This window comes from Nicotiana sylvestris, chromosome 5 (genome assembly GCF_000393655.2).
Source record: "Nicotiana sylvestris chromosome 5, ASM39365v2, whole genome shotgun sequence".
NCBI classification, from domain to species: domain Eukaryota; kingdom Viridiplantae; phylum Streptophyta; class Magnoliopsida; order Solanales; family Solanaceae; genus Nicotiana; species Nicotiana sylvestris.
In genome coordinates this window covers 3,673,707-3,744,526 of record NC_091061.1, presented here as the reverse complement: position 1 = coordinate 3,744,526, position 70,820 = coordinate 3,673,707, and the positions used below count along the sequence as shown (strand labels likewise).

The 70,820-nt window shown below is 35.1% G+C and overlaps 7 protein-coding genes across 20 annotated transcripts; 2 read left to right on the top strand and 5 right to left on the bottom strand.

The window, feature by feature from the left end:
* Positions 1–4,362: 4,362 nt before the first annotated feature.
* Positions 4,363–6,621, bottom strand: LOC104235534 (uncharacterized). Its single transcript, XM_009789321.2, has 5 exons — positions 6,550–6,621; positions 6,136–6,269; positions 5,684–6,046; positions 5,047–5,579; positions 4,363–4,955 (listed from the first exon to the last, which is right to left on the bottom strand). The coding sequence occupies exons 2-4, from the start codon at positions 6,142–6,144 to the stop codon at positions 5,256–5,258; spliced, it is 696 nt and encodes a 231-aa protein (XP_009787623.1). The 5' UTR covers positions 6,145–6,269; positions 6,550–6,621; the 3' UTR covers positions 4,363–4,955; positions 5,047–5,255.
* Positions 6,622–8,916: 2,295 nt separating this feature from the next.
* LOC104235537 (chaperone protein dnaJ 20, chloroplastic-like) lies at positions 8,917–11,683 on the top strand. The gene is made up of 2 exons (XM_009789326.2): positions 8,917–9,412; positions 11,333–11,683. The coding sequence occupies exons 1-2, from the start codon at positions 8,960–8,962 to the stop codon at positions 11,474–11,476; spliced, it is 597 nt and encodes a 198-aa protein (XP_009787628.1). The 5' UTR covers positions 8,917–8,959; the 3' UTR covers positions 11,477–11,683.
* Positions 11,684–17,323: 5,640 nt separating this feature from the next.
* Positions 17,324–25,314, bottom strand: LOC104235536 (general transcription and DNA repair factor IIH helicase/translocase subunit XPB1-like). 7 transcript variants are annotated; one of them, XM_070174188.1, is made up of 7 exons: positions 25,169–25,309; positions 25,014–25,086; positions 24,404–24,572; positions 24,091–24,264; positions 23,922–23,978; positions 18,664–19,703; positions 17,324–18,384 (listed from the first exon to the last, which is right to left on the bottom strand). In XM_070174188.1, exons 6-7 carry the CDS (start codon positions 19,255–19,257, stop codon positions 18,223–18,225), a joined length of 756 nt encoding a protein of 251 aa, XP_070030289.1. In that variant the 5' UTR covers positions 19,258–19,703; positions 23,922–23,978; positions 24,091–24,264; positions 24,404–24,572; positions 25,014–25,086; positions 25,169–25,309; the 3' UTR covers positions 17,324–18,222. The 7 variants fall into 7 exon arrangements, 6 of the variants coding, with proteins under 6 accessions (XP_070030289.1, XP_070030288.1, XP_070030287.1 ...); XM_070174187.1 differs by adding an exon at positions 23,170–23,718 and having other exon boundaries at positions 25,014–25,291; XM_070174186.1 differs by adding an exon at positions 23,170–23,650 and having other exon boundaries at positions 25,014–25,291.
* LOC138868067 (uncharacterized) lies at positions 19,305–23,247 on the bottom strand. Its single transcript, XM_070145623.1, has 2 exons — positions 23,170–23,247; positions 19,305–19,703 (listed from the first exon to the last, which is right to left on the bottom strand). The coding sequence occupies exons 1-2, from the start codon at positions 23,245–23,247 to the stop codon at positions 19,305–19,307; spliced, it is 477 nt and encodes a 158-aa protein (XP_070001724.1).
* Positions 25,315–28,060: 2,746 nt separating the features above from the next.
* Positions 28,061–45,636, bottom strand: LOC104235535 (GPN-loop GTPase QQT2). Of its 8 annotated transcripts, XM_070174179.1 has the most exons (9): positions 43,923–44,061; positions 43,768–43,818; positions 42,268–42,334; positions 35,220–35,288; positions 34,994–35,102; positions 34,635–34,861; positions 29,520–29,810; positions 28,657–28,862; positions 28,061–28,538 (listed from the first exon to the last, which is right to left on the bottom strand). In XM_070174179.1, exons 4-9 carry the CDS (start codon positions 35,277–35,279, stop codon positions 28,262–28,264), a joined length of 1,170 nt encoding a protein of 389 aa, XP_070030280.1. In that variant the 5' UTR covers positions 35,280–35,288; positions 42,268–42,334; positions 43,768–43,818; positions 43,923–44,061; the 3' UTR covers positions 28,061–28,261. The 8 variants fall into 8 exon arrangements, with proteins under 8 accessions (XP_070030280.1, XP_070030279.1, XP_070030283.1 ...); XM_070174178.1 differs by lacking the exon at positions 42,268–42,334 and having other exon boundaries at positions 43,923–44,073; XM_070174182.1 differs by lacking the exon at positions 42,268–42,334 and having other exon boundaries at positions 35,220–35,291; positions 43,923–44,062.
* Positions 44,148–46,945, top strand: LOC104235539 (chaperone protein dnaJ 20, chloroplastic-like). Its single transcript, XM_009789328.2, has 2 exons — positions 44,148–44,697; positions 46,602–46,945. Exons 1-2 carry the CDS (start codon positions 44,245–44,247, stop codon positions 46,743–46,745), a joined length of 597 nt encoding a protein of 198 aa, XP_009787630.2. The 5' UTR covers positions 44,148–44,244; the 3' UTR covers positions 46,746–46,945.
* Positions 46,946–54,095: 7,150 nt separating this feature from the next.
* On the bottom strand, positions 54,096–61,838 carry LOC104235538 (uncharacterized). Its single transcript, XM_009789327.2, has 3 exons — positions 60,748–61,838; positions 55,530–56,607; positions 54,096–55,251 (listed from the first exon to the last, which is right to left on the bottom strand). Exons 1-3 carry the CDS (start codon positions 60,823–60,825, stop codon positions 54,767–54,769), a joined length of 1,641 nt encoding a protein of 546 aa, XP_009787629.1. The 5' UTR covers positions 60,826–61,838; the 3' UTR covers positions 54,096–54,766.
* Positions 61,839–70,820: the final 8,982 nt, after the last annotated feature.

Here is a 70,820-nt window from a genome sequence, read left to right as displayed (position 1 = left end):
ATGCCGGAAAATATTGTATGGCGCTGCTTACCTAAATTGTTGTGTCAATTCATGAGTGTCAGGCTACGCTAGTAGTCAGCAAATTAAGTTTTTGCTTTTTTCAAAAAAAATTAAGTCATACTATAATATGCTTTTCATTCTGATATTGCTGCAAATAAAAATTACTAATATCATCGGCCACCTCAAGTTAAATATCTTGCTATAGAAAATGATATCTGACTTTTGAGGTAGTATTTGTTAAGGGTTATTGAATTTTATTTTAAGATTAATCAAAAGAATTTGGATTAATTAGTGTGAAAATGGACTATATATAACTCACGAAAGATGAGAAAACTGCAAAAGATTCAAAAATTGCCGAACAAAGTGTGACAATTTTTTTTATCTATAGTGGCTAATGTTCATGCATAAAACACTTGTGGGTGAATAATATTCTTATCTGCTAGATTAATTCATATTTTTAATGTTATATTTATTATCATGTCTCTTAAAGTATAGTTACATGGAATTACTCACGATAAGTAATGAAATTACAACAATAACAACACAGTAAATCTCAGAAATGGGGTCTGGGGAGGGTAGAATGTACGCATACCTTACCCGTACCCCGGAGGGATAGAGAGGCTGTTTTCAAAAGACCTTCAGCTCAAAAAGACAAAAAAGACAATAGAATCTATGATAACAACAAAATCCAGAGAGATAATATAAGCATCGTAGGAAACATGAAATGGATAAAAAAGCAATAACAACAACCAGTAATAAAGCCACCGTACTATGAAAAAAATGGGAAAATAGCGTCGACAAAAACTTACATCACAAGTTGTGAAATTTTCTGATAAAGAATTTCAGAATCTATTTTGGGGTCGCCACCGAAAATGTCGATAGAAAAATATTACTTTCGGTGGCGACTCTCTTGGGTCGCCAACTATACGGCGACGCCACTTCAAAGAGCGACCTAAAGCAGTACTTTTGGTGGTGACGCAAATATTATTATTTCATAAAAAGTATTGATTAATTCAAATTATTTTTTTTCATATTTTTTTACATATAATTTTTGTAAAAATATTGGTCATACTTTATTTTATCTTTTTATTAATATTATCTACCCTAAAAATTGGATAACAATTAAACTTATAATGTGGTTTGAAGGACACGTGATTTTACCTAGTACCAATTGATAAACGTAGCAATTAGCAATAAAAATTAACAATGAGATAAAACAAACCAGTCTCGAAACGTGATTTAGCCTTCGAGCTTAAGTGCATACGAACTGGTCGGTGCCCAAAATAGTTAAGAAGCAAACTAACTAATGAACAATAATATAAGCTAGAAAGTATTTGTATTGCTTTGATATGCGTCATTGTAAGATGGTTACAAAATGATTAGGACCCTCTTTATATAGTAGAGGAATCCTATTTATAGTACAATTCTAATTACGGAAGTAAATCCCATGATTAACTAAATAATCGTCCTTGATTTGATCTGTTCCGAGATTTATGCCACGATCTTCGGCCAACCACGGATATCTCGTCTTTCTGTTATTGTGCTTTGCTCGATTTCTGTCTCAGTTGGTCTTGGTCGCTACTGGCTTCAATCTTCGATAGGTGCATCGGTCCTCGAACTCGGTGCCTTATCCTCGTACCTCGGTCTGATCCGTTGCGAGGCCGACCTTTCGACGCAATTCCCTAGCCTCGATCAAATAGTAAAATCGAATAGGCCCGGTTTTAACCGTATACAAGAATATTGTTGGCGATTCACTAAACCCCCTTCCGGCACAAGGTAGATTTATGAACAACAAGAGTATATGTTTACCATCAATTAAGTGACATTAACTCGATTTTGTGATTATTATGATTAAGTAGTCGTTTAGGCTTGATTTAATTTGTTAAGTAACAACAAATATGCTATAAGAAATTATTAAAATTCAGATATTCGATATTCAACCCGACTTGATTTTTTTACATTCTTAAATTCACTCGCTTGTGGGGTTGCAATAGTAAGATTATATTTATTGTGATTAATTATGCTCGTAAATTATATTTATTGCCTTTGTTATTAAAATTATTGCAACATACAAGTCTAGCTAATAGATACGAATCAAAATAATTGATAAATTAATGAAATCATGGCTTCAATACAATTAGCAAAGGTTAAGATTTAGTTATATACAAAGCTCGAAATGTTAATTCACATGGCTTTTGAGAAGCTAGAGAGTTATGAAGAAGTTACACTATGATTATCAAATAGTACTTTATAAAGAACTAAGCATAATTAATAATTTTTAATGATAACGACTTAGAATAGTATCTTAAATTCTTTAATAAAACTAGGAATTAAGATAATATTTTTTTCCCTAATCGTGCTTGGGCTAGAGTAGTATTAAGATGGGTGATCATATGGAAAGTCCTCGTGTTGCATCTCTCTTCGAAATAGGGAAAAATATATGGAAGGGGATCCACCTGATGGCGAAACTTTTATATATACATAAAAATAGAATATATTTTTAATGATAATGACTTATAATAATATCTTAAATTCTTTAATAAAACTAGGAATTAAAATAATACTTTTTTCCTTAATTATGCTAGGGCGAGAATAGTGCTAGGATAGGTGACACTGTAAAAAGTCCTTGTGTTGTATCTCTCTTTAAAATAAGGGAAAAAATATGAAAGGGCATCGCCACTAGACGGCAAAACTTTTATATATATAAAAAAAGATAATATTTTTTTCCCCTAAATGGACAAGTATTTATAGGCATCAAATAAAACGATCCATGCAAAAGGGTGCCTAGTACTTACGCAACTTTGGGCATTAAAAATTAAATATTTTATAATTATTGTACGATAAGGGTATGAGATACTAGAGCTGTCAAAATGGGCTAGCCCAGCCCAGTCCAGCCCAAGCCTCGTGGGCTTTTAAATTTGGTGGGCTAAGGCGGGCTGACCCTCCATCTATATGGGCCTTAAAATGGTCAGCCCAGCCCATCCCTTAGAGGGCCGCGAGCTAGGACGGACCGGCCCTTCAACTTTTTTAGGAAAAAATATTTCTTCAAATTTTTAGATATTTTTTCGTGACATAATCTTTTAATTATATGAACGACTTCTATTTATTTAGAGTGCACAAAAATATTGATATTTGATAAGGAATCTCGTAATTGAAATGCAAATTCTCTATATCTCTAGCTCTTCTTTTTTTAACGTTACATGAATATTTTTTTAATACTTTTCTTACACTTTCCTTAGATTCAGGTAGTGCTTCGATAAGTTTATATGTTAAGGTTTTTTAATTTAGGTTTAACATTATTTGTTGATTTCATCATTATAGTCCATGAAATTTTTAAAATTCATGAAATTTGCTAGTGTTTTCAATTTTCTTTGGGTATTAAAACTTGACATTTTCTATACTGAAGAGAAATTTAATAATTAATAATATATTAAAGTAACCAAACTGATCATGGCCACTTAAAGTAATATTTCTTTTGAAAAAAATTACTATTGGCCACTTAAAACTTTCCTAGTTCGTTGTTAATTAAGCAAAAGAAAAACTAATTTTGTCATACTACATGCATATCAAAAATATAAATTCTAGTTGATATTGAAGGATAAATGAGAATTCTAAGGGTGGAAAATGTGGATTATAGTTAATATTTTTTTAGGTTTTAATTTTTTAAAATATTTAAATATGAATTTAATTAATTTTTGGCACACAGGCCAGCACAGGCCCAACCTCGGTCAAGCCTCTAGGGCCAGCGAGCTGACTTGGGCCGGGCTTATAAGCCTCAATTTTAAATGGGCTAAAACAATCTCAACCCAGCCCTACCCAAGTAGCGGGCTGGGTTGGGCTGGCCTCATGGGCCAAGCCCATTTTGACGGCTCTATGAGATACTAAATTTAATTAAGTGAATCTTATTAAACCAACGGAAAAGGTTCAAAAATGCCCTTAACTTATTAGAAATGGTTCAAAAATACCTTTCAACCACCTATTGGGTTAAAATTGCCCACAACGTTTTTTTGGGGATTAAAATTGCCCTCCCTTAACATCAGCTAACCTTTTCTTAATTAAACCATGAATTTCTAACCTCATCCAAAAAATCCAATCAATTAAATAATAATCCCAAGACCCAACTCTTTTAAAATAACGTGTTTGCCAGATTGTTCCAATTCAGTTCTTCTCCTCTACGTCTTTTTTCTTCAATTTTTTCTTTTTCTTTCAACTATAGTCATTGAATTATCAATCTCCTTTCTTCCTTTTTTTTCTTTCCGTTCACATTTGTTCTTTCTAAAGAAAAAAATAAATATAATTTTCGCAAAAAAAAATTACAGTTATGTAGCCGATTAATATAGCACAACAAAAAGTAGTCATAGATTAAACACAACAATTGTCACAATTAGTCATTAACTTGAACATTAATATAACCTTTCACCGCATTTAATTGTCTAACAACCAATACGAGCACAAATCAGCAAAAACACTAATTGTTTGAAGTCATTCCTTCATTCTCTTTACATAACACCAAAAATATTAAACACCCAACTAATTCTACATTCATATTCCCCTTCTAGCCTTAAGCTTGTCAATCATCTTCTCTTTTTCAGCTTGTAACTGTGTTGTAGTCATTGCTTCTTTCCCCTTTCATGTCATTTTTTTGGTGAATATGGAAGATTGGTTGGCATAGCACTAGTGTGATCTCCCATTAAATTTATTTTTCTGGTTCCAGTATTTTCCTTCATCATCCTAGTTTGCAGCCAGGTCTTTCCTTCTGAGACCACTTTAGGCCTTAAAGTGGGATCAGAATCATAATCCAAGACTGATAGTTAACTAGAAGACTGACTCTATGACTGACTGTTCTGTTGATTTAGTCCAGGCTTTGGAATGGAAAAAGATGCAGATTCTTGAGATTCTTGTGCTGATTGGGAATTTCCTTCATCTTGGAAGAAGTGTTTGCGCTTAACATTTGCCTATATGAGTTGCAAAGTATTAACATATGACAGTTAACATATGACAAGTAAATGTAGAAAGGGAAGAAGCATATTAAGTTGTGAGTATTACCAATGGACACTTTCTTATATTGTAATTTGGCTGACCACAATATCCACAAGTCATTAACAGGCCTTTCCTAGAAGCAAACCATTTCCCTTGTCGGTTTTTAGCTTTATCCTTTTCTCTTGTTCTCTTAACCTTTGGTCTGCCAATCATTTTAACTAAAGTAGAGGGCTCCATGGCCTGGTGTGGCTCCACTTTCCAGAATTTTTCTCCCCTTATACCATCGAATATGCCTCCTTAGAATAAAATCGATGTATTTGAGTAACATGATCTTGTCTCCCATAGAGAAATGCCTTAATGGCACGAGGGCATGGAATTTCAGACAAGTCCCATGCCCTGCATGTGCATCTCTTAAGCTCCATATTGACTGTATGCCTATCTGTTCCCTCAACCACCTCATATCCAATGTCACCATTGAACACAACCTTACAGTTGTTGGCAATAACTCTGTAATCTTTAAAAAGTTGCATTGTATGTGGTGAAAACTCATCTTTCCAATTTAAAATCTCAGCTTCATGATCCCTTAACATGTTCATAACCTATACAAAACAGTAAAATAATATAACTTCAACCAAAAAACTAAAAGAATTAAAACAATAAATAACAGAACATTAAAAGAATTGAAACAATAAAGTAATCCAACCTTCACCCTAATATCTTTAAGCATCTTTATAATTAGTTTTTGTCTAGCCTGTACAATCCAAGAGTTGAAAGATTCTGTAAAGTTGTTGCCCACCATAAAGTTCTTGCATTGGGTGTCAAAATAAGCTCTACACCAATTTTTGGGTGGATAGCTCACCAAAGCCTTAGCAGCATCCTCATCTAGCTGACCCAATTTCTTTAACTGATCTTTAAACTCCTCTTCATATGTGCTCCAGGCACACCACCAAAGAAGTTTTTTCATCTCCCCACTTTTCCATTTTTTGCTCCAATTAGCTTCAATGTGCCTAATACACCATCTATGATTTGCTTGTGGGCATACGTTACTAACAACATCCAACAAACCCTGCAAACACATAAATTCAGCTTACATTAAGTATAAATAACCATAAAAATCGTAAAACTAAAGAGGAAATAAAATTAAATTTGAGATACCTTTTGCATATCTGATACAAGGTAATTTTTTCACCATCTTTCAAATCCAAAGAGTTTCAACAACTTCACAAACCAGCTCCAAGTTCTTTTAGTTTCCCCCGTAATTAAAAATCAAGTCTATATTTTCAACCATTCTTGAACCGAGTCACATGTAAAACATTAAAGAAAGGAGAACGGCCATATTAGACAATATTCAAAGAGAAAAGGACCCCACACCAAATTTTTAATGCAAAATTGAAGTCAAAAAGAACAAAAACTAGAGATGGACCACTAAAGTAATAAAGTATAAACAACACAAATATAAGTTTAAAAAATATAATTTTAAATACACTAAAGGCATGAAAAATAACACCATTTACAACTACCCAAATATTCCCAAATCATAAGTAAACACCCAAAGCAGTAAAACCTTACCTTAGATTTTTTGAAATATATGAAGTAGGCACATTTGAAGAAAAAGGAGAACTGAAGAACCCTAGGTTCTTGTCTGTGTCGTGAAATGCAAATGAGTAAAACATATTGAGTTTTATTAATGGGTATTCATTTATGTGGGATCGGGTTTATGGATTGGGTGTTGACCAATTGAATAATGTCACGTGGATTTTGAAAAAGTCCTGCACAACCCAAAAGTCATACGTTAGTTCAAGGGGCAATTTTAATCATTGAAAAAACGTTGTGGGATTTTAACTCAATAGGTGAATTGAAGGTATTTTTGAACCATTTCTAATAGGTTAAGGGCATTTTTGAACCTTTTCCGTTAAACTAATTGCCATATTTTTTATTCAAGACTTATTTTATTTTATTTTAATTAAGACGCTGAATTGACATGAAAAAGAAGTATTATTCTTCAACTACTCCTTCAAGCTGTCAATTCATAGTAAAATAGTGGATTTCAAATTTTATTTATTTATTTAAAAAGTGTTCCTTGTCAAAAACGAGTTTTAGAAAAATACTTTAGATATGTAGTTATATGTGTCGATCAATTTTCAGAGTAGTACTTTAGAAAGGTAACAAAGACTCACCTTGAAGTTTGATTAATTTCTCTTTTTTCTTTGTTGAGATATATTTTCTTCCCTATATTTCAAAAAATTAAGTCCCACTAACGCTAATATTAATTTTATTTTAATTCAGTGACCAATTTATATTTGATTTCGGTTAATTCTTTGGAAATCCCTTAAGTTTGAAATCAGGAACGAATCCTCTAAAGTTCGTCTAGGGACAAAATTGGAATTAGCGACAAATAGCAGAATTCGTCGCTAATCCTACTTGACAATGAATTAGCTAAAAATTATTAAAAAAACTATTAATTACAAGCGATTTAGTGATAATATTCATAGTTAATTTTAATTTTTTTAAAGTAGTGGATTATAAAGCACTAGCCAACTATAGCCAAAACAGCAAATTTCCAACGAATAATAAAACACAAGACTAAACTATTATTACAAAAATATTCCAACGAATAATAGAAGACAAGACTAAAATATTCTTATTTTGCAGGAAGATAACCATTTTAGAAACACATGGAGAATAATCAAATTCATAAAGTATAATTAACCCTAAGTGGAGGAAAGTCCCCTTGATAATTGACATATTTATCTTAATGTGGCCGACAATAAATCAACCTTAAAGTAAGAAGAGTGTAATTATTGAAGTTCGACGCGATCGTACGTAGTACTTCTTCCGGTCCAAAATAAGTAATTTTTTAATTGTTTTCATACATATTAAGAAATATATTTTTAACATTAATTAGCAATGAAATTAATCATATTAACCTTTACTATCTCTTTACATAAACACTCCTAATACATACTCCAACATTAATTACTCCAAGGACAATGTAGGAAAAAAATAATTAATTCATTCTTGAAATCTGAAAAAATCACTTATTTTGGACCACAAGAAAAAGTTAAAAAATTACGTATTTTGAAGTGGAGGTAGTATTCTTTGAGATTAAAATTAGGTATTTGAGCTGTTTCGAACATTAAATTAATTATATATCGAGCCTCGAATCATGCACCATCGACCCTATAAAATTTCACAACATTTATTAAAAATCCTTAAAAATACTTCTTTGTTCCAATTTTAATAGTCACTTTAGCTCAAAGAACTTGTTCTAACATAATTATTAATTTAGTAATTCAAGATTTAAATTTTTAATAGTTTTAACATTCCTTTAGTATTAAAGAAGTAGTGCTTCTTTTTTATACTGCTTAATTTTAAAAGAACATTCAATAGTGATAATTTAATTAATTATATTTTTTATTTTTAATAAACGTAAAAAAAACGAAAACAATAATTAAAATGAGAGGAAGGACTAAGGGCCCGTTTGGGGATAAAAAAATTTACTTTTTTTCGATTTTTTTTTTTCTTTTTTTCGAAATCAGTATTTGGCCATGAAATATTCAAAGATGAATTTCGAAATTTTTCGAAAATTTGAAAAACTCCAAAAGGCTGTTTTCAAATTTTCGCTTCAGGTCACTGACAAAAATTTTAAGCTGGCCAAAATTATATTCATGTCCAAACACAACTCTAATTTTTAAATACCACTTTCACTTTTATTTTTATTTTATTTTTTTTACTTTTTTTTAGAAATTTTACAATTTTCATGTCCAAACGCCCACTAAATTGTTCCAGGATGGTTCTCCAACGCCAACTTAAATTTGGAGGAAATCCATTTTTTGACTATTTATTTCCTGATTAAAATGACATAATTACCCTTTTCTTCTTCATTCTCTATCCAGATCCTTATATATATGGATCCACACCCAAAAAACACAGAGAAAAAAAAAATCCAAAATCTTTAATTTCCTTTCAACTGAGAGAAATGTGCTGCAACTCCTATGGCTTAATCCCGATCTCTTCCCCACCACCCCCCTCTATCTCCCCCTCCTCCCTACACCCCCGTATATATTTCCCAAACTACCCCTCAAATTTCCAAGTTTTGGGAACCAAATTTGGTTCCTTGAAAGCAAAATCGAAGCTTAACGACGTCGTTTCGTATGCTGAGATTGATAATAGGAGTTTTTACGATCTGCTTGGTATATCGGAAACAGGGACTTTATTGGAAATTAAACAAGCGTACAAGCAATTAGCACGAAAGTACCACCCGGATGTTTCACCTCCGGATCGGGTCGAGGAGTATACGCAGAGATTTATTCGGGTACAGGAGGCGTATGAGACTTTATCGGATCCTAGAATGAGAGATATGTATGATAAAGATATGGCTAAAGGTCTTCACTTTGCGTTCTCTGCTCGTAGGCGTTACCAAAGCGATGAGGTTAGTTCACTGAATCCAATAACTTTTGTTCAGACTCTATTTTGTATAAGAATATTTAGCTCGGAATCTGGCTTGGTTATTATTATACATTAGTTAGTTTGAGATCGCGGTAAGAACACTTAGTGGGCGTTTGGACATAAGAATTGTAAAATTCCAAAAAAATGAAAAAAATTCAAGCCAAAATGGTATTTAAAAATTAGAGTTGTGTTTGGACATGAATATAATTTTGGGTTATTTTTGAATTTTTGTGAGTGATCCTAGTGAAAATTTAGAAAACAACTTTTTTGGAGTTTTTCAAATTTTCGAAAAATTATAAAATTCATGTTCAAGCGAAGAATTGAAAATTTTATGGCCAAACACTGATTTCGGAAAAAAGTGAATTTTTTTCGAAAAAAGTGATAAAATTCTTATGTCCAATCGGGTTCTTAAAATTTAAATATTGGATCTGTCTCCGATAGAAATAGCTCGGTGGCCATTTTTTGGCCTCTCTTTAAAAAAATAGCCACTGTCTTGGAGTTTCACTTGTAGAATTTGAAATTTCAGGACATTGAATATTTGTCAGTTATAGGGACCAAAAAGTGGCTATTTGTGAATTTTACCATCCGCCTGATCCCGTTTGCCATCCCTACCGCAAATATGAAGATCTATCTGGGATGGCTTGCTTACATGAGTTTAATTTTTACTTATACTGTAATATTTTTCTTCACAGTGATGGCACTTAAAGGATAAAAAATGCATTTACAGGTAAGTCCTTACAAGTCGTTATAGTCTTTTAAACGACATTGAAAGTGTAAAAATTCTTTAAGCTACCGATTTATGCAAATTAAATCCATAAAAACATAGTTATTCGTATCTTAAAGGCTGACATGCTAAAGATAAGAATTGTTTGACTAGAATCTTAGTATATACGGCTAAGTCCTGAGATCTTTTCGAAAAAAAAGGTGTAAGGATAAGTGTGGAATATTGAAAATACTTGCTGTGGAAGTGTCATATCTAGATGCTTGATGCTCTTAGCATGATCATTGTTGGGATCAAGTTATTGGTCTGCCTCGTCTACTCAGATGAGTGAACAATACAACAGAAAAGAAATGTTTTTGACCGATCCAAAGAATTTAGTTATTGGTCCTTTCTCATAATATTCTTTGGTTTTAGATGCTGGTGTTTTTTGTCACTGTTGACATTTGTAATCGTTGGCGTTCCCACTGCCTTCCTCTATTTGAACTACATGAATATTATCATAATAGATGTCATTGACTGAGTATGAGATAGCCTGATGTTTCGTAGATTATACCTCAATTACTGGAATCTTTAAAAAACTGTTTTCATCTAAAAAAAATTGTTTCATATCTATCCCTATGCTAAGCTATTTGTTATGCTATCATAATCAACCTTCTTTCTCTTATTTTCACATTCAACCTCTTAATTATTTCATAAGTGTCTCATGTTTGAAGTACCTTGAATGTACTCATTTCCTTAATTCCCGAGGCAAGAAGAATGACTGAAACTAGTTTCTCTTAAAATACCAAACGAGTTCCCATCTTTCATTTTCTTAATCCTTTCTTGTGTTCTTGTCTACCCTCAAACTCGAGACGACTTCCATTGTAAGCGCAATGCTCTTTGCTTAGATTCCATTGCTTTGATGATCGAGTTGTTTGACTCTTTTTCCTACTTGTGCCATTATCTCTAAACTACTTTTAATCCTTATTTATCTCGTTGAAACTTTGTCCCCGCCCATGTGCATCTCGAGGACATTAAATTAACTGCTTGTAGGAGTAGTGGGCTAATCTTTTCCCTAGAATCACTCTGTTTCTTTCACATTCATGTAATTGACTTCTGTTTGCTAGTATGATCAAATGACACGTTCTGTTCTTGAATTGTTGTTATCCTTCTGCTAATTTGATTCTGTTCTTATGAATTTAGTCAATGGAGGATAAAGGCGAGTGGAGAAATCGTTGGCAGTCTCAGCTATCAGATCTCAAGAGAAGAAGCATGCACAAGGACTCTAGTAATAGTATGTCATGGGGAGCACGAATGCGCAGGCAAAGGAACGAAGCTTCATCTTAATCGATAATAATCAATACGTTTTCCTATTATTTTGTATATATGGGATCTTTTTCTCCTTTTTCCTCTCGTTTTAGTGCTAACCATATATGAAAATGCACCTAAATAGACAGTGCATTTTGTACATAGTAATGTGAAATTGTGAATCAAGAATTCCATCTCCAGTAATATACTCCTGCTTCAGAAAAGGCAGTGTTTTATTCATGTTAAGCAAGTTTGGCAAGCTTTCCTTCTCTCTCTCTCTCTATATATATCAGTTTCATTTGCCAGAAAAGAGAAACTGTCTACCAATTCTCTCAGAATTGGGTGAAATCACATGCTGGTGTGAAAGGTCCTAGGGTGGAGCTATAGTTTTACTTACTGGTTCAACTGAATTGGAGCAGCTTTGGCTCAAATCTTGTATTTATGTCTAAAAATTCATTAAAATATATAAAATAAAATTATTAAGAACCTGGTAAACTCCCTTTTCTTGAATCCAGACCTCACAAACTCAAATTATTAAGAACCTGGTAAACTCCCTTTTCTTGGAGATGATGAATTGGGAGTAAGGAAGATTTCAATTCTTGGTCATTTTCATTATCATCTTGTATGACTCAGTCTAGTGTTTAGTTGTAAGGCATATTATTTCAGTAAATAAAGACCACATCACAAAGTGTGGCGCTTGGTCTATTTTGGTTTCTCATATCTTCCCATTTAATTACTCAAGAAAGAGACACCCACAATTGGCTTTTGAGTTATTGGTTTGTTCCTTAAAAAGAACCAAAATATGTTGCTTTCTGCAATTTGTCCTGTGATATTTTTCCATATGGATTGATGGAAAGTTGTACACTTGTTGCCTAGCTTAAGGGCTGAGAATTATCTTTAAAATCTTGGAGTTATTTTTGTTATAATTTTCAGCCACCTCTTTTGGACCTTTCTTATTGTGAAAATTGCATAAAAGGAATAAAGAAACTTCAAGATTGTGGTGCACTTTTCAAGTTAAGAAGGGGGCCTTTGTATTTCAGCAAGTGTGGGCCATATGATAAGTGATTGTTAGCAGTTTCTACTTTCATAATAAAAAATGAAGCTTTGCCTTTTTATTCCGGAGAAATTCAAAAATAGCCAGATTTATAACTGGTCGTTCAAAAATTAAGTCAGTTTTAAAAGTAATCGAAATTTAGCCACTTTTCATGTAAAGATAAATCTGAGCGAAAGTACTATTCAAAACCCGGAAAATACGCCAGTATATTATACTAGAGTTCCAGCATAAGTATGTTTGAACTCCAGCATATTATACTGAAGTTCCAGGATAAGTTTGTTGGAACTCCAGCATAATATGTGGAGTTCCAGCATAAGTACACTAGAACTCCGGCATAATATACTGGAGTTCCAGCAAGTATAATTGTCCAGTATAATATACTGGAGTTTGGAGCACCGGTGCTCCAATCTCCAGTATATTATACTGGACTAAGCAAAGTATACCGGTCCAGCATAATATGCTGGAGTTCATACACAGGTTCAGCATAATATGCTGGAGTTCATACACAGGTGCACCGAACTCCAGCATATTATGCTGGACCGGTCTCTGTTGCAGCAAAATAGTGGCTATTTTTCATTGACTTCGTAAACGCTTGCTATTTTTGAATGACCAGTCTGAAAACTGGCTATACCGTGCCATTTTTAATTTTTATTCTAGCATGGGACAACCATGTGAAAATAGTACGGGCTAGACAGTTTTGGGACTGATAATTAAAAAATAGGCACCTTTTACAAAGCTACTGAAAAATAGCTACTCCCTCCGTTCCAATTTATGTGAACCTGTTTGACTGGGTACGAAGTTTAAGAAAAAATGAAGACTTTTGGAATTTGTGGTCCTAAACATGTCAGAAAGGGGTCTAGAGTAATAGTGTGGTTAAAAGCTTCTCATTAAGGGTAGAATTGAAAGTTTAAGTTAAATTATTTCCAAATTTAGAAATGAGTCATTTTTTTTAACGAACCAAAAAGGAAATAGGTTCACATAAACTGGAGCGAAGGGAGTACTATTTTGCTAAAACATGAAAAATTCCAGCATAATATCCTGGATTATGGAGCTCCTGAGTATAAACTTCCTGTATATTATGTTGGGATTAACACACGAATAATTCCAACATGATATACTAAATTAGGGAGCCCCCGCGTATAAACTTCCAGCTTATTATGTTGGAACTCCAGCATATTATAAAATTCCAGCATATTATGTTAGCATATTATGCTTAAAAAAATCGGATATTTAAGAGTTTTTGTTCAGATTCTATTTTTATATGAAAAAGTGGTTAGTTTTTGATTACTTTTGAAATTGTGGCTATTTTTAAATTACTAGTTATAAATCTGGCTATTTCTAAAAAACAATCCCGACAACCATAGATTAATCCTTTATTCTCGCAGCTATATATTTGGACATTGGTTTTTTCTTTTTTTTCAAAACAGGAGACTAACTCTCTTTAACCCTCGTACCTCTATCTCTCTTTCCTCAAAATATTCAAAAGCCGGTAATTTCCTACGAGGGTTGACAGAATCAGCTTACTAGAAGGGGTCATAGAGTGGGCAGCGCGCCTCCGTTCTGTCACTGCAAGCCAAATAGAATGGACATTTGGGTGGTTGTCTGTGGATGAAATCATATATATGCCAGCCACTGGACCCCATTTCCTTTTGATGGGACTCAGGAGTATTCAGCTCTATGCCCCGTATCGAGTATTGAGGCAGTTGGGGAGATGCTAAATAGTTCCGAAAGATGAAGATCTTAGCGGCCAAGTGGTCGAGATCGGGCCTAACGGACAATTTCATGAAGCAACAGTCCGACAAATTTGGAGCGAGTGTCAATCTCTTTGTGTATCATGTCATGAAACACAGTAGTCATTGTTCTCATGTACGTTGCCCCAGCATTCTTCAAACCAAATGGCATTACCCGGTAGCAATAAGTCCCCCACGGGTAATGAAAGCCGTCTTTTCCGCATCTTCTTCATCCATCAGAATTTGATGATACTCAGTATAGCAATCCAAAAAAGACCCGATCTCACGTCCGGCACAATTATCTCTTATCGCTGATTGATTTGATAAAAAAAATTCAAACGGCAAATTCAAGTGGATAAACAATTCCACGGCAGATGCTCTTTTTCTTTTTAATTGGATTCCCTCGAAGTCAGTATATATTTATCACATGTTTCTCTATACACCATTTTCATACCTTAAATTCCTACTCCAAATGATTTCAATTCAACAATTAACTTGCAAACATCGAGGTGTTTAATATAAACTAAATCACTACAGAATTTTAATCACACAAGACAACTGAAATCAACAGCCATTACAGAAAGAGTTTAAAGTTTCCATTTGAACTCCAACTCAAACTTTCGGATCTTTGCACAGCTTTAGTCAAACTTCAATTCCATGATAGTTTCAAAAGAATACCTGGGAATAAAGGAAAGCAAGAAGAAATGAGGGATCAGTAGGCAGCAGCAACAAAACAGAGTTCCAGATTCCAGTACTAGGAGTAAACCAGCCAACCAATTTTTGAACCCCAAAAAAAAAAACTGAAGTTTAGCAAACCAAATTCCAGTTTCGAACACACAAACAACCTAGCAAACAACAATGCCCGACTACAAATGAATAGACCTCAAACCATTTCGAAGTCCAAAAAATCAGAGAATTAGTACTACCCAAGAACTAGTGTTACATTACTCACGAATTTCTAAGAGTGCTAAATACAACCGTTTGAAAGAAAATATAAACTGTTTGTCTCGAATATATGAGATAACAGACGGAAATAAAAGACAGAGGAGATGTCGGGCTTGCGAACGCCTGCAAGGCTACCTCAGTGTCTCACTGGACTGAAGGCAATCGCCCGTTTGGCCAAACTTCTAAAATCAGCTTATTTTGAGAAGTACTTTTCAAAAAAGTGCTTTTGGTAAGAAGTAGTTTATGTTTGGCTAATTGATTTGAAAAGCACTTTTGAACAGTAATTAATATTTGGCCAAGCTTTTGAAAACTACTTTTTCTCAAAAGTGCTTTTGGAGAGAAGCTACTTTTTTCCGGTTCTGCTCAAAACCACTTTTTCCATCTAAAAGTTTGGCCAAACAGTCTAGAAGTCGGGCAACAAAGGTTTGAGCAAGACTACTAGTCTCTAAATACAAAATTTGTACACACAACGTATCCTCTTCCCATCTAAAACTAAGAAATATATATATATTTCATGAACTAATTTTTTATACTAAAAGAAAAACTAAACAAGAGAGGGCCTATACTGGAGTTCCAGCAAGTATAATTGTCCAGTATAATATACTGGAGTTTGGAGCACCGGTGCTCCAGTCTCTAGTATATTATACTGGAGTCAGCAAAGTATATCGGTCCAACATAATATGCTAGAGTTCATACACAGGTGCACCGAACTCCAGCATATTATGCTGGACCGGTCTCTGTTGCAGCAAAATAGTGGTTATTTTTCATTGACTTCGTAAACGCTGGCTATTTTTGAATGACTAGTCTGAAAACTGGCTATACCGTGCTATTTTTAATTTTTATTCTAGCATGGGACAACCATGTGAAAATAGTACGGGCTAGACAGTTTTGGGACTGATAATTAAAAAATAGGCACCTTTTACAAAGCTACTGAAAAATAGCTACTCCCCCGTTCCAATTTATGTGAACCTGTTTGACTGGGTACGAAGTTTAAGAAAAAATGAAGACTTTTGGAATTTGTGGTCCTAAACATGTCAGAAAGGGGTCTAGAGTAATTGTGTGGTTAAAAGCTTCTCATTAAGGGTAGAATTGAAAGTTTAAGTTAAATTATTTTCAAATTTAGAAATGGGTCATTTTTTTTAACGAACCAAAAGGGATATAGGTTCACATAAACTGGAGCGAAGGGAGTACTATTTTGCTAAAACATGAAAAATTCCAGCATAATATCCTGGATTATGGAGCTCCTGAGTATAAACTTCCTGTATATTATGTTGGGTTTAACACACGAATAATTCCAACATGATATACTAAATTAGGGAGCCCCCGCGTATAAACTTCCAGCTTAATATGTTGGAACTCCAGCATATTATAAAATTCCAGCACATTATGTTAGCATATTATGCTTTAAAAAATCGGATATTTAAGAGTTTTTGTTCAGATTCTATTTTTATATGAAAAAGTGGTTAGTTTTCGATTACTTTTGAAATTGTGGCTATTTTTAAATTACTAGTTGTAAATCTGGCTATTTCTAAAAAAACAATCCCGACAACCATAGATTAATCCTTTATTCTCGCAGCTATATATATAATCGCCCGTTTGGCCAAACTTCTAAAATCAGCTTATTTTGAGATGTACTTTTCAAAAAAGTGTTTTTGGTAAGAAGTAGTTTATGTTTGGCTAATTGATTTGAAAAGCACTTTTGAACAGTAATTAATATTTGGCCAAGCTTTTGGAAACTACTTTTTCTCAAAAGTGCTTTTGGAGAGAAGCTACTTTTTTCCGGTTCTCCTCAAAACCACTTTTTTCCATTTAAAAGTTTGGCCAAACACCTTAAATTTTGGCCAAAAGTGCTTTAGGCAAAAAAAAAAAAACACTGTTGGACCAAGCTTGGGCAAACAAATGTTTGAGCAAGACTACTAGTCTCTAAATACAAAATTGTACACACAACGTATTCTCTTCCCATATAAAACTAAGAAATATATATATATATATATATATATTTCATGAACTAATTTTTTATACTAAAAGAAAAACTAAACAAGAGAGGGCCTACCTCTAATATACATCCAATAATTTTCGTCTAATTAACTTGAAATCTGATGTTGAATGGTTAATTGTTTAGATAGTGGAAATCAACTATAAACAAGACCCTGCATCTGAGTGAATCAAATGAATGCAACTACCTCTTTTCTTTTGTTTGTGCTTTTTATCCCATCTATCTTACAACTATAGTAATACTATGTTACAAATCAAAATTGTGGAGTTGTAAAGACCACAAAAGCTAGTTCTTTTACACTCAATTAGAAAGAGCATCTAAGCTTTTAAGCAAATAGAATAAACTTGCAGAAGCTTATGCATCTTCCTAGACACACTATCCCGCCGTTCCATCTGTGGAGTTATCAGATATATGGCAATAAGTTGCCCCTCCTTTTTCCTTTGGGAAGTTACAGGAGCAAAACAATCAACCTATTGATATTGTAAAGACCTGACAGATTCTTCCAACGTATCATTTTTTGGGTCCGATGGAATTCATAGGTATAGGAAGAAGGCGCGATCACGATTTTTGAAACAACGTCAGAACAAACTGCCACCAGCAAGACCACCAGGGCTAGAGGGGTGAGAAAGAACCCAATCAAAACCGAGTACGGGCCTCTAGAAGCCAGATGCTTGCTCCTGCACAGCTGACAGAGCTTCGTCCTTGGAAACTAATCATGTCAGATCATGTTAATAGCATCAATAAGGTATAACATATGGCAGAGCACAAACATCAACAGTCTTTATTTGCAAAGCTTCAGACCACACCCAATGTTCCTTATTGACTTCATCTGGACACGTCTCAGCTTTCTTAGCCGGAGTTCTTTCGCTTCCCAACAACCATTCCTGGTCATCAAACCCAGACCAATTGTCCACCTTCGGAACTGAGAGTATCTGGCTTAAGTACTTGGAATCGGGATGAGGAGGTCTTTTAGATGCTTCAGCTATTTGATCAGCACCAGGAATGATGGATGAAGCCGTTGCCTCAGCACTGCATAATGGCTGGCCTTCTATACCACCATTCACCTTGTGCTTCTTGTTTTCCACTTTAATATCAGTAGCAACTTACTGTTTACTGGAGGAGAACAGGTCTGCTTTTGGGTGAGTGTCAAATTTTTTTCCATTCTGTGTCGGCTGCAGAGAGGATGACGGCCGCAGCAATTTAGCAGGCCTGAGTTCACTCTCTGTACAGCAGAACAGAAAAGCAACACTAATCAGCCAAACCAAAAAGTTAAATAGAGCTGAACACGCTTGTTTAAGTTCAAGCAATTTGCATTAGAAATACATCAAATATGGTGGCTACAAATTCCCTAACAAACTACTACACCCAAAATCATAAGAACTCTATCAAGGCAATCTAATTCAGATACATAACTCGCATAGCTTTGACGCATCCGCAGGGTAGGATGTAAAGTCAATACAACAGAAAATAGCAGGCTGTTAATAGCTTTTTTTTAACTCACCATGCAGGAAACCATTAGTTTCAACATCCTTCCTCTTTCTGAGAATTCCCACGTTGACCGTACCAGCAATGTTTTCCTTGGATATAAGTGGAAGTTTATTGTTATTAAGACCAATAAAGTCATTCTTATTGATGTCTCTTGATTTATCCTCCTGGCTTTTCTTGTGTTCACTTTTGTCCTTCGTCTTCTCTTCCTTTTTCTTCTCTTTTTCCTTGTCTTTTTGCTTTCCATGACTTTTCTTTTCCCTATCTTTATCCTTGTTTTTCTCTCTTGGTTTGTCATCACGTCTTTCTTTAGGTTTCTGTTTTTCCTCCCTTGTCTTCTCAACATTTTCTTCAAATGGTCTGGGGACTCCATCAAATTTGCTTTTGCCATTGTAGAAAGGCTGGGAGGTATTGCATTAGCTCCAATTTTATGTTCACCCCTGAATGCTTGCCCATCCATCTTATTGTTAACAAATCCTTTCTCTTTGTTCTTTTCCTTGTGTTCAGCCAAATTTCCAGAATCCTTGACGCGCCCTGCCTGTCTCTTCATCCCTTTTGCACTCAACTGGAAATCTCTCCGCCAACTGACTTTGAGCACCCTTTTCTGCATCTCTGATCCTCCTCTCCAACTCCTGCACAAATTTTGAGTCCTCTGTCTCAACAGCAGAGGCCAAGCTGGATGTGAAACTGATCGGGGCGCTTGCTTTTCTCAGAGCTGATGTTTCTATCCCTATCTCTGAGCTGATGTTCATCTCTCCCTTTATCTGAGCTAATGTGTCTATCTTTATGTTCATCTCTCTCGTGAAGTTTCCCTCCAGTAGAAGGCCCAGGTAGAGCGGCAACTCTAGCCTCCTCAGAGATGCTGCTTTTCTCTTTATCCTTGTCCTTGTCCTTCTTTTTGTCCTTGTGCTTTTCCTTCTTGTCCGTGTGTTTATCCTTTTTCTCTTTCTTTTCTCTGTGTTTCCCATCGCTTTTGTCTTTATCCCTTTTTTCTTTACCTTCTCTCTTTTCCTTGTCTTTCTTTTCCTTTTTATGTTTTTTCTCCTTCCTTTTCTCCTACACACATGAAAAGGAACTGTTAGTTTATACCAAAAAGGTCGATTACAATTTTATTTTTGTTTGACAAGTAGGTCAAGTACAACTAGTTAAAACATCCTTATGCAAAAGGAGGAAAATCCAAAACATGTCAAATCTAGCACAACATTATAAATAGTTGATATAGTGCCAAAATTTGAAAACCAAATGAGAAACTCAAGTTCAGGTGGAAATCCTAGATCTATCTGATGAATGCTCAAGAACAAAAGTATCCAATAGTTGAAGAGAAAAAACAAATCAACCACCAGTTAAGAACTTAAATGATCATCATAGCAAACAAAACAGAGTAGTCACATAGTATTAAATTTGTATGGTAAACATTGTTTATTAGTAAGAAAAGCAAAACATTGAACAAATACATACAATCACTTTTACTAAACCTGGTGCCCCAATATGTTACGCAATAACAAAGTGCAGAACAGGACATCAGCAAACACACTATTAAAAGGCAATCACATCTCACCGTGGCTCCAGCTTAATTAGCAGGATCCAAAAGCAATATACAAGTTTTGCTTCTTGAATATGAGTTTAGGCATCATGAAGGAAAAACATTTAAAAATCAAATAGTTCCTAATCAGTCTCTTTTAGGAGAGTTATCGTCATAGAAGAAGTCCATAATTAACTTCTACAGTCTCCAGCTCGTGCCGTGTGAAATGCCTTTATAATGAATGATGTTCCATAATGGGTTCAGCTACAAAATTATAACAGCAACAGAAAATATCCATGACAAAAAGAGCCCTCATCATGCCTGTTTGAGCTTGCTCACATTACCAGTTCGAATCCCAATTAAAGGATGAGGGCTACAAGTGGTTGACAACCAGCTAAAAAACTAGTCAATTTAGGATGAACTCACAACATAGAATACATTGGTACATGCTCAATTAGACAGTGTTACCGGACTTCAGTTCCATCACATCGTTTCCCAGATGAGGGAGTATGAACAATGGTTCATATGAATGTGGGTAAAGTAGTTACTCCTGCCACATCAGCGCCCGATGTGGTGCAAGATAGAGAAAGAGTTCTAGCATCATGAATGGATGAGGGCAAAGAAGCTTGATTCCATGAGCCACAGTCCACACAATAAAACTTTGGGGGGAAAGTAAATGCCCGTACACTTAGTGAAACTATAAAAGTGAAGTGAATCAGTTTGGATTTATATCTCGTACATCTACAAAAGTAGGCTATATTGTTGCTAAGAAGATTGATAAAAAATTGTAGGGAGAGGAAAAAGGATTTATAAATGATGTTCCTTGACCATGAAAAAACACGTAATAGAGTGCCAAGAAAAGTTTTTTTGGTGGGTGTTTGAACGGAAAGGAATTGATACTACATATATAAATATCATGTATATATGAATGCAGTAGTCACTAGTGTGAGAACAATTGTATGAGATAAAAAGGAGTTCCCCATAATCGTGGGTTTACACCAAGAATCAACATTCAACCCATACTTGTTTATCCGAGTTATCTATGAGCTAACGAACAATATTTTTCTTTATGATAGTGAGGGTCAAAGGTGTATGATATTTGTTGACGGTGGTAATTAACAAAACTACGAAAAACGTACCCTTGCTTACCCTAGTTAGTAGATGAGCTAACAATATAGAGGATATGGTCCCATGGTGTAAAATATTTGCATACGATATTATGTTAATTAACAAAACAACAGAGAAGAAGCACTCTAGAAGGCAAGGGTTTTAAAATAATTGCAAGTAAGATTAAATATATGCACTACAAGTTTAGCCAACATTAGAAAAGTAAAGCTAATGTAAGATTAGTCGGGATTGCGGTGCCTAAATGCAAATAATTTAAATATATAAGCTCAATGTTTCAGGAGAATGGTATAACAGATAACAATATTGCACATCAAACTATATGGTGGCTGAGAGAGGTGTTATGCAATAGGAAACTATCTATCAAAGTGAAAGGCAAGTACAATAAAACTGTCCTAAGACAAACAATATTACTAGGGAGTGAATACAGGCCTCTAAGGTACAACATATCCGCAAGATAGAGTCACACAAAATGTGAATGATAAGAACACTGAAAGACAAAGCACTAACGCAAAACAGAAAAGGCAATCAGCAAACCACAAAATATTTCATCATAGCAGATAGTCCCCCCAATCCCACCACAACCACCTACGAAAAAAATATACACAACTTGCAGATTTTTCTTGACTCGTGGAGGGTATAATATGTTTGCAAGAAAAATACATCAAACATCAGTAACTCTACTCTTAAAAGACAGACAAAATGAAGATAAATTCCACCAAATATACAGGAAACACCCACCAACAGCAAAATACATAATGGATCCTACGGGATAAGGCAGCTTACCACCTTTAGGGGGAAAAGTCCACTAGTTTTTAACGTCTAACTGAGGGCCAAATTGTGCAATTTTGGACAGTAAATGGGCAAATTTGGACCTTTTTCCCCAGTAAATATAGTCCTACTATCTTAAAACAACCAAATTAGGCCTATTTCCACAGTTAAGACCACAAGTTTCAAAAGTCCAACAGAACACAAAATTGAGCAATTTTGGATATAACATGGGCAAGTTTGGACCTTTTCCCTAGTAAAGATAGTCCTACTATTGTAAAACAACCAAATTTTCCCTGTCTCCACATTTATCTTCTCCCACAAATCTAGCAATTTCTCAAAAGGTGAACTTCTAAGGATACAATCCTACAAATACACAGCTCTAAATAGATCCAGATAATAATTAATTTACAAATGCCCCAAACTAAGATTCTGTAACTTAAGATAATTCAACTGAAACCACAGCCATGGCCAGAGAGCCTTTGCTAATAACAAATATACGTAATCCAGCTGAAGTATTGATGGGAAGCATGACAAGCAACCAGCAACTTCCACCAAAAGGATGGAGTATAGTGCATCCAAAGGAAGAAAATTAACATACCATTCAATTGGATTCAATTAAAAAAAAATGTTACCCGTCATCATGTTCTAGAGATTTCACCTTAGATAACTAAAGATGTCTAAAGCAGTCTACTTATGCATCACGTCTTATACTAATCAGAACAAAACAGAAAGCAGATCCCTTTATTTTCCTTTTATACAAATATACACTATCTTTTCAGCAGTGCTTTTAGAATGTCTTCTTCCGAATTCCGATATATTAAGACAATTGCTTTTAGAAATGTTGTCTCCCAATATATAAGAGAATCACACTACTTGGCTCAGAAGCATGCATACTTTTAAATTTCCAATCAATTAATTGACATTAAGTACCATATGAAAGAAAACGCCTTTGGAGCAGTCCACGCATCACAATCCACAGCCAATAATCTCCAGATAATGTGTTACTGGTCCACATTATTAGAACAATAGAACATGCTATTTGGCACTACTTAGAATTATTAGAACACATTCACAAAAAGTGATAATTATACAAGTTGAACAGACCTCTTTCAATAAGTCACCCTCCTCTGGTTTAAGCTTCTTTTCATATCCCCGTGGTGGAAACGGAAAGCAGCACGACATTGCACAAAATTCTACTCCGAAATAATAATAATAATACTCCAATTAATTTCTCACAGCAGTGTTGTTCCAGTAACAGAACGAATCAGAAATTATACTTTTGTCCATGCACCATGTCCCCACATTCCTTTCAAACTTCAGTTTGCTTCCATTTTATATCTTCACTAAATCAACCCAAAATCCACTAACTTAAACTTGCAAAATCCACTAAATTAAAATTGCTCTTCACTTCAAATTTCACAAACAAGAGTCAAAAACACAGTATTTCAAAACTCCGTCAAGGTAAAACTGCTAATAACTCTAGTAATATCTACAGTCCTCTTCCATAGCTCAAATCCCCTGCCAATTTTGCTCGCATTAACGGGTGATCAGCGGATCAATTGCTACTGTTGAACTCTTCAAAACCCTAATTAGATAAAAATATCCCAGCAATTAAGCTCAATCACTTAGAGTAAGCGATCCGATTTAAAAACCCTAGAAAATTCCACAATGTCTCAGTAACCAATAAGAGCACCAAGCAAAAACAAAAGTGCGTTGAAATTCGAAGGAATCAAAGTGGAAAATTCCACACTTTTTTCTTGTTCGTTTTATCAAAAAGGCGAATCCAGAGAAAAAGCCAAATTCTTGATAACCATTACAAACAGCAAACAAGCAACTCAATCACATTGAACACAAACCTCAGAGGAAATTCTAGCCTTTGCTATGGCTTCATCACTGAGCAATCTTTTCAACACCTAGAAATAATCACATCAAATGAATCAATTAATTAGTGGCAATCCATGGTGAACCTTATAGTTCAAGAGATATCTCAAGTTAAATCATTGTTACTATAGCTAATTATCTTGCCTCAGGAAATGGAGATTCTACCAAAATACCGATTGTTCTTAAGTACGAGCTTCACTTTCCCGTAATTAGCAGTAGAAGCATGAATGAAATCAATCATCTCCTTGGGAAGCTTGGTCTTTGACAATTTGTTCAACACGGCTATTATAGTTTCAGTCTCAAGACCAACTGAAACAGCTGCATACAACGAGTGAGGCGTCAAGTTGTACTCATGCATCGACTCCGGCAAAAATAAAAGCAATTCCGTTAACCCTCTCCAAACATCCACAAACAAACAAAAACGTAGAATGTATATCATCGACCACACAAAAGGTACCTGCAAACAGGCTCAGCAATGGCAATGAGAAAATCATAGGCTTGTTTATATAATGGAGAGAAGGTCTCAAGGAAAATTCTTCCATCAGCACAAGCCCACAATGGGCGATTGGCATGATCTGGTTTGAGTTCCAGTTTAGTGAAATCCATCTTCTTCCCTTCCCTCTCGCCTAAATATAAAAGTCATTCAAAACTTCCACATCAATTGAGTTGAAACATGACACAAAGTTATCCTATTAAAGCATCACCAAGTGTAACAAAGCACCTCCAGCATTTAAAAGGCAATGGGTGCAGCTCTTAAAACATACATAAAACTATTGGATTTAAGTTATAAACACCTACAATGTAATGATTTTTTACACTATTAGTGAATTTAAACACTAATACCAGGTTAGTTACCATTTCTATCACATTACCAATTAATACTTTACAAGAGATTTATATGTAATTACCTAATAAGTGACCTCTTTATGTAAACACTTTTTGCACCATAAGTCCATAGAACACAAACTCATATTTTTTAAATGATTCTTTATATGTTCTTTACACATGTATAGTTCTAATCTGTTTATATTCTGGATCCGCCTCTATTAATAAAGGTAGAGTAATACCATCTTGAAAATCATCACCGCCTTCTTCTGGGTAGTACTGATCATCATCGGCAGCTGAAGACCGATAATTCTCCTTCATCATCACAAAGGTATAAAAAATTAGTAATAAAAATACAATCTTAACTTGATCTTTTTGCTGGGTCGACCTTTATCACCTGAATTGATTCAATAATATACATAATTTCATCAAATTTAGAGGGTTTGATCTGCTTATTGAATCCGAAAATATGAGAGTTTCTGTTTTCTCTTTGCTTGTTACAGTCGGTCTGTTTTGAGGAAAATTGGTAAAATAGTTTATTCTGGTTTCTCCGATGGAATAATTATATATTTACTGGAAACTAGTAATGTCCGGTCAATATTAAAAAATATTAATTAAATGAAATTGTTATCGGCCTTGTTTGAACATATTAGATCGTATTATTTTATTAAATTTTAATTGTCATTTTATTTATTAATATAATATACCCAATAATAAAATCTCTATTAAAATTAAAGGGACTTATATTGTCATTAAATATTTTTTTTGTTCTATATTTTTTTTAATTCTATTTTCCAGTGCTTAGTATTTTAATATTGTTAATAGAAATTTTTATTAGCATATTACTTTGTTAAATATTTTTGTACGCTCGTTTTCTTTTTGTAATATAAGAGAAGTATTTTTTTTACTCTTAAATTTTATTCTGTTGTTGCCAATAACATTATCTGAATTTTAATGAATAAAATCTCTATTAAAATTAAAGGGACATATATAGTCATCGAATAACTTTTTTTAATGTATTTTTCTTTATTATATTAGCATTACTTTGTTTAATATTATTGTCTACTAAATTTGTTTTTTGTAATATAATAGTAGAATATATATATATTATTACTCTTGAAATATTTTTTTATTTTAAATTTTATTCTAATGTTCTCAATAATATTTTTTGAATTTTAACGAATAAAATCTCTATTAAATTAAAAAGACTTGTATAGTCATCGAATAACTTTTTTGTTCTGTATTTTTCTTTATTATATTATCCAATATTTAGTATTATTGCATTGCTAAATTCAGAGGCGGATCCAGGATTTGAGGTTTATGGGTTCCTACCGTAATTTCTTATTAATATACAATAATAACTGGGTTCACAGTCAAATATTTGCTAATATTTAGTGAATTTTTTAATATAAATACAGGGTCTACGCAAGAGTTACTGAATTCCCGGGAACCCATAGCCCATGCACTAGGTCCGCCCCTGTTGCTAATAATTGCTTATGTGTAGAAACAGAAACATAAATATTTATACTGCTCATAATCGTTTCATATATGAATCGAGTATAGAGAACTTGAATTACTGCACATAATCGTTTTATTGAGAACTTGAATTAATGTCGTTTTTGTTATACACTCGATAAACACAATTGTAAATAAAACGTTAATAGAAATAGAGTACTGGTACTACATATAATTTTTCACAATTACTTCTTTTATTGTGAAAAATTTATTGAAGATACTTTTGATTAAAAAATATGAGGATAAAGAAGATTACCGCTAAACCCTCAAAACCTATTACAATATTATGTCTTATTTGGAATATCTCGTCTCCGGTATTCCTTTTTTTCTTTGGTACATTGCAAATTACAAAATAGAAATATATTAAAATTTTGGGAAAATGACACTGTATAGCCGCTGTAAAAATAATAGTCAAAAAATATATAAAATTTATATATTTTATAGTATATATTCTGTATATTATATACAAAAATTATACAAATTTTATACATTTTTTCGGCTATCAAATGCAAAAAGTTTCTGGCAAGGGCTAAAAATGATAATATCCCTCAAATTTTTCATAAACTATATTGCTTGAATGATTGAATCTTTCAGAAGGAAAACTTTATTTCCTTGATCGCATTTTTTCATACTAACAAATATTCATGTCTCTAATTTTCATTTGCTAGAGGTCTACATATTTGTTTGCCTCCCCATAATATAAAATTTGTTTATTGACTTTCGGAAAATATTTATAATCTTCAATAATAGCTTTAAGAGGATTAAGTGGGCGTTTGGACATAAGAATTGTAAAATTAAAAATTAAAAAAAAAAGTGAAAAGAAATTTCAAGTGAAAATAATATTTGAAAATTATGAGGTGTGTTTTGAGATGATATAAGTTTGGGTTATTTTTGAAGTTTTGCGAGTGATTTGAGTAAAAAATTTGAAAAATAGCTTTTTGGAGTTTTTCAATTTTTCGAAAAATTTCAAAATTCTGTCCATATCCGGTTCATCCTTCGGAACCATATCACATCCCGGATCTGTTGAAATAGGATGAATTGAGACGGTATTTTGTAAATACATAATTATCTTGAATATATTAACTATTTCTTTATTTTCCGATCGCTTGAAAGGGACAAAAGAAAGATCTTGTTGTTTCTTCAACAATTTCTGATCCCTAGTGGACCTCTCAGTAGAATTCGAACCCAGATGAAGTTCTGACCATCTATCAGAGAAAAAAGAACGAACGGATATCTTCAAGTGAAAATTGAAAATTTTATGGCCTAATACTGATTACGAAAATCGAAAAAAAATGAAAAAATCCGTATGTCCAAACGGGCTCTACTACTCGTTGAAAAGCAAATAATGAGAGTATGAGACATCTGAGACTTTTTTTACGACAACAAGAATATTATCGTCTGACCCTCAAGCATGACTGCATGGTTGACTCAAATTATCTCATTTCCTAGTAAAACAACCCAAGTTACAACAACAACAACAACAACCCAGTGTAATCCCACAAGTGGGGTCTGGGGAGGGTAATATGTACGCAGACCTTACCTCTACCTGAGGGGCAGAGAGGCTGTTTCCAGGAAAACAACCCAAGTTGAGCAAATAAAAGATAATCTGATTTCACATCAGGTTTCTTCTGCATTTTCTGTACCTTCATTTACAAGTAAAACGAAGAAACATTTAGGGGAATATACTTTACTATTTCTGATGATGCTAATATGAACCAAATAAAGAACACTAGCAAATTGTTAAAGAATAGAAAGGTAACTCAGTAGAGAATCATTACCAAGCAAGGATTTCCATGAGCAAATCCACAAATCAAGATAAACCTAACTCTTAAACTATGTAATGATAACATCAAATGCAACCACTGGCCAAGTCACATTTACAGGAAGTGAATTCGATTGTGTCCCTCAGTTTTGGGTTTAGCACTTTGATCAGTCCTATACAGGTAGTGTTTCACAAAAGACACCATGTACAATCTTAAAATGAAAAGCCAGCAACTTCTTCATCTTCGTCCTCGTCTATGTCACCGTTATCATCCTCACTAAAAATCTTGATGTCATCATCTTCTTCTTCCTCTTCATCCTCGGCATCCATCATAGCCTTGCCCTTATCTTCTCCATCCTTCAAACCAGTGTTCAGTACTACAGTTTGTCCTCCGGTTTTCTCCATATCTTTTCTCAGCTTTTCCATATTCTCCCTTCTGCGTCTTTCCTCTAATTGTTGCTTCTCCTCCCGTCTCTTGTCCAAGTCAGCCCTAAAAGGAAATTTTTGCAACAATAAGAAAGGGGACATGATAACTTTTGAGCATCCGATAAGCATTTCAAGTTATCAGTGTTATTTCAAGAGATATAAAATTAAGTTTCAGTTAATACTTGTAAGTTTCCATGTACTCCTCAGCGCTGGCTTCAATTGCCTTGAAAAAGTCCTCCATCCCAGCCCCTGAAACTGCAGACACTCCAACAGATCTGAGATTCTTGTAGAACTCCTCAAGTGCAAGAGAGAGGCTTCGAGTCAGAGTTGATGTGTAAGAACTGTCAGCATCTAGTGCCGCATGGAACACCTCAAAATCTTTCATCCACTGCATTTGAAATTGTATCATAAGAAATCAAAATTCCAGAAAAGCAGCTGATGAATATAAAGGCACAAAGTAAGAGGAATCCAAATAGTAAGAATTTAACTCAATACTCAATCACAAACATCTCCTGCTCCCCCCCCCCCCCCACCACCACCACCACCACACACACACACACACACACATAAATAAAACACTTTTTTTTGGTAAAAGACATCATATTAATGTGCAGCAAAGTGCTGCAAGTATTTACAGGAGATAGCCACATTACAGAATATGTAACAAGCTCAAAAGATCGATCATGGCTCCTATGATAAACAAACACGCAATTGCTCGACAACCATCATAAGTAAAGCTTTACACATGACTCTCTGGTTTAAACTACGTCACAAGAGATACAGCACACAACAGAAACAGCGTTAACTGTCAATATAATTGTTTCGTTGATTCAATATAACAGCTATTAGAGATAAAGGGGTAATAGCTTCTGATCCACCTATACGTTTTCTTGAACGACGTCATTTTATAGTAGGTGCATAAATGGAATAATTTCCATAGTAAACTTAAATGGACTAATAGTGGAGACAGCCAACTCTGTCTTTCTCCCAACTCCTAGCCTTTTTCAAGGAAAAATTACAGAAATGTCTGGATTTATTCTACTACCTCCAAAGCAAACTGATGATTAGCCACATCTGTCTTGTTGAATGCCAATACCAATGGCAACCTTGTTTTGTACAGGATGCTACATGCATACAGCATATTGCTCATAAAAGTAGCTGGACTTTCAGACCGTGGTGTATCAACCACATATGTCACCACAGTGGGAAAAGTAGATGCAAAAGCTTCAGTTATGATTGCGCCAGAGGCAGACCAAGTGAATATCTCAATCTGTCCAGGAGTATCCACGAGAACGTAGTCCAACTGGTCTGCTCTTTTTTCAATGACTGATATCACCTGCAAATAAGTAGAAGAGCTTGTTGTCTCAAACAAAGCTAGAGGAAAAAAAATGCATGTAAAGCTTTTCATCCCTCAAATCCCTGCTAGCTACTCTTCTAATAATTGATGATGAGAGACCTGGTAAAAAGAACAAGCGAAAATTGAGCAAACATCAGATATGGATTTTATTGCTTTCACATCTTATCCACCACATATTTTCAAAACCGACGTTGCTGATTCTTGCAACAGAAAAATATTAACTTATGCTCTTTAAGACATCAAATCTGATAAACAATACATATAGACGTCATCCCAGAACATTATCTACAGAGGAGGCTTAGATGGATGAATGCCACTTGAGAGTCTAAAAGAAGGGAAGATTAAGGAGAAATGTTTCAGCGAACTTTAGAGAAGCATCTCTATTTTAGAGCTTAAGAGATTTCTACCATCTGGCCGTCAAACCTATTGTTAAGACAAGATAGGGTCAAAAATCAAGGTTTAGAAACATGAATAATACTCCGAGATACCAACACCATGTTGCAAGGAAACTCTTGGAAATTAAATAAAAAAAGGCTTGACAAGCTAATCCGGAGAGTTTTCGCCTTCAGTGCTCAGCAGCTGTAGCTTTGTTGTTCCGCATCTCGGGTTTCTCATGCAGAGAGTATCTAAAACAATAAGAATGTTCCAAATTCATTTGAGAAACCTAGTTATGCAGGTGTGTGTTGCTTTAGTCCTTAAGATTTTAGTGTCCACTCTTCTCAGATTAACCAACATCTAGTATTAAACTTGCCAACTTGCCGTCATGGCACCAAGTTTCTCACTTTGAAGGATCCTGCAACTACTCCTTAGAGAGCTTGATTAATTTCTCAGAGTGTTGCTAATTTGCTTTATTACCTTTTCTATTTTTTGGGAGGAGCAATACAAAATCAGCTGTGTGCTATGCTAATAAAAGGCTATTGATGTCAATTAATGGGGTGGTACTTTCTTTAGGAAGCTTGTTTAGTATGGTTGTTTCTTGCCAGACTCGGAAAACTTTGATCTGCACTCTAAAATGGACTGAATACTTTATTTTGCAGATTTCAAGATCCATTGGTGATGTGTAATTATAAAAAGCTAAATTCAACAGGGAGCCATTTTACGCAAAGTTTCGTCTTCAAGAACCATTTGGCAAGCCCATATTGAGCTTAGATCAAACAATTTCAGTGCACCATTTGCAACCTGATGACCAGTTTGTCATATGTGCATCAGATGGTCTCTGGAAGCATCTAACTAACCAAGGAGCAGAAGAGATTGTACAAAATCACCCATGCAACGTAAGCTGTTTTTCGTGAAAAAAGTTTATTTCCTTTAAGCAATGAAATCTTAATAACCAATGGCATGAATATTAATCTCCCATACAGGTGAATAATCACTGTTTGACTGTTGACGGCTTTTAATCTGTTCAAATGACTGGTTGACATCCTAACTTATTTTTTATACACGACAGGTCACAATAAGAGTTTATTGAAATAACCAGGTGATGCACTTTGCATAAAATTAATTACATCTAACTCTAAGTTTCTTATATGCAAGGGATCTCCTGTTTGTTATGGAAAGAGAAAAAGAAGAAGTGTTGAGGAACAGTGGGGAATTTTCTATTAAATGTTTCCAGGAGGTGCATTAGGCCTCTCCACCCATATGCCGAGCAGTAGAAGCCACTTAATCAAATTGTGCTGCCACTGTGTCAAATGCATGAATAATAAATTTGCCTCAGTGTGCAACGATAAGATTTGCTGCTGTGTGACCAGGAGGTCACGGATTCAAGCCGTAGAAACAACCTCTTCTAGAAATGCAATGCTAAGTGAATCTGTGTACAGTAGACCTAATGTGGTCCGGCGCTTTGTATACCTTGCACATAGCAGAAGCTTACTGCACCAAGCTGCGCTTTTATTATTTTCAAGTGTTTCCCCAAGTTTCTGACTTCTTTTTGGTGTAGATAGATGTAGTAAAATATCTATGTCTCAACACCTTTATGTAGAAAAAACAGTTGGATCAAAACTTAAGAGGCTTGTTTGCCACACAAGGGATTGCTAGAAGGTTAGTGAAAACGGCGTTGCAAGAAGCAGCAAAGAAAAGGGAGATGAGGTATTCAGACTTGAAATTGATCGTGAAGTTTGTCGACATTCCACACGACATCCCAGTGGTAGTTGTTTTCCTGGACTCGAATCAGTCAAAAGTCCTAATATTTCTATAAAAGGAGGTGGCATTAGTTTGCCTACAAAGACTACCCCAACATAAGTTGGTTGGTGCAACTTTATGAAGCTGTTACAGATGTTATTGTACCATGTATCTTGTGAATACCAGGTAGCACTTCTAAAAGTTCAAAAGCTAGTCCAACAATTTTTTAAACTGTAATCTAACGGAGACTAATACTTGGATTTAGTTCCAGTGCCCAAGAAAGGAACTGGAAGAAAAAGAGTATATTCACAAATATCAGTTGAGTTGTTTCCTTGAAGTAATTCCTTATTGCTTCTATTATATAGTTAACCTGGAGGTTGTAAAGACCTAATTTATTCTTTATAATGATATTTTTACGGCTGCTATTGAGAAGAATTGTTGTTTTCAGATTGTAAAATTGCAGTTAATTCAAAAATCAAATTATTGTTTAGAGTGGATGGTGGAATTTGAATCAAGGGAATTAAAGAATGATTAGAATATCCATCAACAGCATACAACATTGTTTAAAGAACAAGAAAAGTGATAGAAATCTTTGCAAAGTCTATTGTTGGTTTTCCAGAATATGTTGAACAACGAAGCTATAATAAAGCATGTTAATTTTGATAGTACGCTAGATATTATTTACATCCTAGTCATTTGTAATTCCCGATCATGTCTTGTACCCAAACATCCATCTAGCAATTTGTATTACTAATATTTTCATGTTCTTCCACTACTATATTATATGATGTTATTATAATTAGTGGTTTTACTATGATTTTTTTCAAACACTTTACACATATTTAGTTATGAAAAGTCGTGACTGAATAATATTAAGCCATTTTATGTCAGAAAAAAATAATGTTCAGATTTACACCAAAAATATAACCACAACTAACATGGCTTACGAATGACGATAACAACTACTGTTGTTTTTGTATAGTCCTCGTATTTTGGGAAGTGAATAGGTTCTGTTGAAAAAGGTTGAATCTTTCTTATCAGCAAAAAAGAGAAAGAAAAGGTAAGATCTTCTTATAGTTGAAGAATCCTTATTGTGTTCTATATTCTCTCTTGTTTTCTTCTACTTCTCATATTTGCAATTGCTTTCTTCTAAGGTTTTTTTTTATGCACTTGGATTTGGTAGCTCTTAACTCTTTTACGGCTGTTACCAAGATCGATGACAGACCAATATCCTCAAATTTCATTTGGGGTTTATCTTCATCAGATATTTTAAGATATACTCCTTATGGATAGGTACTCAATGTTGGTTAACTTAGTTTGCATATTAAAAAATGAAACATGTGTGATTGTATTTTCACACAAAAACTGCAGTACTATATTTCTTTGTTGATTTGGGTGGTGGAAGAAGCACCTAAGCTATTGCTGCAAAAACTCTTTTGTACCTTACTAGTCACAGAAGTAGATGTGGCTCTTTGGATTGTAGGGGGTAGGTGGAGTTGTATGATTTAAAAGTCCTCGGCACCTAGTGCCATATTTAGAAATTCTTTTCTTCTTCATGTATTCGGCATTCGAAAATCACTTATTCAGTTAATCTAATTTGTAAGGATATTTCTATTCTTAGGACTTGAACTTCAGACATCTGAGTAAAGGTGAAGAGATCTTGTTCATTCGATGGGCGAGGGTGCAATGGTTTACAATATGATATGAATATTGTGGCCTTTGAAATAGAAAAAGAGTTGTGCTTCTTTGGTTGGTAAGCAATGGTAATCTTTTCGGTTCCTTTTTTATACAAGGCCGGAGAGTTTTCAGTTCCTTGACTCAATCAGAAAATAAAACTAGTCACAAACACGCCAATCAAATCAGCCAGCACTTTGGACTTCAAAAGAGCGTGCCCTCACATGTATCCACAAGTTTCAAACTGGGAAGAGGTGGAACAGATTACCAGAGCCAATGAAGTGCTGATTATTCTAGGTTGAGCAGCTTCAAATTTCTTAGGAGAAAACTGGAACCTAAGGGAGTATGATTGAACATAATTTGGACTTCGTAATCCAACAGGCCTAACAAGAACATGAAGATTAAAATATGGATAGGATAAGTGAATTGAATGAAATTATGTACTCCCTCCGTTCCAATTTATGTGAACCTGTTTGACTGGGCACGGAGTTTAAGAAAAAAATAAAGACTTTTGAAATTTGTGGTCCTAAACAAGTCCAAATAGGGTCCAAAGTATTTGTGTGGTTATAAAAGCTTCTCATTAAGGGTAGAGTTGTAAGTTTAAGCTAAATTAATACCAAATTTAGAAAGGGTTCATTCTTTTTGGAACGGACCAAAAAGGAAATAGGTTCACATAAACTGGAACAGAGGGAGTAATTCAGATTACTGACACAAAATATTGTCCAAGTGTTTGAGCAATTTTACTGTTGAATTCATATAGGCCCATAATCAATAGCTGACTGAAATGCAAATACACTATGATTTATGCTAGCTAATATCAAGAAATTCATCCAATCCATCTCTTCTACCACAAGAAGTGATCAGCGAAAAAGAAGACGGTATACCACAAAGATAAAAAAGGAAGGAAACTACAAACAAGCTTTCTCTAGACCACGTAAGTTTAAGAAAAAGACGAAAGAAAAATTCTTCTCACGCATTCAATAAAAAAAATCTAATCATATCAAGCTTTACCTCATCAAACTTCGTGGCAAACAAGTTGAGCGAAGTGAGAATTCCTCCATTTGGCCCAAGATTGAATTGCTTCATGACTTCCTTGTATCGAACAGTGTCTCTAATATCAATATTTGCACCGAATGGAAGGGTCAAGACGGCAGGATCAAGGTTCAATACATAACCCCGCATATTGGATGCCATTGTGTGGCAAACAAGTCGGTGGAGAAATGTTGTTTTTCCACTACCTAGTCATCAAATTAAAACAAGTTCTATAAGTTCAACCCTTCAACATAAAATGCAACAAACAGCTTGGCAATGTTCGTGTTTAACCAATAGTATATATATCAACTCCATAACCCAAATAAACAGGACTTTACCAGCCATCCCAACCACTATGATAATGACTGGCTTTTTCTTGAAAGTGGAGAATGACCCCTCGATATTAAGCTTTTTCATCGAGTTAGATATGTCATCCTTCCCCTGAACCTATGACCAAACAATCGAGGAAGAAAAAAAGGAGAATATTAGTCAAGGCTTAGCATCTTCTGTTGTACAGTAGTCATTCTGAAGAATTGTAAGAGTAATCCAAATTACGAATATTACCTTACTGTCAACTTGCATTGAACCCTCTGCCTCTTCTGGTACCTTTGAATCAATCTCCATTCAGGATATCTGCTAAATCAATGAGGACTTCGGTCACCCTCAATGTGATTATTCCCCCAAATTAAAATAATTATGATTGTATCAACAGTAGGAGCAAAAAGGAAGCTAGCAAAGATGGCGATAAATTAATAAATGCAGGAACATCACGACGCCCTGCATCAAATTCCATGAGGATGCTGCCGAAGGCTAATTGTATTCAAACTACTGTGGATAATTCTTTATTCTTCTGCTTAAGCAAAAAAGCCCAAACTAATTTTGACTTTTGATAAAGCTCGGGCTAGTGATATTGTTCTCAAGCTAGTGATACTGTCCCTCTTAATCTCACCCTTTTCTTTCTTATAGCCTGTTTGGCCAAGCTTCATTTTGGCCAAAAGTGTTTTTTTTTTGGCCAAAAGCACTTTTGACCAAAAATTGAGGTGTTTGGCCAAGCTTTAAGGAAAAAAGTGCTTTTGAGGAGGAGCAGAAGCATTTTTGGAGAAGCAGAAAAAAGTAGTTTCTCTCCAAAAGCACTTTTTTGAGAAGCACTTTTGAGAAAAATGCACTTAGAAGCAGTTTTTAAAGCTTGGCCAAACACTAATTGTTGCTCAGAAGTGCTTTTCAAACTAATTAGCCAAACACAAACTGCTTCTCACCAAAAGTACTTTAGATAAAAGTGCTTTTGAAAAAAAGCACTTCTCAAAATAAGCTGATTTTTGCAGTTTGGCCAAACGGGCTAAATTTCCTTAGGTATAAATACCCCTCCACCGAATTTTTAGGTTCACTTATGCCCTTTGACCGTTAGGTCAATGTTGAATTAAAAATAATTATCATTCTTTTTGTAAAACTTAAAAAAAATTACAAAATATTTTTATTTTTTAAACTAATGCACCAGTAGACCACTAATTTAGTAAAGTAAACTTTTATTTTTTTAAGTTAAAAAAAAAACAATTCAGTTTTAAAAATATTTTTTTTCATTTTTTTAAAGCATCTTTTTTTGTAAAAACTGGAAAAAAATTTAAAAATTGATTTTTTTTCTTTTGTTTTTTACAAAAAAAATTCGTTTTTTAAAAACTAAAAAAGATTTTTTCAACAAAATATTTTCATCTTTGACAAATATTTTTTTTGTAAAAATTGGGAAAACAAATTTGTAAAAACTGATTTTTATTAACAAAATATTTTTCGTTTTTTAAAAAGTGGCGCATCTTCTTTTTTTTGAAATTTTTATTCGGGTCCGGTCAATATATGGGACGGGATAATCCAAAAAATGGTTAGATTTAGGTTAGTATTTTTAATAGGTTAGATGTTATAATTTTGACCAATAAGAAATTATCACGTGGAATTTAAATAAGTAATTATTATTAGTTTAGGGGCATTTGTAGGAGTATTACTTACTTCCCGTTATTTCTCTAAAAGTCATTCTCCCTCCCGTCAAAAAGCAAAACCTTCCCTTGCTTCCACCCCGCCAAGCCTCTGCCGTGTCTTCCACCACCAATTTCAGTAAGTTGCTCGTGTTCCATCAAATAGTGTTTTTTACATCCTTGTTGTTGTTAAAAGTACTGTTTATAATTACTTTTTGCCTTGCAAAAATCTAGCTTTGTCTCAAAAACTTCCGGTCTCTGGCCATTATTAGTTTGCGTTGTGAATATTTTGTAAAAACTTGCGGACTTTGTTCGCCGAGCTGATGGCAATGACATATAAGTTAGGAAAAAAAAAGAATACTTTTGGCTTTTAAGTTTCAGTAGTTTTTCAAACGATTTTCCGCTAAATTATTTGCTCTTCAATGAGCTTCAATACTGTTTATTTTTTAAAAAATTTGAGTATCTTTGTAGAACAGGGTGTTAAAAGGTGTTCTATGTTGTCGGGTTATTATCTAAGCTTCTATTTACTTAAAAGTATTTTTTACTATAATCTATTATTGTAGCTTGAACTGTCATTAGAATGGGGTCCATGTTCGACATAGCATGGGAAGCAATCTAGCCATTTAGAGTTTATATTTTGCTTTAGGTTGTCATAACTATTACTAACTCTTTTAAATCCATTTGTGTATATAAATTGAAAAGATGAGTGCCCCAAATCGTAGCCCAACGACACTATGTTTTTTCTTTAGTCGTTTAAAGCTGATGTAGTGTTGTTAAGACAATTGATGTCATGCGTGGAATTTGAGAAGTTTCCGCACTAGTTCGAAAACAGTATCACTAGCTTGAGAACAATATCATTAGCCCGAGCTTTATCAAAAGTCAAAATTAGTTTGGGCTTTTTTGCTTAAGCAGAAGAATAAAGAATTATCCACGGTAGTTTGAAAACAATTAGCCTTCAGCAGCATCCTCGTGGAATTTGATGCAGGGCATCGTGATGTTCCTGCATTTATTAATTTATCGCCATCTTTGCTAGCTTCCTTTTTGGTCCTACTGTTGATACAATCATAATTATTTTAAATTGGGGGAATAATCACATTGAGGGTGACCGAATATCTGCTACATCAATGAGGACTTCGGTCACCCTCAATGTGATTATTCCCCCAATTTAAAATAATTATGATTGTATCAACAGTAGGAGCAAAAAGGAAGCTAGCAAGATGGCGATAAATTAACAAATGCAGGAACATCACGACGCCCTGCATCAAATTCCATGAGGATGCTGGCGAAGGCTAATTGTTTTCAAACTACTCTGGATAATTCTTCTGCTTAAGCAAAAGAGCCCAAACTAATTTGACTTTTGATAAAGCTCGGGCTAGTGATATTGTTCTCAAGCTAGAGATACTGTTTTCGAACTAGTGCGGAAACTTCTCAAATTCCATGCAGAACATGACATCAATTGTCTCAACAACACTACATCAGCTTTAAACGACTAAAGAAAAAACATAGTGTTGTTGGGCTACGATTCGGGGCACTCCTCTTTTCAATTTATATACACAAATGGATTTAAAACAGTTAGTAATACTTATGGCTAGATTGCTAAAGCAAAATATAAATTCTAAATGGCTAGATTGCTTCCCATGCTATGTCGAACATGGACCCCATTCTAATGCCGGTTCAAGCTACAATAATCAGAACAATAAAAGATTACAGTAAAAAATACTTTTAAGTAAACACAAGCCACGAATAGAAGCTCAGATAATAACCCGACAACATAAAGCACCTTTTAACACCCCGTTCTACAAAGATACTCAAAAATTTTAAAAATAAAAATAAACAGTATTGAAGTTCATTGAAGAGCAAATAATTTAGCGGAAAATCGTTTGAACAACTACTGAAACTTAAAAGCCAAAAGTATTCATCTTTTTCTTTTTTTTCCTAACTTATATGTCATTGCCATCAGCTCGGCGAACAAAGTCCGCAAGTTTTTACAAAATATTCACAACGCAAACTAATAATGGCCAGAGACCGGAAGTTTTTGGGACAAAGATAGATTTTTGCAAGGCAAAAAGTAATTATAAACAGTACTTTTAACAACAACAAGGATGTAAAAAACAGTATTTGATGGAACACGAGCAACTTACAGAAATTGGTGGTGGAAGACACGGCGGAGGCTTGGCTAGGTGGAAGCAAGGGAGGGTTTGAGAATGACTTTGAGAGAAATAACGGGAAGTAAGTAATACTCCTACAGTCCTACAAATGCCCCTAAACTAAAAATAATTACTTATTTAAATTCCACGTGATAATTTCTTATTGGTCAAAATTATAACATCTAACCTATTAAAAATACTAACCTAAATCTAACCATTTTTTGGATTATCCCGTCCCAAACATTGATCGGACCCGAATAAAAAGTTCAAAAAGAAAAGATGCGCCACTTTTTAAAAAACGAAAATATTTTGTTAAAAAAATCAGTTTTTACAAATTTGTTTTTCCAATTTTTTCAAAAAAAAAATGAGAAAAAAATATTTGTCAAAGATGAAAATATTTTGTTGAAAAAATCTTTTTTAGTTTTTAAAAAACGAATTTTTTTTGTTAAAAACAAAAGAAAAAAATCAATTTTTACAATTTTTTACAAAAAAAAAAATGCTTTAAAAAATGGAAAAAAATATTTTTAAAACTGAATTGTTTTTTTTAACTGAAAAAAATAAAAGAATACTTTACTAAATTAATGGTCTACTGGTGCATTAGTTTAACAAAATGAAAATATTTTGTAATTGTTTTTAAGTTTTACAAAAAGAATAATAATTATTTTTAATTCAACATTAACTTAACCGTCAATGTTTTAGCCCATTACGTGGATGAAGGTATTTTTAAACCCTTTTCCAATAGTTTAAGGAGATTTTGAACCATTTTCCGTTGTTATTATACCTAAGGAAATTTAGCCTGTTTGGAGAGAAGCTACTTTTTTTTGCTTCTCCAAAAATATTTTTGCTTCTCCTCAAAAGTACTTTTTTTCCATCTAAAAGCTTGGCCAAACACCTCAATTTTTGGTCAAAAGTGCTTTTGGTCCAAAAAAAACACTTTTGGCCAAAAAGAAGCTTGGCCAAACAGGCTATAAGAAAGAAAAGGGTGAGATTAAGATGGTGTTTGGCCAAGCGTATAAGCTGGTCAAACTAGCTTATAAGCACTTTTCGGCTTATTTACGCGTTTGGTAAAGTTAAAAGTGCTTATAAGTAAAAAAAATAAGCCAAAAGTCATAAGGTGGTCATGCCCAGCTTATGAATTGCTAGCTTATAAGCACTTTAAGTTTGACCAAAATATCGATACTCACTGCCTCAAGTATTTAACCTACCCCCCTCCTCACCTCTTCAAGTCTGCAATTCTCATTGACTATGTAAGATAAGTAAATGTTCTGTTCCTTTGCATATTCATATCTATGTGATTGTGTATTAATATTTATATCTTTGAATTGTATGTAATATATGAGTACATATCAAATTCTTGGTGTATTGATTTCTAAGTGTTCTGGTGATGAAGACAATGTTTGTTTCTCTTCAAATAATTTGTCCTATTTTTATGTTTATTTTTTACCAAAAAACTTGTCAATTTATTAATTATTATAACTTATGATTATATGCTTATCATAAAATAAATTATATTTATCATAAAAATTATCTTATCTAAGCACAGTTATATTTAAAATAAAATGACAAATTGAATATTTTGTATTTGAATCAATCTTAAATCTAAAATTTTGAAGAAATTACGCCCTTATAAGTGTAAACAGTTCTAAGGTTATTTAAGTCATTTTTAACAGAAAAATAGCTTATCAACATTTTTTTATCAAATACTGCAGCAACTTATTATTAATTTCAGCACACGTACCCAAACAAGTAACTGCTTATTTATTAAACAGTTTTAGTACTTAAAAGTGCTTTTCAGCACCTAATACTTATCAGTTACTTCAAATCATCTAAATCCAAACGGGCTCTAAGCCCAATAATATTAGGTCGGAGGCTTTGGGTTTTTGTTTTCGTTTCTACAGGAATTTGTACTAATTTGTTCATACCATCATCTATATATATATATATATATATATATATATATATATATATTAAAGCAAGAAAGTTTGCCTTATCATTTAGCTAAGTGGCAAGTTATTAAGAAGCCAAGTGGTAACCTATTAATAAGACAATTGGCAACTTATTTCAATTAAAATAGATGTATTAATATATAGATTTTTCGGCCAAAAAACACTCAATCATCCCAATTTTATCGCCTCTTTTCTAGCAAATTCCATTACTTACAGTTAATTGTATATATTTTCAACTAAATAAATTAAAAAACACTGAAAATTATAGCCACTATTTTGCTGCAACAGAGATCGGTACAGCATAACATACTGGAGTTCGGTGCACCTGTGTATGAACTTCCAGCATATTATGCTGTACATTGCTGGCTCCAGTATAATATACTGGAGTTCCAGTATACTTTGCTGGCATAAAATGGTTAATGAGCACAAGCATGTGCAAACTCCGTTTAAAAAAGAGCCAAAAGCGTAAGAAATACTACAATTGTTTTTAATAAATTTTATTTTTTCCATTGAGGCTAGCGGTGATGGAGGACGAAGGATGAAAGGGAAAAATCTCAAGAACAATACCTCATTGTAGATCACTCAGATTTCTAAAATATTACAACCTCTCAGAAAACATCTTTGAGGCCGTCTAGACAGAACCAGGAAATTTGGCACAAGATATTCAAAATAAAACATGCATAGGTACAATCAGGTAAGAAAAGAGCTAAATGCACAAGTAACTCTAGAATAAACATCGAAAATTTCTATTGCAATTAGCGGTGCAAATATAATATATGGAATTCGAAGAAAGAAAGGAAAAAAAATCAAATATGGAACACTTAGTTGTAAGTCATCATAAATATATGCATCAGCGTTAATTATAAGTCCAAATAGTTAAATCAAAACTCCTTCCATCATTAAAAAATTAACAGAGATGCTGATAGTTTGTTCTGACTCCATAAAACACCATAAAACAATAGCAGTCAAAAACATTCCTCCATGAAATTGGTAACTATTAAGAAATCTCAAAATATAAAAGAAAGAAAAAAGATTGTAGAGAGAAAAAAAAAAGAAGATTGAGCAAGAATAGCCAGTAAATTGAAATCATAACAGAAGTAGAAGATGAATTGAGCAAAATTATTTTTGAAAGAGTGATGCTTCTAAACTTGGTGTTGAAATAGAAAACCTAGAATGAGCACGTTTAAAGTACATGACTGAGCAAAATGATAATTGAGATGTAAAATGTCAATTTTGCCCCTGGTCAACCATCTTCACTCTTCTATATAATAGATAATAGAAATATAATATTTTCTCTGCTATGTTTTGATTTATTCCCAGTTTATTAATAGATATACAAAGTTAAGTCAAGATATTATCACAGTTGGAAGACATGTTTGCAACCTACAATAAAATTAATTTTTTTTATTAGTTTGAAACAAAGACAAACAACCATACATGAACATTGGTGTATATTATTTTCTACAAATATTTAAAAGGGAACAACAGATAACATTTAGTATACTAATACATGACAGCAAAACATAAAGAGCAAAGGCATGTAATTTCAAGGCTGCACCTTTTTTCAATAGAAGTTTACACGAATATTATACCAAGAACGATGGAGAGCAGCGAAGCAGATTTTTCTGAACGGTGGAAAAAATTCTACATTAGAGCCCAAATAAGGCAAAATCGTAAGAGTCAGCCATTCTATTGGCACAACATAACCCAAAGATTGTTGGCCAAAAAAACTTAACTCAGATTGTCATTAATTGATCATCTGCTATTAAGATATACTTAATACGAACAATAAGCTTCATACATATTGTACTCTACATAATTCGCAAAACGCTGAAGAGAAATGTACATTAGAGTCAAATAAGGCAAAAGCATACAACCAGCTTTGTCATTGGTGTAACAAAGCAGTAGCAGAGTTTTGGTTCTCCTTTGTTTAAACAAAATATCTGTAGGACACCCCCCCCCCCAAAATTAATTCTCATCTGAAAACCTGAAAATCCTTATTTCTCAAGAAACTATTGAAGAAAAATTAAAGACAAATCACAAGGATTTGAGAAGAAAAGAAAATGATGGTTGAGAAAGAAGATTTGTGCTTGAGTCTTAGCCTCAATTTTTCAAATAATAACAAGAATAGTACAACCAATAATCCTTTACATCATCAGCTCAATCTCATGCCTTCATCTTTGCCTTTTAATCTCTTTCACGAAACTTCTTGGACTGATTCTTTCCCTTCTTCAGGCAATTTGTTTTTATTACTACTTATTTACACTTCATTTTTGCATGTTTTCTCAAATCTCATCTTTTCTTTCGTTAATCTTCAGATCTCGTTAAAATCTCACCTTTCTTTAAACATTTTCTCCTTTTTATCTACTCTTTTACCCAAAAAGTTGAAGACAAAAATGTGTTTGTTTTTGTCTATTAGATTTTTCAATGATTTGTAGTAATTTTTTTTCATTATCATTGTAAGTTTAAATAGTTCAGTACTAAAGTTGTTACCATTTTCACTGTATTATCATTAATAATTGTTCCAGAGATCACAATGACAACAAATACAGAGATTATAGGATAAAATGTAAGTTAAGAGCAACTATTACGATGACATTATTTTATAAAATTTATACACCAAATGCAGATTTGTGCTTGTTCCTTAGCCAAATCTGTTGGAAGAATTAAATTATTTCCATTATTAAGTTACGGTAAGAGTAATAAAACTTAAGTGATTCTTACCGCATCTAATATGTGTACACCGGAGTAAATCAATTTGTAAAGTTGACAATCGTCTGAGCTTATTTATAGCTTAAAGATCATCAAATTGTAAGACAATAACATTACTTTGTGAAATTTAGATGCTAAACACAGATTTGTGCTCTTTCATTGCAACCAGAAGCCAAAAAACAGAAAAACTTTTCAGGAACAGGAATAGAAAACAGTATCGATTAATCAGTTTTATGACACTAACTATTAAATCCAACTATGAATCTACAGTTATCGCTTCATAAAGGTAAAATCATTTCAACACCTTTAAAAGCATAAACAGATACACCAACATGACTGAACTCACCAAATGATTCAAGAACAACATCAGCAACAACTTCAAATATCCCAGTTTTTTCTGGACGGATGAGAAAGAATGATGCACTAATAATTTAATCAGCTTAAACAATTTATATGCACCAGCTATTCTGAAAATCAAGAAAACAAAAAACTAAAACTCACCTTATACTGTACAATCAAGGCGAATAAACTGTCCAGGAAGAGAGAAGACTAAAAGAAACAAGGGAAATTGCGAGCAGCGGTAGAAATTTTGAGGAAGAAACCAAGCGCAAGCTCCTCAAACTGTCGCTTATTACAGTGAGATATGTTCGTTTGAGCAGTGTGTAAAGTAGGGTTAAGACGTGATTTATGCCAAAATATTTGTAGTTTTCCAAAAATACCCTTGGACGACCCCAAGCTCCTCAAACTGTTGCTTATTAATAAGCGGAAGAATATAGATCCACACCCAAAAAACACAGAAAAAAAAATTCCAAAACTGAGAGAAATGTGCTGCAACTCCTATGGCTTAATCCCGATCTCTTCACCACCACCCCCCTCTATCTCCCCCTCCTCCCTACACCCCCGTATATATTTCCCAAACTACCCCTCAAAATCCCAAGTTTTGGGAACCAAATTTGGTTCCTTGAAAGCAAAATCGAAGCTCAACGACGTCGTTTCATATGCTGAGCTCGATAATAGGAGTTTTTATGATCTTCTTGGTATACCAGAAACGGGGACTTTATTGGAAATTAAACAAGCGTACAAGCAATTAGCACGAAAGTACCACCCGGATGTTTCGCCTCCGGATCGGGTCGAAGAGTATACGCAGAGATTTATTCGGGTTCAGGAGGCGTATGAGACTTTATCGGATCCTAGAATGAGAGATAGGTATGATAAAGATACGGCTAAAGGCCTTCAGTTTGCGTTCTCTGCTCGTAGGCGTTACCAAAGCGATGAGGTTAGTTCACTGAATCCAATAACTTTTGTTCAGACTCTGTATTTTGTATAAGAATATTTAGCTCGGAATCTGGTTTGGTTATTATTATACATTAGTTAGTTTGAGATCGCGGTAAGAACACTTAGTGGGCGTTTGGACATAAGAATTGTAAAATTACAAAAAAAATGAAAAAAAAAATTCAAGTCAAAATGGTATTTAAAAATTAGAATTGTGCTTGGACATGAATATAATTTTGGGTTATTTTTAAATTTTTGTGAGTGATTATAGTGAAAATTTTGAAAAATAACTTTTTTGGAGTTTCAAATTTTCGAAAAATTATAAAATTCATCTTCCAGCTAAGAATTGAAAATTTTATGGCAAAAAAGTAATAAAATTCTTATGTCCAAACGGATTCTTAAAATTTAAATATTGGAAATTTAAATATTGGATCTGCCTCCGATAGAAATAGCTCGGTGGCCATTTTTTGGCCTCTCTTTAAAAAAATAGCCATTGTCTTGGAGTTTCACTTGTAGAATTTGAAATTTCAGGACATTGAATATTTTTCAGTTATAGGGACTGAAAAGTGGCTATTTGTGAATTTTACCATCCATCCGGCAAATATGAAGATCTATTTGGGATGACTTGCTAACATGAGTTTAATTTTTATCCACGTATACTGTTATATTTTTCTTCACAAAAATGCATTTAAAGGTAAGCCCTTACATGTTATAGTCTGTTAAACGATATTGAAAGTGTAAAAATTCGTTAAGCTACTGATTTATGCAAATTAAATCCATAAAAACATAGTTATTCGCACCTTAAAGGCTGACATGCTAAAGATAAGAATTGTTTGACTAGAATCTTAGTATATACGGCTAAGTCCTGAGATCTTTTCGAAAAAAAAGGTGCAAGGATAAGTGTGGAATATTGAAAATACTTACTGTGGAACTGTCATATCTAGATGCTTGATGCTCTTAGCATGATCATTGTTGGGATCAAGTTATTGGTCTGCCTCGTCTACTCAGATGAGTGAACAATACAACAGAAAGAAGTGTTTTTGACCGATCCAAAGAATTTAGTTATTGGTCCTTTCTCATAATATTCTTTGGTTTTAGATGCTGGTATTTTTTGTCACTGTTGACATCTGTAATTGTTGGCGTTCCCACTGCCTTCCTGTATTTGGACTACATGAATGTTGTCATAATATATGTCATTGACTGAGTATGAGATAGCCTGATGTTTCATAGATTATACCTCAATTAGTGGAATCTTAAAGACAACTGTTTTCGTCTAAAAGTTCTGTTCATATCCATTCCTAAGCTAAGCTATTTTTTTTTTCAAGGTGCTATGCTATCATAATCAACCTTCGTTCTCTTATTTTCACATTCAACCTTTTAAATTATTTCATAAGTGTCTCATGTGTGAAGTTCCTTGAATGTACTCATTTCTCTAATTCCCGAGGCAAGAAGAATGACTGAAACTAGTTTCTCTTAAAATACCAAACAAGGCTTTCCCATCTGTCATCTTCTTGCTCCTTTCTTGTGTTCTTGTCTACCCTCAAACTCGAAACGACTTCCATTGTAAACTTGGTTGGCATCAAGAAACTTTAAAACGCAATGCTCTTTGCTCAGTTTCCATTGCTTTGATGATCGAGTTGTTTGACCCTTTTTCCTACTTGTGCCATTATCTCTAAACTACTTTTAATCCTTATTTATCTCATTGAACCTTTATCCTTACCACGTGCATCTCGAGAACATTAATTTAACTACTGCTAGGAGTAGTTGGCTAATCTTTTGCTTATAATCACTCTGTTTCTTTCACATTCATGTAATTGACTTCTGTTTGCTAATACGATCGAATGACATGTTTTGTTCTTGAATTGTTGTTATCCTTCTGCTAATTTGATTCCTTTTTTATGCGTATAGTCAATGGAGGAGAAAGGCGAGTGGAAAAATCGTTGGCAGTCTCAGCTATCAGAGCTAAAGAGAAGAAGCATGCACAAGGACTCTGGCGACAGTATGTCATGGGGAGCACGAATGCGCAGGCAAAGGAACGAAGCTTCATCTTAATCGATAATAACCAATAGGTTTTCCTATTATTTTGTATATATAAGATCTTTTCTCTTTTTTCCTCTCGTTTTAGCGCTAACCGTATATGAAAATGCACCTAAATAGGCAGTGCATTTTGTACATAGAGTAATGTGAATCAAGAATTCCATCTCCAGTAATATACTCCTGCTTCAGAAAAGGCAGTATTTTATTTATGTTAAGCAAGTTTGGCAAGCTTTCCTTCTTGATGGCTATATATATGTGTGTGTGTGATACTTTCATTTGCCAGAAAGAGATGTGTGTGTGTGTTTCATTTGCCAGAAAGAGAAACTGTCGACCAATTCTCTCAGAATTGGGTAAAATCACATGATGGTGTGAAAGGTCCTAGGGCGGAGCTATAGTTTTACTTACCGGTTCAGCGGAATTGGAGCAACTTTGGCTCAAATCTTGTATTTATGTCTAAAAATTTATTAAAATATACTATAAATTAACACTATCAAGAACCCAATAAATTGTCTTTTCCTGAATTCAGATCTTACAAACTCAAAATTCTGGTTTTGCCTCTGATAGCATTTCTTGGAGATGATGAATTGGGAGTAAGCATTGAACCAAGGGTCTATCGAAGACAGTCTCTCTACTCCCTCGGGGTAAGGTAAGGTGTGCGTACACTCTGCTCTTTATAGATTCCACTTGTGCGATTTTATTGGGTTGTTGTTGATGATGATGAATTGAGAGTAAGGAAGATGTCAATTCATGAAGTCAATTCTTGGTCATTTTCATTATCATCTTGTATGACTCAGTCTAGTGTTCAGCTGTAAGGCATATTATTTTCTATAAATAAAGACCACATCACAAAATGTGGCGCTTGGTCTATTTTGGTTTCTCATAGCTTCCTATTTAATTACTCAAGAAAGAGACACCCACAATTTGCTTTTAAGTTATTGGTTTGTTCCCCAAAAATAACCAAAATATGTTGCTTTCTGCAATTTGTCCTGTGATGTTTTTCCATATGGATTGATGGAAAGTTGTACACTTGTTGCCTAGCTTAAGGACTGAGAATTATATTTAAAATCTTGGACTTATTTTTGTTATAGTTTTCAGCCAACTCTTTTGGACCTTTCTTATTCTGAAAATTGCATAAAAGGAATAAAGAAACTTCAAGATTGTGGTCCACTTCTCAAGTTAAGAAGGGGGCCTTTGAATTTCAGTAAGTGCGTGCCATATGATAGTGATTGTTAGCAATTTCTACTTTCATAATAAAAAATGAAGCGTTGCCTTTTTTTATTATCGCATGGGATAACCATGTTAAAATAGCACGGGCTAGATAATTTTCGAACTGATTTTCGGATTGGTAATTAAAAAATATTTAGCTTTTATAAAGTCATTGAAAAATAGGGGCGATTTGCAGTCATACCTTATATTTATGCCACCTTTAAACCTGTACCCTATTTTTAAAAACTATTGATTTGGTAGCCAGCTAACAAAAAATTCGTAATAATATGACCATTATACCCCTGACAAAACATATAAAAGATGCATCACGCATAAATCAATTTACGGTTCTCCTCCATCACTCCGTCTCTCCTCAGATCGCCTCTCGGAAACCAGAAATTTGAACTAGATTCAAATTCCAAATTCAAAATTACAAAATACATTGTAAGTATTCCAATTCATCTTAAGAATTCAAAATAGTTTTTGAAACTTATTGATTTCATGATATATTTTTCTATAATTATTTGTATGAAGTTGTTTGACGGATGAATTTGCATGAACTTTTCACTGATAGATTTCACTGACGAACGAATTTGCATTCTAAATCTGTTTCACGTTGAATTCTAAAGTGAAGCAAAAGATTCTTCACTTTAAAGCTAATTTAATGTCAAAACTAAAAATTCAAATATGCTGAAGCTTTCCACTGCATAATATGCTTAAGTTTTTAGTTTATTTGCTAAACAAGTTGAGTTTCATAATTTGGTAAAACTTGACACCAAAAATGTTGAAGTATTTGTCGTGTAGTGTAATCAAGCTGAAGTTATTTAGCTCATATGTAAAAACTTCAGGACTAAATAAGCTGAAGTTCTTATTCTGGATTCAATAGTTTTGTCGTAAAGCTTTTTCAAAAACTTCAGCAAAAGATATTGAAGTTGTTTAGTTCATCTTTAAAAACTTCAGGAAAACGAGCTGAAGTTTTTCTTCTACACTGGGTAAAAATAAAACATAAATTAAAATTACATATTGCACAAAAACTTCAGCATAGGATGCCAAAGTTGTTTAGTTCATCTTTAAAAACTTCAGGAAAACGAGATGAAGTTTTCCTCCTGCACTATGTAATTTTATTATGATTTTTTGGTAAAACTTCATACCAAAATATGCTTAAGTTTTTCGGAATATGTAAAACATTTTTAATATGCTGAAGTTTTTTAGTTCATTTACTAAAACATGCTTAATATTTTGTCCTGCAATATGTAATTTTCGGATGAGTTTTTGTTAATTCCTGGTGAAGTTATTTAGTTCATTTCCTCTGTTATTTTTCGAGTTTAAAGATAATTAATATTTTAAAAAAATGCACAAAAACATTAAAACAGAAACATAATTTTTCATTTAATAAAATAAAAGATAAATTAAAATTTCATAAAAAGGAAATAACATAATAACCCTTTTAACTAAAAAAAATTATCCAAAAAAAAAAATTAATCGTCCATATCATCATCGTCGTCACTGTCAGATGGACGAGCGTCTTCATCACCAAGACTATCAAATTTGGCCAGCTTGTCAAGCCTATCAAGTTTGTTGTTGATTTCTTCCAGCTCCCTGTCGTACTTGTCGATCAGCTCATCCAGCTTCACCTCGAACGCCTCTATGATGTCTTGCTTAATTTTGTCAACTATTTGTCTGATGACAACATCCGTTTTTCTCCCTTTTGTATTTATCTACTAAAATATATGTGTATGAGTGAATAAACCTACAAGGCATAGAGTACTTATATAGGCGAAAAAAATTTATGCAAGGTATATGAAAAGGCATAGAGAAATTTTAAACGTCTAATGAAAAGCGTGCATGAATGTGATAGGAATGTAATTGTTACACTAACACATATCCCAATGCAAAATAATTACTACTTTAATTGTGTTTTTTACGTTTACTCATGTATACTATACAATTAATGCACTCTAAAACTTCATGTTGAAACATGTTGATGTTTATTTAGGTCATTTGCTAAAACTTCAGCCGAATATGCTGAAATTATTTAGTTCATTTCTAAAAACTTCAGCACTTAATAAGCTGAAGTTTTTGTCCTGGATTCATTAATTTTGTCATACACCTTTTTCAAAAACTTCAGCCGAATATGCTGAAGTTATTTAGTTCATTTCTAAAACCTTCAGCACTTAATAAGCTGAACTTTTTTTCCTGGATTCATTAATTTTGTCATACAACTTTTTCAAAAACTTCAACAGAAGATGCTGAAGTGATTTAGTTCATTTGTAAAAACTTCAACACTTAATGAGCTGAAATTTTTGTCCTGGATTCATTAATTTTGTCATACAACTTTTTCAAAAATTTCAGCAAAAGATGCTGAAGTGATTTAGTTCATTTGTAAAAACTTCAGCACTAAATAAGCTGAAGTTTTTGTCCTACAGTCGATACTTTTATTATGACTTTTAACCAAAACTTCAGCCTAAAAAGCAGAAGTTTTAACAAAAACTTCAATAGCAGATGCTAAGGTTGTTTAGTTTATTTATAAAAACTCCAGGACAAACCACTTAAAAGTTCCTCCTGCACTATAAAATTTTCTCCTGCATGCTGAAGTTAAATTTAGTTTATGCTTAAGTCTTGTCCTGCATTAATCAGCTTCTTCATGAGCTTTTTTTTTTTGAAAATTTCATTATAAACAAGCTGAAAGTTCTAGTACATTTGCCCAAACTTCAGCTTCAATGTGCTTACATTTTTTATGAACTTCATAATTAAATTCTTCTGTTCAATTTCCTAATACTTGACACTAAACATGCTTCTGCAGGATGAGTTCGATTTGCATTGTTATTACTTTCAATGGGAGGTGGACTCTTGATTTCAAATACTTGGATCATGATACAAAACTTGTTCTGCTTAATAAACAAGTATCATTCAATACTTTCGTGAAGAACATTAGTGAAGTTACAAATATTGATTCAAGCAGATATTCACTAAAGATATGGTTTGATATCAAACTAAATACAAGCAAAGGAATGCTTGTAACTTCAGATGAAGAACTCAGTACATGTATACATTTGCTTACAACTGATTCAGCCTATAAGAATTGCCATTTTGTCGTCAAAAAAATACAACATTCAGAATCTACAGCATTCAAACAATCTCTTGCATATATAATAGATTCAGAACCGTTTGTTGATTATCAACATGAACTAGGACAACCAATAATGGATAACCTTCTAACATTACAGCTACTTCAGAATATATAATGCTGCAACAATTACCCGCTCCTCCAATAAATTCATACCAGTTTGTCTATGATTAAGAAGAAGAAGAAGGACAACTAATAATGCAAATTGACAACTAACACACAATCCAATAAAAAAATTTGTTACCTTCTGCGATGATAAGCAACAACGAAGATGAAGTAAACATGGAAATTATACCGACAACATTAGATACAATTGAAGAAATTGCTGAAACTTCTAGTGTTTCTAAGAAATCAAGAAAAAGAGTGAGGAGAAAGTTGAAAGAATCTCCACTATATAAAATACTTAGGCACGATTTGTTGCCTAAGGAAGTAAGAGGACGTGATAAAACTAATACGTCAACATACAAACACAAAGACAAAAATAAAAAAAACATTAACTTACAGCATGATTACTGAAGTAATCCTCATAAAGTTCGTTATATTTAGGCTCTCCCACACATACATAACGTAACATCCTAGGAATCTGAGGGGTATCAAGGTACTCATCCTCTCTTAAATACTTCTCCCGAATATCTGAGAAGCGCTCATAGAACCAAGCACATAACGGAAATGGAAATCCACCAACTTTATATTCAGTTGAATGAAATTTATTCTGCTTGTCCAATGCATGTTTCAGTGAGGTAATGAGCTTCTCATAACACATATTACCCCAAGGATATTCAGCACAAGCTTTATCATCTTCAACAATAGCTGCATACTCCTCCAGCACAGATGATTCAGTCTTTTTTCCAAACAAAATAGACTCCACAACAAGGTTTCCATAAGTTTCACAGCATCTTCATCACTCTCGCATAAGTGTTTGAAATTCACATCATTCTTTTGAATTGCATTCTGAGTCATAAACTCTCGAATATCCTTCAAGGTCACACCCTTAGACTTCCCAAAATAGTGCTTCAGAATAATGCTCTCTCGATTAATTGGCTTTTCAATATTATGTGTTGTAATCCATAAACCGCACATAATGTGAAAGTCTTCAAGGGTGAAGGGTACATCATGACCAAAAATCTTGAAACTAATGGAGTCTCGATCATTGGTGAATATTCGAGAAAGACACAAACAATGAACCAACTTCATGATGTATTTGAAATTCTCCATAGCCATAATGTATCGAAATGTACCATTATTAAGCTTATCCTGTTGTGCATGAGTCAAGAAACTTGCAATTAAACTCTTCAAATTGTGGTTCCCCTTCTAGTAACCACGACAGTTAAACCAATCTCCAAACTCATAATATCTATCCCCTGGTTTCGTAGGTGGAGCAGCATGGACTGAAGGACATGTGGATATTATACGTTGTTTAGGTGCTTTAGGATCTTTAGATGCATTAGCTGCTTTAGCTACTTTAGGATCTTTAGGTGCTTTAGGATTTGTAGGTGATTTGGATTTTGTAGATGCCATCTGTTCAAAAAAAAAAGTAAGAGATACAAAAAATAACATCAGAACATTATCAAAAAAATCAGTTAAAACTTCAGCTCTTCTTAGAGCTAAAGTTTAGCAAATATAAAACAAAAACTTCAGCTCATAAATGCTGAAGTTCAGCAAATACAAAATAAAAGCTTCAGCTCCTAGAATGCTGAAGTTCACCAGTTACAAAACAAAACATTCAGCAAAAACATGTTGTAGTTTTTACAAAAAAACAAAACACAAAGTCAACTCTAAAATAATGCTGAAGTTCATAAAAAATATAACAAAAAATACAAAACACGAAACAAAACTTCAGCTCCTAAAACTAAGGTATCATTGAAGTATAATAAACTTCACACTTTAATAGTATCATCTATTTAACTCTCAAAATTTTTAAAAATTTCGACGTCTCCAAAAATCACTGAAGAATTTATAGAATTTTCATCAAAAACACAAACACACGTTCAAAAAACCTAAAAACACAATCGTAAAAGTAAAACTAATGCACTTATCAAAGTAAACCCTAGGCAACTATTTTATCATAAATACATGACTATCAAAACCAAAACCAGAAATTAAATCGTAAAAATTAATACTAAATAAAACCCAGAAAGTTAATGCATGTGATTATACGTAATGTTATTGGGGAACAAACAGTTGAAAAATAAAAAACAACGACGAAAACCGTTTGATTTCAGAGAAGAACAAATCAAAAAATACGAATAACGGGAGAGAGAGAGACAGAGACAGAGACAGTAGAGGACTAACGTATACTTGGAGAGAAAGAAGTCTTTTAATAAAGAAGGGCAAAATAGTCTTTTTAAAAGGCTTTTAACAAAAAAACGGGTACAGGTGAAGACAGAAAAACAAAGCGGCTACAGGTAAGGGGCGACCAAATAGGGCGCCCCAAGCAATTTTTACGAAAAATAGCTACTATTTTGCTAAAACATGAAAAGTTCCAGCATAATATCCTGGATTATGGAGCTCCTGCGCATAAACTTCCAGCATATTATGTTGGAACTCTAACATACAAATAACTCCAGCATAATATACTAAATTATGAAGCTCATGCGTATAAACTTCCAGCTTATTATGTTGGAACTCCAGCATATTATGAAATTCTAGCACATTATGCTAGCATATTATGCTGAAATTTTTCCAGATTTTTAGGAGTGTTTTTGTTCAGATTCTATTTTTATATGAAAAAATGGCTAATTTTCGATTACTTTTAAAATTGTGACTATTTTTCAAATCTGGCTATTTCTAAAAAAAAATCCCCGACAACAATAGCTTAAACCTTCATCTCGCATCAACTATATAACTCGGGCAACAAAGGTTTGAGCAAGACTACTAGTCTCTAAATACAAAATTGTACACACAACGTATTCTCTTCCCATATAAAACTAAGATATATATATATATATTTCATGAACTAATTTTTTATACTAAAAGAAAAACTAAACAAGAGATGGCCTACCTCTAACATACATCCCATAATTTTAGTCTAATTAACTTGAATTCTGATGTTGAATGATTAATTTTTTAGATAGTGGAAATCAACTATAAACAAGACCTTACATCTCAGTGAATCAAATGAATGCAACTACCTCTTTTCTTTTGTTTGTGCTTTTTATCCCATCTATCTTACAACTATAGTAATACTATGTTACAAATCAAAATTGTGGAGTTGTAAAGACCACAAAAGCTAGTTCTTTTACACTCAATTAGAAAGAGCATCTAAGCTTTTAAGCAAATAGAATAAACTTGCAGAAGCTTATGCATCTTCCTAGACACACTATCCCGCCGTTCCATCTGTGGAGTTATCAGATATATGGCAATATGTTGCCCCTCCGTCTAAGCTACTGCAACGTACAGTCGTGGTGATTGATAATTCTCGAAGATCTTTTTTCCTTTGGGAAGTTACAGGAGCAAAACAATCAACTTATTGATATGTAAAGACCCGACAGATTCTTCCAATGTATAGGAAGAAGCCCCGACCAAGATTTTTGTATCAATGTCAGAACAAACTGCCACCAGCAAGACCATCAGGGCTAGAGGGGTGAGAAAGAATCCAATCAAAACCGAGTACGGGCCTCTAGAAGCCAGATGTGCTTGCTCCTGCACAGCTGACAGAGCTTCGTCCTTGGAAACTCATCATGTCAGATCATGTTAATAGCATTCAATAAGGTATAACATATGGCAGAGCACAAACATCAGCAGCCTCTATTTGCAAAGCTTCAGACCACACCCAATGTTCCTTATTGACTTCATCTGGACACGTCTCAGTTTTCTTAGCCGGAGTTCTTTCGCTTAACAACCATTCCTGGTCATCAAACCCAGACCAATCGTCCACCTTGGGAACTGCGAGTATCTGGCTTAGATACTTGGAATCGGGATGAGGAGGTCTTTTAGACGCTTCAGCTATTTGATCCTCAGCACCAGGAATGATGGATGAAGCCTTTGCCTCAGCACTGCATAATGGCTGGCCTTCTATACCACCATTCACCTTGTGCTTCTTGTTTTCCACTTTAATATCAGTAGCAACTTCCTGTTTACTGGAGGAGAACAGGTCTGCTTTTGGGTGAGTGTCAAATTTTTTTCCATTCTGTGTCGGCTGCTGAGAGGATGATGGCCGCAGCAATTTAGCATGCCTGAGTTCACTCTCTGTACAGCAGAACAGAAAAGCAACACTAATCAGCCAAACCAAAAAGTTAAATAGAGCTGAACACGCTTGTCTAAGTTCAAGCAACTTGCATTAGAAATACATCAAATATGGTGGCTACAAATTCCCTAACAGACTACTACACCCAAAATCATAAGAACTCTATCAAGGCAATCTAATTCAGATACATAACTCGCATAGCTTTGACGCATCCGCAGGGTAGGATGTAAAGTCAATACAACAGAAAATAGCAGGCTGGTAATAGTTTTTTTTAACTCACCATGCAGGAAACCATTAGTTTCAACATCCTTCCTCTTTCTGACAACTCCCACGTTGACTGTACCAGCAATGTTTTCCTTGGATATAAGAGGAAGTTTATTGTTATTAAGACCAATAAAGCCATTCTTATTGATGTCTCTTGATTTATCCTCCTGGCTTTTCTTGTGTTCACTTTTGTCCTTCGCCTTCTCTTCCTTTTTCTTCTCTTTTTCCTTGTCTTTTTGCTTTCCATGACTTTTCTTTTCCCTATCTTTATCCTTGTTTTTCTCTCTTGGTTTGTCATAACGTCTTTCTTTAGGTTTCTGTTTTTCCTCTCTTGTCTTCTCAACATTTTCTTCCAATGGTCTGGGGACTCCTTCAAATTTGCTTTTTGCCATTGTAGAAAGGCTGAGAGGTATTGCATTAGCTCCAATTTTAAGTTCATCCCTGAATGCTTGCCCATCCATCTTATTGGTAACAAATCCTTTCTCTTTGTTCTTTTCCTTGTGTTCAGCCAAATTTCCAGAATCCTTGATGCGCACCCTGCCTGTCTCTTCATCCCTTTTGCACTCAACTGGAAATCTCTCCGCCAACTGACTTTGAGCACCCTTCTCTGCATCTCTGATCCTCCTCCCCAACTCCTGCACAAATTTTGAGTCCTCTGTCTCAACAGCAGAGAGGCCAAGCTGGATGTGAAACTGATCAGGGCGCTTGCTTTTCTCTGAGCTGATGTTTCTATCCCTATCTCTGAGCTGATGTTCATCTCTCCCTTTATCTGAGCTAATGTGTCTATCTTTATGTTCATCTCTCTCGTGAAGTTTCCCTCCAGTAGAAGGCCCATGTAGAGCGGCAACTCCTCCAGTAGAAGGCCCAGGTAGAGCGGCAACTCTAGCCTCCTCAGAGATGCTGCTTTTCTCTTTATCCTTGTCCTTGTCCTTCTTTTTGTCCTTGTGCTTTTCCTTCTTGTCCCTGTGTTTATCCTTTTTCTCTTTCTTTTCTCTGTGTTTCCCATCACTTTTGCCTTTATCCCTTTTTTCTTTACCTTCTCTCTTTTCCTTGTCTTTCTTTTCCTTTTTATGTTTTTTCTCCTTCCTTTTCTCCTACACACATGAAAAGGAACTGTTAGTTTATACCAAAAAGGTCGATTACAATTTTATTTTTGTTTGACAAGTAGGTCAAGTACAACTAGTTAAAACATCCTTATGCAAAAGGAGGAAAATCCAAAACATGTCAAATCTAGCACAACATTATAAATAGTTGATATAGTGCCAAAATTTGAAAACCAAATGAGAAACTCAAGTTCAGGTGGAAATCCTAGATCTATCTGATGAATGCTCAAGAACAAAAGTATCCAATAGTTGAAGAGAAAAAACAAATCAACCACCAGTTAAGAACTTGAATGATCATCATAGCAAACAAAACACTGAGTAGTCACATAGTATTAAATTTGTATGGTAAACATAGTTTATTAGTAAGAAAAGCAAAGCATTGAACAAATACATACAATCACTTTTACTAAACCTGGTGCCCCAATATGTTACCCAATAACAAAGTGCAGAACAGGACATCAGCAAACACACTATTAAAAGGCAATCACATCTCACCACGGCTCCAGCTTAATTAGCAGGATCCAAAAGCAATATACAAGTTTTGCTTCTTGAATATGAGTTTAGGCATCATGAAGGAAATTAAAATCAAATAGTTCCTAATCAGTCTCCTTTCGGAGAGTTATCGTCATAGAAGAAGTCCATAATTAACTTCGACAGTCTCCAGCTCGTGCCGTGTGAAATGCCTTTATAATGAATGATGTTCCATAATGGGTTCAGCTACAAAATTATAACAGCAACAGAAAATATCCATGACAAAAAGAGCCCTCATTGTCCCCTTGAGATCACAGGAATCACTAATGAACTTATTCCAGCATAATGATTTCACCAAACGGAGGCTGTACAACAGACCATTCATACACCTGATAAAAAGTGTGACATGCGAAACCAGCTTTTAACTGATCCCTCAAAAACAAGAAATCAACCACCTTACTTTGGACAAAGGAGGGACGACAAGCAAGCAATTTCATGACTCAACAATCAACACAAAAAGCAAGACAGTTCAATCCATCAACAAGTTGGCATATCTCACATTAGTCACTTTCTTACACCAATCTGCACTAGATAACCTATATGAATGGAAATTCCCATAAGGACGTCATGACCAAAGGGCATCCTCATCTTGGTATACCATACAATGCTGACAAATAAATGAAAACATATCAACAATAAAACAAATATGTTCACATATATTACAGAATAATATGGGCACAAGCATAACCAATGCAATAGCATAATGCAGCTGATTTGAAACAAGTCAACTTCACATTTTTCAGAGGACACAATCACCTCAAACAACTCTGCCTGTTTGAGCTTGCTCAGATTACTGGTTCGAATCCCAATTAAAGGATGAGGCTGTAAGTGGTTGACAACCAGCTTAAAACTAGTCAATTTAGGATGAACTCACAACATAGAATACATTGGGACATGCTCAATTAGACAGTGTTACATCGGACTTCGGTGTGATGAAAAATGGGCAAGTGGTTCCATCACATCGCTTCCCAGATAAGGGAGTATGAACAATGGTTCATATGAATGTGGGTAAAGTAGTTACTCTTGCCACATCAGCGCCCGATGTGGTGCAAGATAGAGAAAGAGTTCTAGCATCATGAATGGATGAGGGCAAAGAAGCTTGATTCCATGAGCCACAGTCCACACAATAAAACTTTGGGGGGAAAGTAAATGCCCGTACACTTAGTGACACTATGAAAGTGAAGTGAATCAGTTCGGATTTATATCTCGTATATCTACAAAAGTAGGCTATATTGTTGCTAAGAAGATTGATAAAAAAATTGTAGGAAGAGGAAAAAGGATTTATAAATGGTGTTCCTTGACCATGAAAAAACAAGTAATAGAGTGCCAAGAAAAGTTTTTTTGGTGGGTGTTTGAAAGGAAAGGAATTGATACTACATATATAAATATCATGTATATATGTATGAAGTAGTCACTAGTGTGAGAACAATTGTATGAGATACAAAGGAGTTCCCCATAATCGTGGGTTTACACCAAGAATCAACATTCAACCCATACTTGTTTATCCGAGTTATCTATGAGCTAACGAACAATATTTTTCTTTATGATAGCGAGGGTCGAAGGTGTATGATATTTGCAGATGGTGTTAATTAACAAAACTACGAAAAACGCACACTTGCTTACCCTAGTTAGTAGACGAGCTAACAATATAGAGGATAAGGTCCCATGGTATAAAATATTTGCATACGATATTATGTTAATTAACAAAACAACAGAGGAGAAGCACTCTAGAAGGCAAGGGTTTTAAAATAATTGCAAGTAAGATTAAATATATGCACTACAAGTTTAGCCAACATTAGAAAAGTAAAGCTAATGTAAGATTAGTCGGGATTGCGGTGCCTAAATGCAAATAATTCAAATATATAAGCTCAATGTTTCAGGAGAATGGTATAACAGATAACAATATTGCACATCAAACCAAAATATGGTGGTTGAGACAAGTGTTGCAATAGGAAACTATCTATCAAAGTGAAAGGCAAGTACAATAAAACTGTCCTAAGACAACCAATATTACTAGGGAGTGAATATTAGGCCTCTAAGGTACAACATATCCGCAAGATAGAGTCACACAAAATGTGAATGATAAGAACACTGAAAGACAAAAACGCAAACCAGAAAAGGCAATCAGCAAACCACAAAATATTTCATCATAGCAGATAGTCCCCCCAATCAGCAAACCACAAAATATTTCATCATAGCAGATAGTCCCCCCAATCCCACCACAACCACCTACAAAAAAAAATATACACAACTTGCAGATTTTTCTTGACTCGTGGAGGGTATGATATGTTTGCAAGAAAAATACATCAAACGTCAGTAACTCTACTTTTAAAAGACAGACAAAATGAAGATAAATTCCACCAAATATACAGGAAACACCCACCAACATCAAAATACAGAATGGATCCTACGGGATAAGGCAGCTTACCGCCTTTAGGGGAAAAAGTCCACTAGTTTTTAAAGTCTAACTGAGGGCCAAATTGTGCAATTTTGGACAGTACATGGGCAAATTTGGACCTTTTTCCCTAGTAAATATAGTCCTACTATCTTAAAACAACCAAATTAGGCCTATTTCCACATTTAAGATCACAAGTTTCAAAAGTCTACGAAACACAAAATTGAGCAATTTTGGATATAACATGGGCAAGTTTGGACCTTTTCCCTAGTAAAGATAGTCCTACTATCGTAAAACAACCAAATTTTCCCTGTCTCCACATTTATCTTCTCCCACAAATCTAGCAATTTCTCAAAGGGTGAACTTCTAAGGATACAATCCTACAAATACACTGCTCTAAATAGATCCAGATGATAATTAATTTACAAATGCCCCAAACTAAGATTCTGTAACTTAAAATAATTCAACTGAAACCACAGCCATGGCCAGAGAGCCTTTGCTTATAACAAATATACGTAATCCAGCTGAAGTATTGATGGGAAGCATGACAAGCAACCAGCAACTTCCACCAAAAGGATGGAGTATAGTGCATCCAAAGAAAGAAAATTAACATACCATTCAATTGGATTCAATTTTTTTTAAAAAAAAATACCTGTCATCGCGTTCTAGAGATTTCGCCTTAGATAACTAAAGATGTCTAAAGCAGTTCTAGAGATTCATTTTTTTAAAAAAAACGTTACCTGTCATCGCGTTCTAGAGATTTCGCCTTAGATAACTAAAGATGTGTAAAGCAGTCTACTTATGCATCACATCTTATACTAATCAGAACAAAGCGGAAAACAGATCCCTTTATTTTTCCTTTTAAACAAATATACACTATCTTTTCAGCAGTGTTTTAGAATGTCTTCTTCCAATATATTAAGACAATTGCTTTTAGTAATGTTGTCTCCCAATATATAAGAGAATCACACTACTCGGCTCAGAAGCATCCATACTTTTAAATTTCCAATCAATTAATTGACATTAAGTACCATATGAAAGAAAACATCTTTGGAACAGTCCACACATCGCAATCCACAGCCAATAATCTCCAGATAATATGTTACTGGTCAGTATTATTAGAACAATAGAACATGTCATTTGGCATTGCTTTGAATTATTAGAACACATCCACAAAAAGTGATAATAATATAAGTTGAACAGACCTCTTTCAATAAGTCACCCTCCTCTGGTCTAAGCTTCTTTTCATATCCTTGTGGTGGAAATGGAAAGCAGCGCGACATTGCACAAAATTCTACTCCGAGATAATAATAATAATAATAATACTCCAATTAATTTCTCACAACAGTGTTGTTCCAGTAACGGAACGAACCAGAAATTATACTCTTGTCCATGCACCATGTCCCCACATTCCTTTCAAACTTCAGTTTGCTTCCATTTAATACCTTTCACTAAATCAACCCAACATCCACTAACTTAAACTTGCAAAATCCACTAAATTAAAATTGCTCTTCACTTCAAATTTCACAAACAAGAGTCAAAAACACAGCATTTCAAAACTCCGTCAAGGTAAAACTGCTAATAACTCTAGTAATATCTACAGTCCTCTTCCATTGCTCAAATCCCCTGCCAGTTTTGCTCGCATTAATGGGCGATCAGTGGATCAATTGCAACTGTTGAACTCTTCAAAACCCTAATTAGATAAAAATATCCCAGCAATTAAGCTCAATCACTTAGAGTAAGCGATCCGATTTAAAAACCCTAGAAAATTCCACAATGTCTCAGTAACCAATAAGAGTACCAAGCAAAAACAAAAGTGCGTTGAAATTCGAAGGAATCAAAGTGGAAAATTCCCCACTTTTTTTTGTTCGTTTTATCAAAAAGGCGAATCCAGAGAAAAAACCGAAATACCAAAAATGCCGATAAAAATCCCCAAAGTACCAAAAAATAGGTAACTTCAAGCTGAAATCAGAATCAATAAAATCAGATTCAAAATTCTTCTTCTTTTTTTTCCTTTTAGTGAGTGTATATAATATATATATATTTACCTTGCCCGCTACAAAGTGAAGAACATTGTAGTAGGGACAAGATCTCAAATATAAATAACCATAAAAATGGTTAATAATCGAATTTGCAACTCGAGAATCAATTTTTTGTGTTTAATTTTGTGATTTAAGTAAGGGTTTGTGAGAAGAAAAATGGGGTTTTTTGGTTTTTCGTTCTGCGCTATTTGGTTTTTATGGGGTTCGGGAAATACACGCAAGGGGAAAAAAGAAAGAGAGAAAAGGGTGAGGGCGTAAAGCCTCACATATATTGAGAGAGGAAAAAATGTGTTTTTGTATAAAGGGTTAGAGAGAGAAAGGGATTTCACTATTTGCTTCCATGACCGTTGGATGAATTCTCTCTCTCTCTTCATTAAATTTGTCTAAGCATTTGGCTTGTTAATACCAAGAGGGCTCGTTTGGTACGAGTAATAATTAATCTCTGGATTAAATTTAAAAATAATTTATCTCATATTTGATTGGAAAAAAATTGCGATATAACTAATCCCCGGAATAATTATTTCGGAATTGTAGTGTTTTCTTATCCTTATGAAATAACTAATTCAACGATAACTAATCCCGGGATAATATCTTTCCAACCAAACGATGAATAATGGATGTGCTAAAAGAAGGGCCGCCCGAAACATAATAATGTATATTTTGTATTCACGCTAGGCACAGGAAAGGGCATACTCTTAGGACTCGCTTGGTATAAGATATAACGTATAATTAATCCCGATATTAAGCTTAATATGAGTTTATCATGCATTTGATTGAGATAATTGTACAGCATAACTAATCCCGGAATTAGTTATACCGGGATTGTAGAATTATTTCTATCTCTATGGGAGGGTGGGATAACAATACTGAAATAATTAATCCTGGAATAATTAATCTTGGGATAAATTATTTTCCCAACCAAACGACACTTTAGAGTGTGATATAGATATTATGCCCTAATGCAAGCATTAGTGGTTGCTTTTATGGTTCCAACCCGCGATCTATAAGTCACACGAAAATAACTTTATTGTAGCTTCAAAGCTTCTCTTTAAATAACGGATATCTTAAATTGAGGTAAAATCCTGGTTTTCCCTTAAAGATTCGTGTTATTTGACCAAATATGTAGATCTTTGCTTAAACTAATTAAATGTATATGATGAGGGGTTACACTTAGCTAATAATAATAACTTCTAGTCTATAATCGATTAATGAGAGTAACGCGGTGAAATACTAATAGCAGATCAAACGCAAGGAGCATTTAATGTTTTAATGCCGTTAATGAGAAGGAAAAAATATGCAATAAATGATAATAGATGGCACTAGAGTAAATAGAGAGAATGTTTAACCCAATATTGAATGAGGTGGATGATCCCTCCTTTTGACAAAGATGAATAATAGATAAAGATTAGAATATTTAGACCATTCTTGGATCTGGTGAAAAAGGTGCGAAATAATATAGGATCGAATCTCTTTGGAAAGGTAGTATTTGTATTCAATCTTGAGAGAGTTTGTTCTTCATAAAGTGTTCTTATCAGAGTATATTACATGCCTATCACATGATTTTCCTTTCTATTTATAAGGGACATACCCCTAATTAACTCTAAAAGAACAAATAGAGGGAATATTTAATGGAATATTCCCTCAAAAATCTTGTTACTAAAGTAGCCGTTACTGCTCCTTCTGACTCTTGACCTCGGCCATTATCAACTGCTCGGTGGTGAGTTTCCATTAGTCATTAGTCGACCTTGGCCAAATTACTTCTAGTAATACCACTTTGTGTTGAATATCCTTAGTCAGATTTTGACCCATACAGTTAGTCCCTCCGCTTATCGAGGTCGTCTCTCAGACGATCTCGATGAGCAGACTTTGCTGGTCATAATTGTGAGATTTAGGTGGGCAGGTCGATTAATAACGCTCATGGCGAGGTGGTAACATGGCGCTTTATGAGTCATAACTTACCGTTATGTCGGTTCAGAATGACGTCATGGCACCATGTGTCATTATTACGCATTTTTTCAATGTGTTACGTCGCTTCCCGTGCCTCTGCCATTTCGATATTTGTGCGACGACGATTTGTATTCTCAATTAAGGTGTCTGAATTTTTTATAAAAAGGGATAGAAAATCCTCTATTTGATCCTTTGTATTTTCAAGCATTCGAATCTCTATATCTTTCTTTCTTCTTCTATCAGCGTTCTTGCTATTACCTTCATTCTTGCATCCCTGTTTTCACCGATCCTGTTAATTTTCGCTGCTTATGCTTCCTCTGTGCTTGCATATTCTCCATAATATAATAAACAAAAATGGTTAACCCAACTACTTCCGAGGGATTACCTAACCAGTCCCCTTGCAGTTCCCATGCCTCCCTATGATGATGGGGTGGCCATGATTGTTGAAGATGACAATTTTCCTATAGTAGAGGAGATAATCTCCATAGGGAGATGGCTAGGTCTGACTTCTCTAAGTTGACCGAAGATGACCTCAAAATTTCGGAGTCATTGATGAAGGGGGTGGCCGTTGTTGAGTTTAGGGCTAGATTGAAATTCTCGCCCATATAGACCTCATCTCGACGGGTGTCACGACCCAAGTTCGCTTTCCGTGAACTGTCGTGACGGCACCAAGTCTCTACGACTAGGTAAGCCTAACAAATCGCGGAAAAGAAATAACATAATAAAACTAGCCAACAACTGCAAAAATAACATAATGAAGCGTTTAAGATGTCGCTCGACATATACTAATACAAGATCTCAAAACTGAACAACTTCCCAAAACCCGAAATCTCATGAAATCACAAGCTGTTGAATAACAACAAGTGTCTAACTCCAGAATGTCTAAACAAAAGTAAATACATAAGGGCTAATACTATAAGAGAAAATGGAAAGGGACTCCTCGGTCTGCGGACGTGGCAGATATACCTCGAAGTCTCTGGGGAATCGCCTCGCCTCAAGGGTAGTAGGGTTGTGCCTGGATCTGCACATGAAAAACATGCGCAGAAAGGGCATGAGTACACCACAACGGTACTCAGTAAGTGCCAAGCCTAACCTCGACCGAGTAGTGACGAGGAAGGTCAGGGCCCTACTGATTATAGTTGGAAAATGAGGTAAAACAGTATTGAATATGACACTATAATTAAATGCTAACAGTATGAAGTAACACAGGATAATAGGAATGACAACAACTATAACATAGACAAAATAATCACAGAAGGAATAGAGCTCAACACACAGATAACAACCAGGATCTCCCAGGATACCATCCTGTAGTCCCAAATGTAAATATCCAGTGGATCTCCCGATTGTCGTCCCGTAATCCAACTCATAGTGCGTGGGGATCTCCCGGAATACCGATTCGTAGTCCCAAATGTAAATACCAAGTACTGGGGGAATCTACCGGGTGCAGTCCCGTAGTTCCAATATAAAAGTGCAGGGGATCCCCCGGAATACAAATCTATAGTCACAAAGTAAACATGCATAGGGATCTCCCGGGATACCGTCCCGTAGTCCCAAAGTAAACACACAACAGCAACACGAAGAATATTCAATTCAATTCAAATTTCATACCAGGGTAAAACAGGTATTACTTAATGAAAACAGGATTTTCAATAACTAGTACAAGTACGCACTCGTCACCTCACGTACAAGGCATTTCAAATATCAACAATACCAAATCCCAAGGAGAGTTCCCCCACACAAGGTTAGGCAAGCCACTTACCTCGAACCAGCTCAAAAAATTAACCTGAAATCACGCTTTTTCCACGAGTACTCGACTCCGAATGGCCCAAATCTATTCAAGTTAGTTGCATAATGTAAATATAACTTCAAGTAACTGATTCAACTAATTAATTCTAAGATAATACGTGAAATTAGGGAAAATGATAAAAATGCCCCCCGGGCCCACATCTCGGAATCTGGTAAAATTTATAAATTCAGAATCCTCATACTCTCACGAGTTCAGTCATACCAAAAGTACCAAAATCGGGCCTCAAATGGTCCCTCAAATCACCATTCAAAGCACTCCAATTAACCAAACCCTAACCCCCAATTTACCACTGATTTTTTCCTTCAAATTTCATGCTTATAATGATAAAAATCACCATAATAATGAGCTTAAGGACCAAAGACCTTACCTCAATGAATCCCTCTGAAAATCTCCCTTGAAAATGCTCCCAAAAGCTTCTTACCATTTGAAAAGAGATGAAAAATAACTCAAATTCGCGAAGGCATCTATTTATATGTTCTGCCCAGCAAATCCGCTTATGCGGCCATGGGACCGCACCTACGGTCCCGCTTCTGCTGAACTAAAGTCGCATCTACGACAATTCATTAAACAGCAAATTTCCTCACCTGCAATCTCCTTTGCGCAGATGTGGTGTCGCTTCTGCGGTGCCCGGGCCGCATTTGCGGCCAAATCCTAAAATGCCTCAGACCGCACCTGTGGTCCTCCAAGTGCATCTGTGGTGCCGCACCTGCGGTCACATTCACGCAGGTACGGTTATGACAGGTTCAGCCAAACTCCAACTTTTCCTAAGTCCAATTCAACTTCCGTTAAGCACCCGAAACTCACTCGAGGCCCCTGGACCTCAACCAAACATGCCAACCAATCCTATAACATCATTCAAACTTTTTCCAACCTTCGGAACGCTCAAGACAACATCAAAACACCAATTTAACATCGGATTCAAGCCTAAGAACTCCAAAATCTCTCAAATTACGCTTTCGATCAAAAAGTCTATCAAACCTCATCCGAATGACCTAAAGTTTTGCAAGCACGTCACATTCAACATACGGAGCTACTCCAACGTCCAGAATTCCATTCCGACCCCGATATCAAAATCTCATTATCGAATCGGAAACTTCAAAAGTCAACTTTCGGCATTTCAAGCCTAAAAAGGCTACGGACCTCCAAAACACAATCCGAACACGCCCCTAAGCCCGAAATCACCCAACGGAGCTAACAAAACTAATGGAATTCCATTCTGAGGCCGTCTTCACACTGTTCTGGCTACAATCCAAATTCTAAAACTAAAACTCTCATTTAGGGACTAAGTGTCCCAAAACTCTCCGAAACTCCAAATAAACCTTCCCGACAACTCACAATAGCAGAAACAAACACGAGGAATGCAGTTAATAGGGGATCGGGGCATTAATTCTTAAAACGACCGGCCGGGTTGTTACATACTCCTACACTTAAACATTTGTTCGTTCTCGAACGAGTATAGAGATATACCTGAAGTAGTGAAAAGATGAGGGTAACAGCTGCGCATATCCTGCTCGGTCTCCCAGGTCGCCTCCCTGACTAGCTGACCCAGCCACTGAATCTTTACTGATGCAATGTTCTTTGACCTCAGCTTCCAAACCTTCCTGTCCAATATCGCCACCAGCTCCTCAACATAAGATAGATCCTTGTCCAATTAGACTGAACTAAAATCCAACACGTGCGACGGATCACCGTGATACATCCAGAGCATCGCCATGAAATACCGAATGAACTCCTACCAAGCTGGGAGGTAAGGCAAGCTCATACCTCAACACATCTCAATATCTCAAAAGGGCCAATAAACCTCGGACTCAATTTCCCTTTCTTCCCAAATCTCATAACGCCATTCATAGGTGAAACCTGAAGCAGAACCTGCTCTCCAACCATATAGGAAACATCACGAACCTTCCGGTTCGCATAACTCTTCTGTCTGTACTGGGCTGTACGAAGTCTATCCTGAATCACCTTAACCTTCTCCAAAGCATCCTGAACCAAGTCTGTGCCCAATAATCTAGCCTCACCCGGGTCAAACCAACCCACCGGAGATCTACACCACCTACCATATAAAGCCTCATACGGTGCCATCTGAATGCTGGACTGATAGTTGTTATTGTAGGCAAATTCCGCTAATGGCAAGAATTGATCCCAGACCCTCCAAACTCAATCACACACGCACAGAGCATATTTTCAAGAATCTAAATAGTGCGATCGGACTGTCCGTCCGTATGAGGGTGAAATGTTGTACTCAACTCCACCCGAGTACCCAACTCATGTTGTACGGCCCTCCAAAACCATGATATGAACTGATTACCTCTATCTAAAATGATGGAAACTGGAATACCATGCAGACGAACAATCTCCCGGATATAAATCTCCGCCAATCGCTCCAAAGAATAGGTAGTACACAGAGGAATGAAGTGTGCGAACTTGGTCAACCGATACACAATCACCCAAATGGCATCAAACATTCTCAAAGTCCGTGGGAGTGCAACTACGAAGTCCATGGTGATCCCCTCCTACTTCCACTCTGGAATCTCTATCTGCTGAAGCAACCCACCCGGTCTCTGGTGCTCATACTTCACCTGCTGACAATTGAGACGCCGAGCTACAAACCCAACTATATCTTTCTTCATCTGCCTCCACCAATAGTGCTGCCTCAAATCCTGGTACATCTTCGCAGCACTCGGATGAATGGAATACCACGAACTATGGGCCTCCTCTAGAATCAACTCCCAAAGCCCATCAATATTAGGTACACAAACCCGACCCTACATCCTCAATACCCTATCATCACCAATAGTCACATCTCTAGCATCGCCATGCAGACAAGTAAATGAGGGTCATCAAACTGATGCTCCCGGATATGATCAAACAAGGAAGATCAGGAAACCAAGCAAGTTAAAACCCGACTAGGCTCCGAAAGATCCAATCTCACAAACTGGCTGGCTAAGGCCCGAACATCCATCGCCATGGGCCTCTCTACTCCTGGTAAATAATCGAAACTCCCCAAACTCTCTCCCTGGCAACTCAAATCATCGGCCACGACATTGGCCTTGCCCGAGTGATACAAGATAGTGATATCATAGTACTTCAGCAATTCTAACCATCTCATCTGACGCAAATTAAGGTCCTTATACTTGAACAGATACTGCAAACTCTAGTGATTAGTATAAATCTCACAAGGCACACCGTACAAATAATGACGCCAGATCTTCAAGGCGTGAACAATAACAACTAATTCAAGATCATGGACAAGATAATTCTTTTCATGTACCTTCAACTGTCTGGACGCGTAGGCAATCACCCTACCGTCCTGCATCAATACCGTTCCAAGGCTAATTCTCGAGGCATCACAATAGACAGTATAAGACCCCGAACCTATAGGCAATATCAAAACTGGGGTTGTAGTCAAAGCTGTCTTGAACTTCTGAAAGCTCGCCTCACACTCTTTCGTCCAATGGAACGAAGCACCCTTCTGTGTTAGCCTGGTCATAAGGGCTGCAATAGATGAAAACTCCTCAACAAATCGACGGTAATAACCCGCCAAGCCAAGAAAATTGCGGATCTCTATAGCTGAAGATGGTCTAGGCCAACTCTGCACTGCTTCCACTTTCTTTGATCCACCTGAATACCCTCACTGGATACCACGTGGCCCAAGAATGCCACGGAATCCAACCAAAACTCACATTTCGAGAACTTCACATATAACTTCTTTTCTCTCAAAGTCTTAAGCACTGTCCTCAGGTGTTGCTCATGATCTTCCTGACTCCGGAAATACACCAGAATATCATCAATAAAGATAATGATGAACGAGTCAAGATATGACCGAAACACACTGTGCATCAAATGTATGAAGGCTGCTGGGGCATTGGTCAGCCCAAATGACACAACAAGGAACTCATAATGACCATACCGAGTCCTGAAAGCAATCTTCAGGATATTTGGCTCCCGAATCTTCAACTGATAGTAACCTGAACGCAAGTCAATCTTAGAAAACACTCGTGCACCTTGTAACTGGTCAAACAAATCATCAATATAGGGCAAAGGATAACAATTCTTCATTATAACCTTATTCAACTAGCGATAATCAATGAACATACGCATAAAACCATCTTTTTTCTTCACAAACAAGACAGGAGCACCCAAGGTAATACACTGGGCCGAATAAAACCCTTATCAAGCAATTCCTGTAACTGATCCTTCAACTCCTTCAACTCAAGAGGAGCCATGCGATACGGAGGAATAGAAATGGGTTGAGTGCCCGACAATAGATCAATGCCAAAATCAATATCTCTATCGGGCGTCATGCTTGGAAGATCAGCTGGAAGTACATCAGAAAAATCCCGTACTACTGGGACTGAATCAACTGTAGGGGTATCAATACTGGAATCTCTCACATAAGTTAATACGCGCCATACCCCTTCTCAACCATATGTTGAGCCTTAAGGAATGAAATAACTCTAATGTAAGTATGATCTAAGTTACCTCTCCACTCTGCTCGCGGTACACCTGGCATAGCCAGCGTCACAGTTTTGGTGTGATAATCAAGAATAGCATAATGGGGCGACAACTAGTCTATTCCTAAGATAACATCAAAATCTACCATGCTGAGCAATAATAAATCGGCTCTGGTCTAAAAACCACTAAGAGCAACCATGTATGACCGATAAACGCGGTCTACAATAAGAGAATCTCCCACAAGAGTAGAAACATAAACATGGGAACTCAAAAAATCCTGAGATACACCCAAATGTGGGGCAAAATAAGAAGACACGTAAGAATAGGTTGAGTCTGGATCGAATAAAACCGATACATCTCTATGACAAACCAGGACAATAACTATGATGACAGAATCAGAGGCGACAGCCTCGATACGGGCAGGAAGAGCATAATATTTGGCCTGGCCTCCCCCTCTAGGGTGACCTCTACATCATCGACCTCCACCTCGAGCTGGCTGAGTAGGTGGGGTAGCAACTGGTGCTGTAACCATAGCCTGAGAACTTTGTGGGGCACACTGTGGCTGAGAAGTCTGTGGAGGTGCACCCCTCCTAAGTTTGGGGCAATCCTTCACCATATGGCATGTGTTACCACACTTAAACAAAGCTTTGGGAGGACGTGGCAGCTGTGACTGGTTCGGGCCAGGTCTGCTGGACTGACCACTGAAAGCACCCCACGCAAGAGGCAGACTAGATACTGGAGGTGCATAATAAGGCTCCTGAGGCCTAGGAGGAGCTGGAATACCACTGGCTGCTGGAAGAGCTAAATGAACGGGGCAACTTATATAACCCCTACCATGATGAACTGCAGCTGGAGCACAGGCACCAGAATTATGGCCCGACTCTCGAGACCTCTTGGCCTCCCTCTCCTCTCTGTCCCTAGCATGCATACCCTCTACTCTCCTAGCAATGCTCACTACCTACTGATAAGAAATATCCATCTCCAACTTACGATCCATGCTAGACTTGATGTTGGGAATGAGCCC

Excerpts from the sequence above, each read along its gene's own strand:
- LOC138868067 (XM_070145623.1), bottom strand. The coding sequence starts at position 23,247 with ATGTCGTGCTGCTTTCCGTTTCCACCACGGGGATATGAAAAGAAGCTT. Across the intron at positions 19,704-23,169 it reads AGGGTGACTTATTGAAAGAG|GAGAAAAGGAAGGAGAAAAA; the intron begins GTCTGTTCAACT and ends TCATGTGTGTAG.
- LOC104235536 (XM_070174185.1), bottom strand. The coding sequence starts at position 19,257 with ATGCAGAAAAGGGTGCTCAAAGTCAGTTGGCGGAGAGATTTCCAGTTG. Across the intron at positions 18,385-18,663 it reads AACTAATGGTTTCCTGCATG|AGAGTGAACTCAGGCCTGCT; the intron begins GTGAGTTAAAAA and ends TCTGCTGTACAG.
- LOC104235538 (XM_009789327.2), bottom strand. The coding sequence starts at position 60,825 with ATGTCGCGCTGCTTTCCATTTCCACCACAAGGATATGAAAAGAAGCTT. Across the intron at positions 56,608-60,747 it reads AGGGTGACTTATTGAAAGAG|GAGAAAAGGAAGGAGAAAAA; the intron begins GTCTGTTCAACT and ends TCATGTGTGTAG. Across the intron at positions 55,252-55,529 it reads AACTAATGGTTTCCTGCATG|AGAGTGAACTCAGGCATGCT; the intron begins GTGAGTTAAAAA and ends TCTGCTGTACAG.
- LOC104235537 (XM_009789326.2), top strand. The coding sequence starts at position 8,960 with ATGTGCTGCAACTCCTATGGCTTAATCCCGATCTCTTCCCCACCACCC. Across the intron at positions 9,413-11,332 it reads GGCGTTACCAAAGCGATGAG|TCAATGGAGGATAAAGGCGA; the intron begins GTTAGTTCACTG and ends TTATGAATTTAG.
- LOC104235534 (XM_009789321.2), bottom strand. Across the intron at positions 5,580-5,683 it reads TTAAAGATATTAGGGTGAAG|GTTATGAACATGTTAAGGGA; the intron begins GTTGGATTACTT and ends TGTTTTGTATAG.
- LOC104235535 (XM_070174184.1), bottom strand. The coding sequence starts at position 35,279 with ATGGAGATTGATTCAAAGGTACCAGAAGAGGCAGAGGGTTCAATGCAA. Across the intron at positions 29,811-34,634 it reads TTGCCACGAAGTTTGATGAG|GTGATATCAGTCATTGAAAA; the intron begins GTAAAGCTTGAT and ends ACTTATTTGCAG. Across the intron at positions 28,539-28,656 it reads GAGTACATGGAAACTTACAA|GGCTGACTTGGACAAGAGAC; the intron begins GTATTAACTGAA and ends ATTTCCTTTTAG.
- LOC104235539 (XM_009789328.2), top strand. The coding sequence starts at position 44,245 with ATGTGCTGCAACTCCTATGGCTTAATCCCGATCTCTTCACCACCACCC. Across the intron at positions 44,698-46,601 it reads GGCGTTACCAAAGCGATGAG|TCAATGGAGGAGAAAGGCGA; the intron begins GTTAGTTCACTG and ends TTATGCGTATAG.